General features: G+C 42.8%; 4 protein-coding genes across 6 annotated transcripts; 2 read left to right on the plus strand and 2 right to left on the minus strand.

Annotated features, from left to right (window-relative positions):
* Positions 1–3,157: 3,157 nt before the first annotated feature.
* On the minus strand, positions 3,158–17,188 carry zc3h4 (zinc finger CCCH-type containing 4). 3 transcript variants are annotated; one of them, XM_061072939.1, is made up of 14 exons: positions 16,905–17,188; positions 12,402–12,717; positions 12,168–12,275; positions 11,639–11,840; positions 10,937–11,109; positions 10,375–10,471; positions 10,119–10,246; positions 9,914–10,027; positions 9,473–9,584; positions 9,138–9,247; positions 8,300–8,754; positions 7,757–8,079; positions 7,382–7,630; positions 3,158–7,099 (listed from the first exon to the last, which is right to left on the minus strand). In XM_061072939.1, exons 1-14 carry the CDS (start codon positions 16,982–16,984, stop codon positions 5,409–5,411), a joined length of 4,158 nt encoding a protein of 1,385 aa, XP_060928922.1. In that variant the 5' UTR covers positions 16,985–17,188; the 3' UTR covers positions 3,158–5,408. The 3 variants fall into 3 exon arrangements, with proteins under 3 accessions (XP_060928922.1, XP_060928921.1, XP_060928923.1); XM_061072938.1 differs by having other exon boundaries at positions 10,363–10,471; XM_061072940.1 differs by lacking the exons at positions 11,639–11,840; positions 12,168–12,275; positions 12,402–12,717; positions 16,905–17,188 and having other exon boundaries at positions 10,363–10,507; positions 10,937–11,014.
* A 1,460-nt stretch (positions 17,189–18,648) lies between these two features.
* On the plus strand, positions 18,649–31,956 carry sae1 (SUMO1 activating enzyme subunit 1). Its single transcript, XM_061072941.1, has 9 exons — positions 18,649–18,834; positions 19,513–19,624; positions 20,167–20,340; positions 23,731–23,876; positions 24,044–24,143; positions 24,273–24,378; positions 28,692–28,836; positions 29,296–29,365; positions 31,651–31,956. The coding sequence occupies exons 1-9, from the start codon at positions 18,734–18,736 to the stop codon at positions 31,741–31,743; spliced, it is 1,047 nt and encodes a 348-aa protein (XP_060928924.1). The 5' UTR covers positions 18,649–18,733; the 3' UTR covers positions 31,744–31,956.
* A 4,019-nt stretch (positions 31,957–35,975) lies between these two features.
* LOC133003309 (uncharacterized) lies at positions 35,976–46,029 on the minus strand. The gene is made up of 4 exons (XM_061072998.1): positions 45,733–46,029; positions 44,141–44,516; positions 40,492–40,697; positions 35,976–38,216 (listed from the first exon to the last, which is right to left on the minus strand). Exons 2-4 carry the CDS (start codon positions 44,502–44,504, stop codon positions 38,121–38,123), a joined length of 666 nt encoding a protein of 221 aa, XP_060928981.1. The 5' UTR covers positions 44,505–44,516; positions 45,733–46,029; the 3' UTR covers positions 35,976–38,120.
* Positions 46,030–55,639: 9,610 nt separating this feature from the next.
* ccdc9 (coiled-coil domain containing 9) lies at positions 55,640–70,573 on the plus strand. The gene is made up of 16 exons (XM_061072999.1): positions 55,640–55,694; positions 56,593–56,645; positions 56,772–56,876; positions 57,053–57,205; positions 57,428–57,728; positions 57,834–57,910; positions 58,116–58,199; positions 58,583–58,747; positions 58,884–59,068; positions 59,804–59,865; positions 62,689–62,809; positions 63,126–63,327; positions 63,517–64,030; positions 64,650–64,844; positions 65,215–65,379; positions 69,022–70,573. The coding sequence occupies exons 2-16, from the start codon at positions 56,643–56,645 to the stop codon at positions 69,024–69,026; spliced, it is 2,337 nt and encodes a 778-aa protein (XP_060928982.1). The 5' UTR covers positions 55,640–55,694; positions 56,593–56,642; the 3' UTR covers positions 69,027–70,573.
* The last annotated feature ends 406 nt before the right edge of the window (positions 70,574–70,979 follow it).

A 70,979-nucleotide genomic window follows, 5' to 3' on the forward strand; every position in this document is an offset into this window, starting at 1 on the left:
CACTTCAGGGTTCTGACCATAACCAGTCAGATCACAGTTCCACAAACAAATATCAGCGTGAGTTCTGTTTATTCTTTATTAACTGACCCAAGTTAAGAAGAGCGTTGCAAAATCTATTGTAGGAATGACACTCATATCATTAGATAAGTTAAAGGTTTGATTTGGAAAATGAAGATAAAAAAAAGATTCCATTTAGTTTAAATAATTGTAGAGTTTGGGTTATACAAGAAAGCATTTTGTGTAACTGGATTAATCCCGACAGAATCAATGATGTGCCTTTTTTTGGTTGTGTATGTTTGTTTGTACAGCTTACTATGTTTTTGTATGTTTGTTTTCATCAGCTCAGTCCAACTGACATAGAAATGTCAGAAATATCTAAGGATTAATTTCCTCCACCAAGGGGGGGGGGGCGCGGGGGGGCGGGGGTTGTGTTTTCAGCTCTGTCTGTTTGTTGGTTTGTTAGTTTTAAGCAGGATTATGCAAAAAAAACCTCCTGTTTAGATAAACATGAGACATTGGTTGAGGGACAGGGAAGAACCCGTTTAGTTTTGGGGCAAATAAAAGTGTGTATCTAGTGAATTGGAATGTGGTCTCATATGATGACTGTTGGGCCTTGGTAGAGGTAAATCAGTCAGAAACGCCTTTAGTTCAGATTGGATATATGTAGTGACAATCCTAACTAATCTGGCTATTTGATTCAGAAGTGGACATTTGAGGTCACCCCCCCCCAGTGACATGAACAAACGTCCTCCTGATAAAACAACAAGTCATAACACGGTGATGTACGTGAAGTTTTATCTGTTAAAATGTCAGCTCCAGGACATTCAGTTCCTCCTCGTGTCCTTAAAAGGAAGATACAACGGATTAAAGAGCTGAGACAGGCAGAATTCTGTGATATTGTGAAGCACATACGCAACATCAGGTGTATTTTTGACCTACGAGTGGATTTTAGCGCAGTTGCCATTCCAGGTTTGGCTAAGCAGTTGTATTGAGGTGAAATCTGAGCTTTAATGCTTGACTTCCTCCCAACATAATAAGACAATAAGGGAATCAGAGGAAGGACTTTAGCAGACACTGTTATCTGGAGATGTGAGAACAAGCAACACTCAGACAAACACACTGAAGGGTGTGGGCTTTGAAAACTATCACAGGAAAAGAATGTGTGCTTCACTTTTTTGATGCCACTGACAAACTGAGCTGTTCAATGCCATTTCATTTGTTTTAGAGTAAAGAAGGTATCAAATAAGTGGAATAAATGCACATTCATTATTTAACCCCGGTATCCTCCGCTCTGTTTAGTGCAGCATCTGGGCCTATATGAGTATTATCACATTTATAAAGCAGAGATTCCCTGGACTCAAACAAGCAGATAAACAAAACACATCGTTTGAATGGAGACTGAGGTTCAGTCCAGTCATCAACACTGGCATTCACATACACAGCGTCCCCACAAGTGCAAGAGCAGTACTGCAGCCAACATGCCGTCAATCTCCAAATCCCATCCAAAACCTTCCCTTAAGAGGATCAGATCTTCTATATATACACTTACCACAGGGAGCTTCCTGAACAGGCAGCTAAGCAGATTACTGATAAAAGATACGGTGAACACACAACTTGTTTGTGTTTCAGGGAACTCCCGGAAAAAAACAGAGTAAGAGTTCTAAACCACTGCACCACATCATCATGTGTATATTATGTGCGTTTATAGATATATCCGTGTTTTTCATTATTTCAATATGACTTTTATTTATGACATTTGTTTGGGCAAAAAGACTCATACATTATGTAGAAAAATCTGTTCAAAGTTACAATAAAAACAAATTCAACATCACGTATGTATATTATGATTTGGCGCTATACAAATACAATTTTATTTTTAACAGTTTAATGTGTTACACTTGTTTAATTTGCTTATGTACAGAATCCTGCATGTCTGGCTCTTTTGTTTGGCAATCACAGTGAAACTGTCACTCATGTGACACACATGGTTGCACGGTTCAGGAATCCACCTGGCTCCGAGACGTCTGTGAGACAGAAAATGATTCATACAAAGACCCAGCCTGCTGATCAGCTCACCTCAGGTTGTGTCACTCTCCAGGTCGCCTGACAAATCACACATTGGAGTCTCTACACTAAATGTATATGCATGAGCAGCCTCAAACAGATCTACCTTCAACAGGTTTTACTGTGAACATCAGTTCAATTGTATATGAGCATAGGTTGTAACTTTGAGATAATGTCCGGAGCATCGCAGTTATGACTGCTGTCTTTATCTGTTGATTACCTTAATTCAGCTGCTCTGAAGGCCAAAAGAGGGACAACATGCAGCAAGATAAGTGTACCCAACAAACTGGCAGCTCAGTATGTGTGTGTGTGTGTTTGTGTGTTTGTGTGATTGTGAGTGCGTGCGTGCGTGCGAGAGAGAGATAGGAAACCTTTGAGGTACTGGGTGAACGATGTGTTTTCCTGGAGCCAGTGTTGCAGGATGGGAGGGGAACAGGAAGTGACTCACTGCAGGATCGAAGTGAACAAGGAAACAGGCTGTGTGCTGCTGGGGTGCTGATCCAAATCCTCCGAGGCCGAGCCAAGAGCCAGGCAGCTTCAATCACTGCAGTCCTAAAGATAGACAGGAACAATGACAGAAAGGGTGACTCGCCTTCGTGTGAGAAATTAATTTTGGATTTTAGGATTCTGGGTCAAAGGGCGTTTTTAAATAATTATTCATTTAACAGGGAAGCAGACAGACTGGGCAAAAGAACAAAGAATAGTCACAGGCAACAGAGGTCATTTCAGTGACCACAGCCTGAAGCTTCCTGATTTACGAAACCCCACCCGTCTGGTTCTCTAAGTAGCTGAAATTCATAGCTTAAAATAAGCATTTGAGGATTTTTATTTTAACCGTTAAGATGACATGTATTTCATCATTAACGGGTCCTAAAAGAAAAACATAAAATGAACATGATTCATAGCCATACTAGCATCAACCAGAGACTGTAAATAAAGATGGATGATATGACGGCTCCAAAAGTGAAACCACAGAGTCTCAATAGCTCCAGGTCATAAACCAAGTTCATTAAAGGTTTATCAATCTTTCAAATCATGTCAGAAATAAACTGATCAAATGAAACTGAGGCAAAGAAAATAGCTGAACGCATAATTATAACTGGTTGATCATATATCAACTTTATTTAAATACTTTGACATCCTCACCTACAGTGTACAGTTAGAAAACTCCACTCCTCCAAAGACAGGATACTGGTCAAATTTACATTGCAAGAAAAAAGGAACATGAAATTTACAAAAACAACAAAGCAATAAAAGATCAAATCAACGATAACTTTCACACTTGTTATAGCTGACACTGATGAGCCGGGAGGAAAGAGCCAATAGTGAATATTTTGTTAGTTTGAGTCAAAACCAAATAACAAAAAAATTCTCCTCTCTTCCCACTGTTGCAGGTTGCCTGCATCCCACTGAGGTGAGTGGTACTTTCATAATCCTGATATATAAAACGGTTCAGTTCAAAAACGATAAGTGAGGAAGTATAGTTACCAGAGTATAAAAAAATAAATTAAAATGATCAACATTTTTACACAAGACAGTCGACGACGATCCTGACAGCTGCTGCACAATCCTTTCCTTCAAGAAGTCAAAATCTTCTTGCTGCTCCGCTATAGTGACTTGATTTGCAGACAAGCCCGACAATGAAATCTGTGGCTCATCAGGCAAAAAATGGAACTTAACCTCACCCTGATTCAGATGCTGCACTCTCGTCTGACTTAAACAGTTTATGGTATAAGGCAGAAACTAGTCAGGGAAGTTCAGGAGTTAGGATTAAATCACTCATCCTAACTTTGAACATTTCCACCATGAAGCGTGCACTTCTACTGTAAGTCTGAGAGAAAACATGTCGAGTTGTGTTAACTGTTCAGACTGACAGAAGAGGGAGCACCTGCAGATGAATGCAAGATTCATGCATTCATTGGATTTTAGTTCCAAGACTAGTTTGTGATTGTCACATTGTCACTAACCACTGGAGCCAAAGCTTGTAAATCGAAGCTGAAACACTTGTTTTTCTCCAACCTTTCAGAAATGTGCAGCACGCCCTGTGGGATTTCTTTCCATTATAACAACGAAAAGTTAAAACTAATTGATTTTAGAATTAGCGAATCAAAGTGTCCTATTCTGACCAAGATGAAAACACATGAAGGCTCTGTTATTACAGGTGGAGCCTTTGGGCGCCATTATCTTTTCAGCAAAGAGCAAAAATAAAACCGAAAATTGTTTAATGTTCCTACGACATCACTGAAGACTTGGCTGAGCGTCAGCCAGCAGAGATGGGGAGGTACATGCTGATGTGTACGTCTGAAGTCTGAGAAGCAACATTTTATATCCATGTCCGCTACCTTAAAGCCACAGAAGCTTATATTTATGAACTATATACTCTTCGATTTCACCGATTAAATACGAAAAGTAACTGAAGGTGGAGGGAACAGACAACAGTGGTGTAGTGGGGTGGAGAGGCAGTGCTGAAAGGTCACAGGTTCACTTCCTTTAAACACCAAAGTTTCTTGTTTTGGGGCAAGAGCTAAATAACTGATATGAAACCGTGATGAACAGCTGGAGGAGATACAGACATTAAAAATATTAATACAACCCTCAGAGGACATAAACCGACAGTGCAAAGTAGAAAAATAAATACTAAAAAAAATCAAGCAGAATATAGATTTAAGTACTTAGTAGCGAGTGTTTCTGCAGAAAATGTGACATGGTGAATCAAACTGACAAAATATAAGCTTCTGTTTGACAAGTTTCTAAAAGGAATAAAGAGGACAGTAAATGCAAAGGCAGTGATGTAGCGAACAATATGTTTCAGCAACAGGACTTGAGGAGTTGACTCAGTGCTGTTGTTAATAACAACAAAACTAAATCTGAGAAGAACACTGCCAGGAGCACGGCCAACTTCAACTGCCCAATATACAGACACGTATATCAAACAGTTCATAGATTAGAAGATTTGCAAAAAATGAAGCTGAACAACTGAAATGGAAAGGGAATAATGAGATGAGATATAAATGTGTATTTGCTACTGTCTGAATAACTATTTTCATTAAGCATTGAGATGAATACATTTATTTATACATCAATAACTTTGTTTAAAATAGAGATTTAGAGATTCACTTGTAAACCCCTCCCAAGAGTCTTTTATAGAATCTGAATCCGCGCTTCGATAAAGCATTTCTGTGTTTACACGATGAACAACATCAGCTTGTTCAACATTTGTCTCAACCAGTCTTACAGGCAGATGCCTCAGTGCGCTTTTCTCTTCTTTTCACTAATTTACTCAGTGTCCAAAATGTTAAAAGAGGCCAACCACGTGATGCTTTCATGGTTTTAGGGTCAAAAGGTCACTGGCAGAACGGTGAGGCTGTGGGGTCAAAGCCTTTGAAAACGTCTTTCAGTGAGGCGTTTTCCTGGTCTATGGCCGCCTGGTCGGGCTGCGCCGGGCTGTTACCTCCGAAAGGGCTACCAGTCCCACCACCAGGCTTGGTTGCCTGTTTCAATCCACTATAGAGAGAGGACACTGGTAGGTTGTGGACGCCTGCAGGCCCCTGGTCTGCACCAGCTCCAGGAGCACCCTGACCTCCGGTTGCAGCAGCACCGGCTGCAGCGGCTGCTCCCTGGGACGTGGAGTTAGGCGAGGGTGCAGGCTTTGGCCGGGGCCTGTTATAACTATTGTATCTATCTGTCCCTTGTTCTCCACTTTTCTCTGGCTCTGGTTGGTCCAACGCAGACTTCCGAACAAAAAGGGGCTCCTTGGACTTGGGTTTAGCCGTTGTGGTGTCACTGGGTTTGGAATCTGTGTTGGCTGAGTTGGGAGAGTTGTTAGAGCCACTGCTAGTACCAGGGCTGCCTGGTTTGTTAGTCCTTGGGTCATACAGACTGATGTTGCTCAGCACATTGGCTCCCCCTGCTGCCCCAGCCCCCACACCGCGCCCTGCCCCACCTGCAGAAAGCACCCTTGGATCATAGGGGGCAGTGGTAGGTGGAGGTGAGCTAGAAGTTGTTGCTGGAGTCGTAGATGAGACAGGAGCTGGTGTGGGTTCTGGCGGCTGCTTCAGTGCTGACTTCTGGGGCTGGAGGCGAGGGTCTGACAGGACCTTACGAGCCACACGGGGGTCCGCAGGCTTCTCTGGAGGCGCAAGAGGCATGGTGGGAGCTGGACTCAGCAGTGACATCGGGGTAGAAGAGGTGGGTAAGAGAGGAGGGGAGTTCTGCGATGGGCTGGAGTTGACCGTTTTCAAGATGCGAGACAGGAGCTCAAAGTCTGGGATGGAGGAGGTGGAGGAGGAAGCAGGTGGGTCCGAGGAGGGAGGGGACTGTACAGGAGGAGGCTGTGAGTGAGGAAGTGATGTGTGGAGCTGCTGCTGAGCACGGGACACACGGGGGTCCAGAGAGGACACAGGGGGGATGCCTGGTGGGAGAGGCAGGAGGTCCTGCTTGGGGATAGGGATTGGAAGGAGATCTTCAGGTGACCAAGTGATGGTTTTAGAAAAAGCTGGCATGTGGAGAACAATATCCTTCTTGATGTGGCTGAACTGCTGTAGTTGAGAGCGTGGATCCCTTAGAGCCATACCCATGAGTGGGTCCAGAGGAATGGGTACCGGCTTGTCCCGTAGAACCCGCTCCGTCTCCTCCTCTTCCACTGCTGGGGTCGTAAGTGGGGGGGGCTTGTAGACCAGAGGAGGCTCTGGTTTAGTGGTTGGTAGTGGGTGGGATGTGGATCCAGTTGAGGCAGCAGCAGATAGTCGAGCCAACCTGGGGTCTGCAGGTGGTCCGGCGGCAGATGGAGTTGGCACGGAGTGGGAGGAGTCAGAGGAAGACTCTGCATTACGCGCCAGGCGTGGGTCCCGGAACAAGCGGGGGTCTGCTGGGCGAGCCGGAGGGTGGGCAGGGGAGGTCTTCTGCAGGCGGGGGTCACTCGGGGGGCCTTCAGCTTTTTGAGGAGCCTGGGTCTGCTGACGGAGTGTCTTCAAGATTGAGGTCACACTACTACCGCCATCCTCATCCTCACTGGAGTACCAGTTCCCTGAATCACCTAGAAAGGGATAACAGACGTGTTGGTGTTAACTGTGAGAGTCTGAAACAAAATAACAATTTACAGCAGACAATACTGATTAACATTGAACAAAATCTTTAAAGGCATTATACATCGTACAACTTCCCTGAAGACTAATACAGGGTCTTACCCATGAAAGACAGATTTTTATTATGATAACGTAAAATCTTAAGAGAAATCACAAAAGCATTAAGGGAAAAGATGAAAATGCAGATAACATATATATTTTACACAGAGGTGGAGCAGATGATTCTCCTCTACCTTCAGCGTCTCTACTCTTCTCGGCTCCTCCCTCTGCCATTCTGCGGGCTCGTTCCTCTTCTTCCTGCTGCTTCTGTTGGATCCTCATAAACAGGACACGTTGTGCTGGAGGCAGGAAGTCAGGAACAGACATCCCTCCCTGATTGGCTGACGTTCCATTAGCGGAGCCATCTTGACCACCTGACTGGTTACCAAATGTCCCTCCTCCTCCTCTCTCGTCCATGCCGGAGAAACCCTGAAAGTTGTCACCTGAGAAGGAACAGAGATTGTATGAAATAGTAGAACATTTTTATCATTTGCTGCCATCACCTGAAAAATATTCAATAACATTCAAAATAATTACTCTAAAGTAATTAATAACTATGAATTACACACCTTCTTGGATCACTCCCTCCATTGGCATACCCTCCTGCTGATTGAGGAAGTTATGGTAGTAGTTTCCTCCACCCTGAGGCGGACCTGGAGGCATAGGACCGCCGAATGGAGGACCGTCACCAGATGGAAATCCTCCCATCATGGGCGGTCCACCGGGGCCCATGTTGGGGGGCCCTTGGTTCATCCCGAGGTTGGGGCCCATGTTCTGCATGTCAGGGGACATCATGCCTTGAGGGGCAGGAAAGCAGATTGGGCTGGTACCAGGTGCCCCTTGAGGTCCAGGTGCTGTGGTCTGACCCTGGCTGCCACTGGGAGTCTGGCTCCTGATAAAAGAGGGAGAACCAGGAATCAGGAATAATTACATTTGTTTAATTCCACAGCTGAATGAACAGTTACTGGGTCTGAGAGGGTTGTAGTCTCTGCAGATATTGTATGTGGGTCCGTGTCCTGTCTGTCTAGACAGGGTCTATAATTACAAACAGTACCCTTGAATAAAGGTCGGTACTACAACAGTTTCTAAATGTTTAGTTTTTGATCTCTTACCTGACAGCCAGTTTGTGAGCCAGCTGTGCCGTCGGCTGAACTTTAAGATCGAACAATGAGGGGATTTTCTTCCCTCCACCACCTCCAGAACAGGGGGGTGGGGGGCCCATGTGGGGCGGAGGGATGTTAGGATTCATGGGCATGCCTTGGAAAGGATTTCCATCAGGGCAAAGGACAGGGGGACCAGCACAGGGATTGGGCATAGGGATAGGCCCTTGTCCCGGTAGTGGTCCTGGGGGTCCTTGGTTAGGTCCAGGAGGACACCCAAAGTCTCCGGGTGGTGGCCCAGAAAAATCCCCAGGCCCTGTGTTTGAGTCTAGGGGAACAGGCCGAGGAGGTGTGGGGAGGAGGCCCACTCCAGGAGGGGGTTTGGGGAGAGGATTGATTCCTTGCTTCTTGAGTTCCTCTACCTCCTTCTCATCCTCAGCTCCTGCCTCGGCATCCTCTGCCAGCATCTGAAAAAGAAGGTGACAAAGAATCCACTGATAAATGTTTCTGAATTGTATTTAAGAAAAAGTATTAATTAAAACACACAAGGTTTCTGCTCAATAAATAACTTTTTAAATTGTATAAACACAAAGGCTGTTTTCATTGTACTTTAAACACTGAATAACTTGAACAAATAAACTTTATAAACTAAATTTTAAATAGTACAGAAAATGGTGAAACAAATAACCTGCAGGGTTAGAGGGTCCTATGTTTTCTGGGTTTAATTAAAATATCTTTTGTATTTTCTAATTTGTTTGCCAGGTGACGGTCTAGATAAAGACAAGAAACCAAGACATGTTATATGACGTGTTTTGTGAATGCAACTTAACGATAAGGCCCTAGATCTTACCTTATTAAGCAGCTCCTGAGTGTCGTCACTGAGGGCATCATGTGAAAACATACACTCGTCGCCATTGACACAGTTACCTGTGGTGTGGAACAACTTGCAGGGGAATTCACGTAGGATGGGAGTCAAGGAGAAATACTTGCACAAATATTCTGCAAAACCTTTCATGCTTTCAATTAAGTAAAATCTGAATAATGTAACTTCAGTCTGATAAAAATTTAGCCAGCTTGGCTGTTTAATCACCTCTATTCAGAGACAATTTCCCTTTGACCGAACTCACAAGCACTCAACAATGTACCAAGATTTCCTTGTGCTAGTAGTCTCTCTGTGAAGGATATCATGCATGTAAGGGCAGTGGTCAGCTCGAGCACAGAATCCAGTAATGTAGAACTTGCACAGCTCCTTCTTCTTCGGCAGTTCTATGTCATGGCTGAAGTTGCAGTGGTCCCCCTGAGGGTTAAAAAAAAGGACATGATTAAAAGGACACACCTAGAGACCAGAAGGTTCAAATAAACAAACAATATTTCAGATATTTTGCGCATTATTAAATATATTATGGTGTTATGGTGTTCCAAGTGCTACTGATGGTAACAACATCATCAATATAGTTTATCAGCATTGCACAGCCCGAGGATTTGAGGTATCAGGTATGAAAATAAAACAAATGTAGTAAGAATATGATAAATATTATAAGTTGCCACCGAACTAAAATCACAAGATATGATTCTGTCAACGTACAACTTTCTGAGTCGAAATAGCAAACATGAATGTGATCTTACCCAGGTGCATCTCCCCTCAATGTAGTACTTGCAGATGGCCTTTCCTTTCTTATCCTGGTGTTTGTCATTCAGATTCCTCCTTCCTAATCCAGGACCATCACCTCCAAATCCATCCTGAAAATATACAAACCAAAAATTACATGCCATCTGTTTCTGATTCAATATCCAGTCAATTTGGGCTGAATAACAACTATAGAAACCTTACCCCATTGTCCATGTCATTGTCTTCATCATTCCCCATGTCACCTCTCCCTCTCCCTCTGTTTCGACCTTTTCCTCCTCTGATCATTCCCCGTCCTCCTTTACCTCTGCCTCGCCCACGGCCTAGTTTACCTGGTGCAGGAAGTAGAGAGTAGAAATTTAACACTGTCAGACACAGGTTTGAAAGACACCCTGTGGATCATTATTACAGCTGGAGAAGACAGATGAAAAACCACACACACAAATACCTGGAAACCCACCTCTGCCTCTGTCTTTGGACTTCTTGTACGGATTGAATTCTTTTGAGTAGTCATCATAGTCTTCCTCCCCCGTGTTGTCATAATCATCTTCTCCGTACTGTGAGGACAGTTGAAAGGTGCCACTGCTTTGATTCTTGATAAAAAGCAATTTATTTTGTAAATTCCAAATATCATTCAAGCAAGAATTAAGGTTCTGTGAAACTACGGTAGCCGGTATAAAACTGTTTAGATCGATCCTTTGCCTAAAGTAAAAAATTATACTCTTGGTTTGGTTTGTTTTGGGAAACTAGAACACAGAAATAGTACAAAGAGACACCCAAACTATTTGACCTATGAATCGATTAATAGGATTTTTACTTTTCTTATAATGACCAACAGCAGGATTTTTGTGTCTGTGCTAAACAGTGAGTGCTGGTATTTGTTTATCTCTGATAACATGTGAAATGTATTTTAACAACTGTGTAAATAAATATAATACAGCAAACAAAACAAAGGAACAAATTGTTCCCAGGATTGTGACCAAAGTAAATAAACTTGAGTCAGTCTGAGTTCAAAACCTCACCTCCATCTCTTCTCCATAGCCATCTCCTTCATCATTGTCTCCTCCCATCTTTACACCTCGTCCTCCTCCTCCTCTTCCTCTGCTGCCGCCTCCTCCTCCTCCTCCTCCTCTACCCCTCCTTCCTCCCCTCATTCCTCCACGGCCTCTCAGGCCTCTCATACGACCTCTGCCCCCTGCAGAGACACGCAGACAAAGAGAGAAATTAAACAAGAGTGAGTTACAGAGTCAAGAGACTGTCAGTAATGTATCTATTGAATTTGGATTGAAATTTAAACAAATAAGCTCCTTGTCTAACAACAGATCAGAATTAAAGATAAGCAAGCACGTGGTAATGACTACATTGCTACGCTTTTGTCACATAGTGGCACAAACCTTGTTTACTTTTCCTGAAGGTCAATGAAACCTAGTAACCTTTTCTTAAACATATTAAATACTTCCAAAGTATAAGGTGACACAAAAATAAAAGGTCAGATTTATATAAATCTAGACTACAAAAACAAAGTGGACATCACCCCATCTGGTCTATGATGTGGTCTAAGGTCTGAAGTATTCTACTTTTATCAGTTGTATTCAGTGTCAATGAGTAATGAATCGAATCTCATTTGAGCAAATCAGCAAAAATATTTAGCATTGGGCTTAATCTGTGGCACAACAGGTCTAATATTAAATTCCAAAGGTTTAACCAGACAATCATGGACCCACCTCGTCCGCGACCACCTCCTCCTTCCTTAGCCTTGCGGTACTGGTTGAGTTCCTTCGTGAAGTCGTCATAGCCTTCTTCCCCTATTTCCTCTTCTTCCTCTCCCTCATAGTTCTCTTCTTCATATTCCTCGTAGCCGCCGTAGGTCGGCTTTTCCATCTTCATGTAGCTGCCCTTCTTTGGGCCACTGTATCCTCCATGAGTCTTGAGAAAGTTACACATATTAGGTGATCATTTAAATGGCACTTACTTATAGCACATCGTAGTTTTGATTTATTTTTGAAGAAATTGTACTGTCTTGATTCTTGTTGTTCTGGGTTTGTACCCTCTGGGTTGAATTCACTTATTGTAAGTTGCTTTGGATAAAAGCGTCAGCTAAATTAAATGTAATGTGATTTCACTTTCACAAATCAAGAATGTTTAAATACTTTTCGGTCTGATGTAGACCTTTGGAATACTCCATTATTGGATGTAGATAAAATTGGCAGGATTTTAATGTTAGTATGGACAATGTTTGCTCATTTGACTTACAGGTGGGGGGTACTGGGGACTGTACTCTCTGTACTTCCTCTTCTCACTGGGACTGTAGTCTGAGTCCTCACTGAAGTCTGAGTGGTCATCATCAGAGGATGCATGACGCTGAAAGACAGAGAGCAACCGCAGAGAAATTGAGAGAATGTAAGCGACATATAATTCTTAGATAAAACAAGTACATGCGGAAAACTGGATTGGAATTATTTTTTGTTCAGTGGTTTGAGTTCTCACTTTGTGTTTGGATTTGCGCTTCTTCTTAGCCCTCCTCTTCTCCCTTTCTCGCTCCCTCTCTTTCTTCCTCTTCCTCTTGCGACGGTGCGATCGCTCTTCGTCAGATTCGCTACTGGCGTGGCGCTCCTTACTTTGCCGAGGCTTCTCCACAGCCCCTTCCCCTCCTGCCTCACCTCCTCCACCTGCTTCATCACCCCCATCTCCGACGCCTCCTCCTGCTGCTGCTGCTGCTGATGCACCTCCACCTACATCCTCTACCTCAACTTCTCCCCCATCATCTTCCAGCTCACCTTCCTCCAGTTCTCCATCCTCTGGCCTGCATATGAAAAGAACATGGAGACTTGTTATACATCTCTTCTTCTCGGTGTGGCCGACTCTAGTTTTAGGACATTTTGTATAATATGTAAAACATGAAAGAAACCAGGATGAAATCAAATCAACATTTTGTGATTTGTTTTCAGAGGTCGTGGATAAAAAGGTAGGAAAACGAGCACAGAGGGTCGGTAGAGATCGCAAAAAAACATCATCAAGTCTACTGTCTTTTGCTGAATGATTTACCAGCCTTCAAACACAGGTTTTGTGAGTGAACCAAGAGTTTTTTAAAATATATATTATTATATTATGTAATAGTGAGGTGGTCTCCTGAGGTATAATACATATAATTCATCACATAGGTCGGAAATATAATAACAGCAAAACAAATAATGTGAAATAATAGCCGATAATGTTAATGGTTCAAAATTGGTTGAAGCCTGTGATAAATAAATTATTTCCTTGTGGTGCATTTAACTTTCTGTGGACGTTTCTGATTCTCAACCTCTCTATATATGTGTATTGAAGATTAACACTGTTGGCACAGTTGCTGAAGTCACAATAAAGTGCACATAACATAAAATTGTATATTTGTAAATGCAATTGATTCTGCCAGGTGTATTTACTGAATCCGTATTTGTCACAAATGTATTTATGATAAAACTTCGCAGATGTCCTTACTCTACATAGGCATCACTTCAAAAGGAGTACATAAAGAATGCCTACAGGGAGCCAAGGAATAACACTAAGTGCTCATCATGTATCTCAGGTGAATCCAGAACTTTCTGGATACGCCAAATGTATATGGTCCTGCAACAAAAAACACCTCCAGTCTAGAGATTCTTTCAACTTCAGACCAGCCTATCCACCTGAAAGTAAGCCAAACAAGCTGCAACACAATAAGTCAATACTTCCACTGGCCAGTCAAAATACACGTATGTGCACATGCCGCTGCCTCATGTTTGTTTAATGCAAACTAGAAAATGTAAGTTTGTATTTAACACACAACAAAATGGTGTGAATATATAACCCATCCAGTGTGAGGAACACACATCGAACACACAAAAGGTCAAACACCCAAAATGCCCATGGCTGATTGGATCACAATTCTATGACACTGCGTGAGGGATGGACAATCAACTACTGATGTCCTCAGACAGAGGTCAACTGATCTTCCCAAGCAGCAGTTTGACCAAACCATGAGATCCTGTTTGATTTGAATCACATGACAATGGCCTACTCCAGCAGCGAGTGGGGGCTACAGGAAGTCCTTGGTAGGGTTTGGGAAGAGGTTTTTAAAAGCTTCATGTGCCAAAAGTACAGAACTTTCAAGAATGAAAACTGTACGATTTATGGCACAAGCTAAAACAGGAGTTAACTTTTAGTAAAAATGAAGCCACAAAGTATTAATCACTCCGTATCAAGGGACACACCCAAAGCAGGCCCAAGGCTGAAGAGACTGCAGGAGCCCAGCAGAGAGGCCAGGGTCATGTGAACATGACAGGTGGTTGGTACAGTGAACTGGCTTTGACGCTCAACGTCAGCTGCACTGTATGTGTACACTGCACGACACCACATCCTCAGCATGCAAGCTTCCTCTGGGGAGAGCAAAGTAATCACCCGTAATAACCTGTGATCGTGTAAGATAGATTCAGTAAGAAGTAACCAGTGGATTTAGTCATCAGCTTATTTCATTACTGGAACACATCAATGAAAACTGATGCCAAGTACACAACTTCAAGAGTTCAAGTCAAATCATCATTAAAAGCTGTTAACTTAAAAATGTATTTGCCTTTATCTAGAAGTACAACACTATCAGGGACATGCTTCAAGAAGAAAGTTATCTGGAAATCTTTGCTGAGTAAAAGTCACTCAAGCTCAGAACCAAGAGCCAAGTTATACAGACATTCAGTTTTTGAGAAAAGGCTCATTATTGTTATTATAAAAACTTCAGTTGCTCCATGTATTAAAGTTTTATGCTGTTTGTTACAGGGCACATTCCAAACAACTAATCATATTTTGATCTCGAACAAAAGCCAAAAGTAGTTTCCCCATTATTTCAGCATTCTTTTTGTAAGTAGGTTCAAATATATACAGATTACACAGTGTTCAATACAACAATTTCTGTTAATACAGTGTTTTTCCTTAAAAATGATCAAACACGCTTAAACAAGTCTATCAACTTTGTACCTCCTCTAACAGGTTATTTATTCTGCACCAGCAGTCACCTTTAAATCCAAAGAACACAAACTCAGGTGAATCATCTCAACAGTCAATTCACTGCACGTGATACAAAGCCAGTTTCTCATCAGGACCTATGGGACACAAGGAACTCTGCTGACCCTGTGTATCTCATGCAAAGGGATTTGGTCATATTATGAAAGCTGGTTGTGGTGAATAGGGAGCAGCTTGAATTCACTATGGACAGAAGCTGATGGCCTCTGGCCCGTCGAGACACTAAATACACATCGGCTGCTGCCAACAATGTACCAGTTTAGGGAAAAGACCAAATGCACTCTAGCACCATCTAGAAATCAACATGTCACCTCAGTGTCAATGTGACAGTTCATAAAGTCCAAAGACATAAACCTTTGCTAAACAGACTTGCAGAGGGGAATCATTGTTACCACCTTCATGAGTTTCTGAATATTGATCACATTCAAGACAAGAACCAAAGAACTGCTAAAAACTAAGAGCAACACAGGTCTGTGCAGTATCTGCCATCCATGTACACTATGATAAACAAGTTTCAGTCCATTAACGCTTCTCAATACCATAACATCTCTGACCACACCATACTAACAGACAACTGGGAAGATCTGACAGTTCAACAGAGCACACGATCACTCGTCTTCTACAGATGACTCAATCAACTTTACCATGCATTATGGTACATTATTAACTTAGAGGAAGAATCCATAGCTTCGTCAATTCTGTTCGCAAAAGGGCCACGATTAAAATGGGGAATACTTACTGTGACAGGTTTTCTCCACACTCAAACAGTTTTTATCCCTAGCCTTTAAGGGAAACTAGTGGGGTCTGTGGGGCGTGGGGGTCAACTGGTTAACACACTGAAAGTTTGCCAACTGGGACACTGTGGAAAAGGGAACTTTGTGTGTAACTTGTTACACACTTCTGGGATGCTTTGCAGACGTTTTGCACTTTTTGGGGACTTTTGTGGATGTTTGGGACGAGTCAGTGAGGGCACGACTAGAAAAAAGGGGATATATTAGACAAATGAGCAACATACAACACAAACGCGTCCAGAAGATTATCAAACGAGACTCGCTGGACAATAACACTGGTTAATCGGCATCTCTAGAAAGTCAAATATTATTAAATTAGAGAAACATTTAAGAGTTTAGGGGAAGAAACTCCATCAATGTAAAAACATTCGGGAGCTAAATAAGTTTCAATACGAGTATTATTAAGGTAAAAAGATGGCGAGTACACATTTTAAATAGGTGGACGCCATTGAGCCAAGTTATTTCGTAATAGCGTCACCACCGAATTACCGAATGGGTTCTAACGTACCAGCTAGTTCCCATTACCCGTACTGGTCTGATGCCGTTATAAACGCTATATTACTGGGATGATGCATTGAGTGGGAACGCGGTTAATTACCCGATTACCATTCACACGAACCATTAGCCATTAGCTTAGCCACCCTCACTCTCGAACTAGCTTAAGAGCTAATGTAGCTAGGTTAGCCGAGGAGTAGGCCCGCGTTAGCAATAAAAACAACCGCTTGTCCTGCGTGGGACCTGCGGGACGTGCGTTCCCGTCCCCGCACAAACAGCCCGGGTGGACCCGCGCTCAGTGAGTCGATGGGTCTTTTTTAAATGTGGGCTCGTTTTCAACCGAAGCTTTTTCTAATCGTGGAGGTGAAGAATGGCGGCGGAGCGCTCGGCGGGTTCTTGTCTTTCTGTCTCTGGTCACGTTGTCTCGCTTGACCGAGGCTTGTGGACAGTAATAAGAAGCCGGGGGACAACGTGTCCCCGGTGCTATGTGGCCTCCCAGCTGGCCTGGTCGTGTCAACATGGCGTTCTTTACCTCTGCACTCGTTTTCCAAGAAAAGGTGGATTTAATCCCTCTGACAGAAAAAAAGGAAAAAGAAACTCCGGGCTTTTTGTGTAAAAGCACAGGACAAATAAATAATTTCATTTCAATATGATTGTAGAATTACTCGACCTTTCGTCAGTCAGGAGACTGTTGTGTTCGTGGTTGGTAGTTGGGGAGTTTGGATGCACAGTCATGCTTTCCACAGCCATTTCCTCTAGCTACATTGAGGTGCAAAAAATTACAACTCGACACTTGAAATCACTGGCTTATGCGTCACTTCACTAGGATTCTACTGGAGTTTGATTTCAGGAAGAGTTTCAGTTCATTGTAGGCAAATTCTCTCCACTACAGTTGTCATAGAAATATGATGAAAGTGAGTCCTGACGCTCTCCGTCCTACTGTAGCGAGGTGAAATGACGACTGGTGAACGTAAAATGGCGGCTAGTCTTCTCCAAGGAGAAAGGGGGCGTTTTCCTCCGAGGGTGACATCAGACGGGTAACGTGTGTGTGCGCGGCTCACGGAAACAGCCGAATGAGAAAGTCACTTGGTGTAAACAAGCCCCCGAGTTTGACTCGCAGCAGCCTAACGGACCTTTTCAATAATTACAGTTTAATAAGTTAGACGCTCGACACAATACACTGATCTAACAGAGGCTCGGATTCCATTTGATGTCAAATCATGTGCATGTGATCTGTTCTACTCTAAAAGGTGAACTGAGCAAATTCAACAGAGTTTACGTTGAGGCATAAATTCCATGTGAAATCATAGTGTAAAGTGCACATGCTTACCATATTGTTTAATAATAAAGTAAATTCACATCGAGCATAAACTCTTATAGATAGATAAAGTAGGTGTATTGAATAATATCCAACATGTAAAGTATTTGTCACGCAAAGCATTTTGATAGGAATAACCTATTGGGGGGGGGGGGGGTATTCTGAAATGCATCATGCACAGGCTCTCTGTGAGTAGATTCCCTAAAGCTCGACAAAAAGCTAATTCCAAACAGTTACACAACTAGTGCTACAAATAAAAAAAAGTAATTCTAAATATCTTACACAGTCCCAACTAAAACAAAAATCTGGCTATTATACCACTTTGTATAACACATTGTAGTCTAAATGTGCATTATTTAATTTCAGCCATCATTATTTCTGTGTGCTCAGATGGCCACAGACCAACTGTTTTAACAAAGAGTCTGTCTGTCGTCCTCAATCTCCATAACACGTTGGGACAAACATACACAATAAATAGTTGGATTAATTAAATAAACATACATTTTGAGACTTAAAGGTTCAGTGTGTAAGATTTAGGTGATAGGGATCAATTAGCAGAAATTGAATATAAAATAATCCTAGTGATGCTTTCACTAGTGTGTTTCATCTAAATTGTTCAAACAGTTGTTGTCTTTACCCTAGAATGATAACTTTACTACTTTATATTTACATCGGGAGCGGGTCCTCTCTACAGAGGCAGCTATGTATTTTACAGTAGACCAAACTGAACAAACTAAACTAGTGAGTTTTAATAGAGACTGAAGCTACCACAGGTTCTCCTTCATGTGTGGAAGGATGGGTGAGGTCAGAGGGGTTCAGCTGCAACATGCACATTTACCACTAGATTCTACACCCTGAACCTTTAAGTAAATAGATGCATTTATTACAATATGCTGTAGTAATAAAGTAATCGTATGTCTGTAGAACACCAACATGAGAGAACTTAGACATTGAATGACGCCGGATTCGTGTGTCTGAAGGTTGCACCGATGGGCTTAATGGCGATTATTCTTAAAGATATGTAAAAACAATTTAAAGTTGTAGCACCACTTCTTTTGTTTCGTTTGTTGACGTCATCACCAAGCGCCCAGGGACCGTCGCTCCATTTGAAACAACGACCACAGCGCCGGAACAATTCGATCGATATTTCAAGGATATTATCGCGATTAGAGTGAATCGAGATGATCGATACGATCGAGAAGGAGGACCCGGTCATCAGCGAGGAGGAGGCGGCCCAGTACGACCGTCAGATCCGTCTGTGGGGCCTGGATGCTCAGAAGAGGTCGGTTAGCTCACTTAGCCTCGAAGCTAACAGGGCAGCGGAGGCTGGTCGCGGCTGCACCGGTTCTCAGTGTCTCACTGACCGGGTTTGAATCTACCGGGAGTTGTTATTTACATGATTATTGGATCCTTCGGTTTGTGGAGTAACTGTTGAGATGATGTCCAGTTTGTTGGTGGTCTTTTCTTTGTCAACACTGGTGTCTGCTACACAACAGTCCGGGGACCCTGTTCTCATACGAGACTCTATTAAATGTCCCGTTAAACCACATTCACACCTGCATTTAACCATTCCGCCATACCACTGGTTTTATTCTACTTTCAACTATGTCAATTGTTTAGTATTATTTTACTACTTCCACTCATTTCAATTTATTTTATTTTTGTTGTAAAGCTCAGAACTACTCTTTTTAATTTCTTTTTAGTTGCATGACAATTGTTTTAAACTGTATTTCTCATTTCTGAGCATCATGTATATACCTTTGTGTATGAAATCGCTTTATAAACAGAACTTCCTTGCCCAGTATATAGGCCGAAGTCCTTCATGTTCATACAAGCAGCAGTTTGATTTACCTGTGTGTTGCTGAACTTGTTTCTCAGGGAGAGAGAGAAATGCAGTTTAAATAAAGAGGAGTGAAGTAAATAGTTAGTGAACATGAACATGTGTTTGTTGTGGTTGCAGGTTGCGAGGCTCTCGTGTGCTCCTGGCAGGTTTAGGTGGTCTCGGGGCTGAAGTGGCCAAAAACCTCATCCTTGCTGGAGTTAAGGGTCTCACCCTGCTGGATCATGAAAAGGTTCGTACCCCTTTTGTTGTCGTTTTTTTCTGCTATCCACTAAACATCTGATTTATTTATTGCCAATGAGTAGAGTGCATTATGTGGCAGATGCAAACTGCAGTGTTACAGATGCCCAGGAGAGGGAGCATGTGGCAAAGAATCCAGTTAAATTTACTCTGTTAATTGTAAAAACGGCTTAATTCTGTTTTTATATAGTTTTGAAGATGCCTTTTAATCCAAATCATGCATGTCTTTGCCCTAACTGGTATTGTTTAGCTGAAAAGTATATTGATAATTATTTGGAAAGTATTTTAACTCTCAAACATTTATGATATTGAGTGTTTTATTGTCTTTTTTATTTTATTTTAATTCAGTTTTGTAATATATAATTTGTATGTTCTTTTCTTTTCATATTTCAAACCTTTTCAGCAATTGTCAACTGTGATTGGTTTTGAATTGTGCTATATGAATAAACTTTGGCTCGACCAATGGCTAAGTGAGGGTCTCGGAGGAACTCAAACGACGCCATTCCATATATTCTCTATTTGTGTGTTAATCAGGTGTCAGAGGAGACATGTCGAGCTCAGTTTCTGGTCCCGGTGACGGCTCAGGGTAAGAATCGGGCCCAGGCCTCTCTTGAACGAGCACAGAACCTCAACCCAATGGTGGAAGTCCACGCTGACCCAGGCAGAGTGGAAGACAAACCAGATGACTTCTTTCTGCAATTTGATACAGTGAGTAAATATAAACACACAGTCAAACACACTGTATAACTGAAGGACAGCACTCAAATATCAAGAAATATAAGTTCAAATGGGATAATGTAGAACACATTTGAATGATTTGAGTAGTAAAGTAGTCCAAATGTGTATTTTTTGGAAATCAGATCTCGAAATATGTGAAAGTAAAAATGCATTTTAACACCAAATGTTTGTTTAACTCTTAGAGGTCCTGTCTGAAATTAGTTTAGTGTTTATATGGTTTTCTGGTATTGTTTGTACAGTAGTATATGTGACCACCCAGCCATGCAGCACTCAAAGTGGCCGCTAGATGTCGCCTGTTGCCCATATCATCCATGTTTTGAGAAAAACACCAGACTGATTTCTATCAAGTAGGCTTGTAGCAGTGGAATGGATACAACTGTATTTTTCCATCACTGGAAAAAGCAAAGATATTTATATATTAAATAGTATTAAATACACAATGAGTATAGTTGCTGGCAGGTCGCAGGAATGGCTTCATGACAACTGTATGAATGTCTGTGAGTGGACCATCCAAAGCCTTGAACCCAATCAAAGTTCTCAGAGACCTGAATGTTCACCAACAATCCCTGTCCCAGCTGACACAGCTTCACAGGATCTGCGGAGAAGCAGGGCAGAAAATCTTAAAATCCCTGGTATACCCGTGTCTGTGTTTTTCTCTTGTGAATAATTACAAATTAAATCAGAACAAATTATATTTTCACTCTATCTTTATGTGCTATTGAGTGTAGCAGGATAAGCAGCATGTATGATGTGTGAGTGGGTAATGTTTTTTTCCAGGTAAAAAGTTACTTCAGCATTAATTAACATTCATTTCCACAGGCAGTTATATGGCCACACATACAACTGCTGAAGGGAAGAATGTGTTTAAACATCATCAGAAGAATTTTTTGTATGATTTTTCTCCCTCCTGTTGTGTCTGAATTGTTGGCAGCCTTCGTCCCCCTGGGGGGTGCTAAGAGAGGGTCAGCAAGAGGGAGGGGGGGGAGAGTGGGAAGGGAAGAAGACGAAGAAGAAGATATCAGTATAATAAAGTGAAGTGAGGACAGGATGAGTTTGAGGACAAAGCGAGGGAGGAAGAGATGGTCATAGAAGAGAAAGTGGGATAATTGAAAAGGGGAGAGAGAGAGAGAGAGAGAGAGAGAGAGAGAGAGAGAGAGAGAGAGAGAGAGAGAGAGAGAGAGAGAGAGAGAGAGAGAGAGAGAGAGAGAGAGAGAGAGAGAGAGAGAGAGAGAGAGAGAGAGAGAGAGAGAGAGAGAGAGAGAGAGAGAGAGAGAGAGAGAGAGAGAGAGAGAGAGAGAGAGAGAGAGAGAGAGACATCACTTTCATGTGCTTCCATGGATGTGTCTGTGTCTCAGCGGGAAGATGGAGGGTGATTAAAGGAGAGCGTTTGGAGTGTGGTCACAGATTTCATACAAGTGGCCTAATTACTGAAGAAGGAATACAATAGAGAAGCACACTGTCCATCTGGTATAGAATACAGCTGACTGGCTGCTTATTACACTGTCGTTCACCCTCTTTGTCTATTAACAGTACAGTTAAAAGATGTATATATTTATATTCTGCAGTTATTTCTTTTTTCTTTATGTCTAAACGACCCAAAACGTTTTTTATAATTTTTTTTTATTTCCACTCACCTGGTGAGATTAGCAAAAACAAAAAACACTTAACTTCCCAACTTAATTCCATGAAATGTTGTGTAGGGGCCGGACCCAAGGACGAACCTGTTAAATGTTTGTGTGTATCCAGATTTTGTCACTTTCTTTAATTGACATTTTCTGTGATTTCCCAGAGAAAAACCTCAGAGAATGTCTGTGTATGCACTCTGGTTCAGATCCAAATAAGAACCTGGATCTAGTGAATTCATATGTGGTTTCATTAGGGGTGCTGGCTCTTGGTAAAGTCCTGGTTACTTATCATAAGAAGGAAATAAGTGGTGATCGTGCATATCCACAAGGTTGATCCTTCCTGCCTAGTCCTTCGTGTCAAAATGAAGCTGTGATTGAATTGGTTTAAGACTTAAATGCATCAGATGGTGAAAAGCAAATTATGATTTTCTGTTTTCTCAAGGCTGTGAAAAGCGTTCTACGTGTTTTGCCTCGCTGGTCCGTGACTCTGGGCTCTGCTGCTGTGCTCTGAACAGCCAGAGATGCCAAAGATGCAGCATCAGTCTTATCTGTGAGCTGAGGCTGTTTTTGGGTGGGTTGGACTGGGTCGGCCGGATAAGATGGACCCAGCCCCCTGGTCAGTTGTTTACAGACATACAGTTCTCCGATCCACCCAGATTTGTCCAGGGTACACGGTGTCCCTGTGTGGTCTCCAGCCTTTTTGGGTTGTTCAGCCGCGGCGGTAGGCGAGTCTCCGTTTTTCAGCCAACCAGCCACTGTTCAGTTGTGTTGTTGTTCTTGAGAGAGGCTGAAAGATGTAGATTAATATGTTTTTTTGTGTGTTTTTTTTAAAGGGTTTCAGCTAATTTTCAGCAGGAATATCTGTCTGTCTTTCTCTTGGGGAAAAGGCAGGAGATGGACAATTTAATTTGATGTTTCTGTTATTGAAAACAGTTTTAATGTTATGTTAATAAGAATGGAAATGAGTGAGGAACAGCAGAAAAACAAAACGGCAGGGAGGTGGAGGTGCAGAAGGTGCCCAGCAGAGCCGCTCAGTGGGAGTTCAGTTTCACACATTTTCATTTTTAGAGATTGAAGTTTCAGAAGGGTAAAGAAAGTACAAACCTTATCTTACTGACAGCGAGAGGTCAACAAACATCCATCTCTGCACATATGGTGAAGGATTCAATTATTTAATGAAACACAAAAGAATCTTCTTCTTCTTGTTTAACAAATGTATCTCAAATTATTTGGCACATTTGAAAGTGTTTAGGTGTCTGATCGTCCCTTTTAACTTGAACGTATAGCTCATACCTCTGCCCAGGCCCAGCAGGCCCTTTACATTCCATCAGGCTGACCCACAATGTTAAAGAAAGTGGTAAAGAAATCCTAGATATTCACCCTTTGTGTGAATCTGGTTCTTTCTTGGCCAAGTTCCATCCTTCCACCAAGTTTTTACAGAAGTCTTTACAGAAGTTTTTTGTATTTCTACTGACAAACAAGCAGTCAGCGGGAAAAACACAACGTCCTTGGTGAAGGTAGCAATAAATCTTGGTATTAGAAAATACAAGATTTACACGCAACTCTGGATCACAGCTATGTTTTGTTAGGCCTTGGTTTACTGTGTCTCGTAACCTCCAGGTTTGAATTCTCTGATGAAGCCACTGAAGAAGTGCAGCACAAACACTCAAACTCTGTGTTCCACTTATTTCTACAGAAGAAAGTCCACTAACCTTCAACTCTTTGCTTCCCTCAGGTGTGTCTGACAGGCTGCTCCAGGGACCTGATGGTGCGGGTCGACCAGCTCTGTTCTCAGCGCAAAATCAAGGTCTTCTGTGGTGACGTCTACGGTTACTACGGTTACATGTTCTGCAACCTTGGAAAGGAGCACAACTACGTCGAGTAAGTTTCAGCAGCAATCCAAACTGTGGATTTAACACATTAACCCATGTGACAGTTCCAGTTCTCTACAGAACGTGAACACGCTCTATTATACAAAATGTGCTCGGTTTTCTCAACAAACTTTTATTTGCTGTAAAACATCTCTGTTCTTCACTGTCTCTCTTTAGGGAGAAACCTAAGATAGTGAAACCCACCAAAGACTCCAACGATGGCCCCGAGGCAAAGAAAAGCAAAGTCGACCCCAACGAGACCACCCTGGTGAAGAAGGTATGAAAACCACCTCTCTGTCTCAGCTCTTTTTATCTACTAACCAAAGAAATGTCGTCTACAAAGATTGCTTCATGTTTGTCCTAAAAACGTCTTTATTTATTTTGATTTGAATATCCAACCAATCAGACGTCCAGCTTCTGCACGCTGAAGGAGGCTCTGGAGGTTGATTGGACGAGTGAGAAGGCTAAAGCCGGTTTGAAGCGAACACCAGTGGACTACTTCCTTCTTCATGGTAATTAGAATCTTTAGTTTATAAAACCTGTAGAAATACAAATGGTTTAGTGACTGTACGCTCGAAATGTCATTTTAAATTCAAAACCTTGTATTTTTAAATATTTGATAGACCTTTAAGACTATGTAAACTAGTAAATGCTGGTGATAATTGTTTTATTATTTACATTTAAACAATTAATATGTTTATTGAAAAATAGTCAGTACAGTTTAATAAATAAAATATAATCAAGCGACTCCAGAAGTTGAAGGCTGATAATAGTTTAGTTCTTGACTAATTTGATGCTTTGAATTGACGAAGCATGACAATGGCAATAATCTTCAGTTGATGTTTTTCATATAAGTATATACGTCTTCTGACTCTATGTGTGGGAGGCAGGAGACAAATATAATTTCCATAAAGAAGAGGGCTGATCAGATTTCAGAAATAATCCCGAAAGGTCTAATAAAAAACGTGTAGAAATTTGAAACTGAAAATGTGTGGGAACCCGACACTGAAACTGAAACATACACACAATGAACATGCAAAATGACCGGCTCCAGTTGAGCTGATGAGTTGTCACGGGACGTGCGTTGGCAGTTATTAGTTGAACGTCAATCTCCGTCTAGACAATAAGCAAATTTGTATTTAAAATTTGCCAAATTTAATCAGCAATTTGATGAAAAACAAACATTGTTTACAGGTTAAGGAACCATTACCCCTTTAAATGAATCGAAATGGAAACTTCCTGTTTTTATTCACAGCGTCTGTGACCTTCTCCTAAGAGTTGTTATTCTCCTGCATGTAGTTTCCATCGCAGGCCGTCCATGGCCAGTCATGTGCACAGGGCGTAGAACAGAGAACAGGCAGACACCTCCACCTACACACCACCATGACAACAGGAAATGGTTTCAGTAAATTCTGAAAAGTTTTCCATCTTTAAAAGCAGTAAATAATGAAAATGAAATTCAGCTTTGACAATATACATAAGTCGCACATCAGTTTTCTTTCTGCACGTTAATAAGATATTTGAACATAATATATAAAATTAGTAACATTCTGAATTAATCATTCAGTATTTAAAGGTTAAAACATTGTTACATGAAATAGATATTTTATACAATGACCCTGCAGCCAGGCAACATAAACTAAAGACACAAAGTGTGAGAAGGAACTTTAAGAATGTCATGATGTAAGAGCTTTGGACAGCGGAGTATAATATGAACACAGAGGAAATAAGATGTGATGATGAATTTTCGTGATGACACTTCAACAATTCTGAGTCATTTCAGTCTCGTCATGAGGATGATTCATTAGAATCCTTAGGAGTTGCTTCACATAAAAGCTTAAAGCACAATTATAAGACTCACTGGTGCATATCAACATCAACAGGTGTGGTTCTCAGCTTGAGATCTTTTGAGCATGTCCTGTTATTCTCACCATCTGAATGATGGCGTTATTTAAGCTGTGCACACTTGTACTGAGACTGAGGATTTTTTTAACTAGCGTTTCGTAATAGCTCATATTTTAAAACATTGTATATCTTCCCCCCTTTCCACTGGTTGTTTTGGTTTGTCAGCAGGATTTCCTCAAAACTCTGTGGAAGGATGGGACTTGAGCCAAGAAAGAACTCATTAGATTATCGGGCTTATCCAGGAATATTGTTTCTAACTTTCTTTAACATTACAAGATACAGTAGGTGTTTATTGTTTTTTTAAACATTCCCCAGAGAATAATTCATGCATCTTAATGGAAACAACAACATCTATGAGTGTGTGGTATTATGTATTTGAACCAGTCTAGTATTAGACTGCTGCAGTCGTGTGGCAGTGTCTGTCTGGTTCATTTGTTTTCTGAACAGACAGTTTCTCAGTCACTCATCATTTGCAGTCACACTTCTGTTCTGAACATCTTGGCAGGTTTGTTCCAGATGTTGCGCTTCAGTCAAATGAGTCCTCTCTCTGAAACCCACGCGTTGCAGCTTTCAGCCTCTTGCTTTTCGGGCTCATCGTGGAAACATTGTCTAGTTCTTCTTTTTCATTTGGTGAAGATGAGAAATTTGACAGTGTTGTTGTTCTTTCACTGTTTCTATATTTGGAGCTACCAGTTGTTGTTTTGGGCAACCGATGAGGAAGTGGCTCATCCTCTGTTACAACTGCTTCCTGTCTCACGAGGAACAGTCGAGTGATTTGAACTAGTGGTGCGAGAGTGTATGTGTTTCTTTATATCATATTTACAATTTGACCAGAGACGGTGACCAATGGAAGGAAGGAGCTCTTGTGTATAAATATTACGTAGGGGGGGAAAAATCGATTCAGTTACAAATCGCGCTTCTTGTGAATGACGATTTTTAAATCGCCATGCTGCCTCCCAAATCGATTTTTTTTTTTTTTTTTTTTTTTAAAACATATTAATTGGTTTATACTGGGGGGGGTATATTGGGGGAGCAACATCACCCCAGAGCATATTGACCAGCTCTTGTTTTTGCACAAGAATCTAAACATACCCAAGCACTAGCTTTGCAAGGCCCACATGCAAACAACAATAGCCTACTTTTTGTTAATTTCAAAGTTTATATTTTAAGTAAACTTTTATTCATTCTATTTAATTTACCTTTTATTTATTGTTTAAAAGTAGCCTAAGTGGCATACATTTCTCAATCTGTCAGTTTGTGTGCAGTTTACAGGGGCTATACAATAATAGCGCACATTTTTATTTATTTTCTCTATTGGCTGCCCGGCAGTCATTAAGTTAATGTTAATATTTGAAATAAAACTGGTAAAGCTCTAAGTGAATTTGACTGTGTTGTATTTGAAGGTATGATTCAACATTTTTCCATGGTCCAGTATTTAAAAAAAAAAATAACCAAAAGAAATCCCAGGAAATCGTAATATCGAATCGCAATACTTACAGAATCGCAATACATATCGTATCGCCACCTAAGTATCGTGATAGTATCGTATCGGGAGGTCCCTGCCGATTCCCGACCCTAATAAATATATGGATCAAATCCTAGTAATCTAAGTAATCCTGTTTAATACAGTATATAAAAACTAAAATGACATTTATAAAGTACAAACCTCTGCCAAGGCCCAACAGTCTCCTTATGTAACCACATGTAGATTCACTAGATCTGGATTTTATTGGACGTATTGTGCACCAATTATTTAATTATTCTCCTGGAAATCCACAAAAATGTTGCAAACAATCGCACAATGATTAAGAATTTGGATTTGCACAAATATGGAACGGGTTCTTTCCTGACACATTCACATCCAGGGTGATATGTTCAGTAGTTATTGCATAATCCTCTTTTGGGTGGGTTGCACTGGAGCTAGCCCCCTGGTCAGTGGACATACAGTACTCCGATCCACCCTGATTTGACCAGGGGACAAGGTGTCCCTGAGTTGTCTCCAGGCGTTTCTCACTTTGTAATCCTCCTTGGCAGAGGTAATAACGTTTATTATTAATCCCACTGATAAACAGGTCTCACTTTAAGAAACCCACATTCTACTAGTTTCAACAAACAGTTGCTTTCACTCTCTGCTCAGACATTGTTTTGAAATATAGAACAAAAATCTTTGTGGTATTTGACCCTCATGAGGTTCAGGGAAACCATTGCTGCTCCGTCCTTGTGCACATATTCCATTCTGTAATGAAATTCAGTTTGATTTCCTGCCTGGTGCAGACCTGAGCACGACGCCACTTGTGCCCTCAACTTCCTACCAGCCAAGTTTCTCAAATAAAGGGCAGAACTCAGGTCTGAAAATGATTCATCGCCACTATGTGTGTGTGTGTGTGTGTGTGCATGCGTGCGTGTGGGTGGTGGAAATGGCCGTGGGAGGATTTGACTTCCTCATGTGGTTTAAGTTAATGGACGAACAGGAAATACGGGGGCGACGTGTTGATGTGTGAGATCTGGGTGATACAGTTGGAGACGTTTGCTCATCACCAAAGAAAGTTTTGATTTTTAATTTCTGTTTTGTGTCTCTCACTGAACGTGTGCAGGTGCATCACTGCTTCCTTCCTTCTGTGCACGCTCTTATTTGATGTGGCAAAACGGGTCTAATCGGATGAAATGGTTGATGGTGCAACCACACTCGGATCTTATCTTGTGTTAAAGTGAGCAGAAGTGGAGACGAGCTGGCGTCTTTCCATAAGATGATAATCAGCGTGATGAAATATAAATGACAATAGTGCAATACATTATATGGAAAATATTGCTTTAGAAAAATAGTTTCCAGCCTCTCAACTGTAATTTATTTCCTTCTGTTTGTTTCTCGTGTTTCCTCCTCTCCTCCTCCTTCCTCTCTGCCCTTCCTCCATCTCCACAGTTCTGTTGAAGTTTCGCACAGACAAAGGTCGTGACCCCGACCCTCAGTCCTTTGCAGCGGACAGTCAGCTCCTGAGACAGATCCGTGATGATGTCCTGGAGACCTTGGCCGTCAGCAGTGACCTCCTGAACGATGACTTCATCAGGTACACAGCGGCTTTAATTGTCCCGTGTTGTTAATTTCACACAGGAAGTTTAGTCTCATGTGGAATCGCCTAAATCACTGTTAAAAACACATCTCTTCTCTGTGACCTTTCAGAGTTGAGAACGCTTTTATCCCAGCATTATTTTATTTTATATTATTTTTAACAAGGTGTTGCTGTATTCTTGTTGAATCTTTTACTTTGTGAAGCACTTTGGTCAAACAAGGTGTTTTAAATGTGCTATTTAAATCAAATTGACATTGACAAGAATGAATTGCAGAACCAAAGAATAATTCTGGAGTTTCCAATTTACAGAGAAACTCCAGAGAAAGTCTGGAGGCTGTCACTGAGACATTCAAATGCTCCATGGAATTTCTGTAAAGGATCCATGATAGAGTAACTTTCTGAACTTCTCACTTCAGTAACATCAGTTCTCTGCTTCCTTGTCCTGTTTGTCCTCAGCTACTGCTTCTCTGAGATGTCTCCAGTGTGCGCTGTGATGGGAGGGGTCCTGGGACAGGAAGTTGTCAAGGTAAACACGTGGAAGCTTCTTGTGTGTCTTTGACACGTCATGATTTTCACTGGGCTGTAGTAAATGATGGAGAAAACCAGTCTATTGTGTGAGTCAGTCAGCTGACAGGTGGCCGCTCAGCTGGTTCTGGGTCAGATCCAGAAAACGGCAGCGTCTCAGCTCTGTGTAGAACGGATTTGAACTGTGACCACAGTGAAACGCAGTGTGACGCTCTGGCAGCAGCCGCTCAATAGGAGAAATGGTTTATAGTGTCCTCGAGCTGAACAGCATAATACAGCCATTGATACTGTAACAGTAAAGATCGTTAAAGGAAATCCATTGGAAGCATACGTCTGAACAGTCACACTGTACAGTCTCTGATTTCATTTAGAGTCTGACCCATTAACTAAGAGTTGGAAATGATATATATATACATTTATATATGTATGTTTGTGGTAAAGAACCCAACAATGACAATGAGTTTTGGACCATGATTTACATTTAATCAATTAACATTAGTTTCAATTTACAACATTAAGGTAAAAACAGTCAAATTGAAAAGTGAAATCCACTGAAAGTAACAATGATTAGAAACAGTAACAGTATTAATAAAGCTCCATTTATAAATATTTGAGCACAAAGACCACTAATAATATTATGCATGCGTCCTGTTTGCCTTATGCACAGTGGTGTGTTAACCCCCTCAGGCTGTTAAGTGAAGTCTTTTTAGAAATATCCAAACTGAGCAATAACATGTATCATTCCTTTTTAAGTTGAGTGAGAACTCAGTCACTGATGACTCGTTAGTCGTCCGCTGCTTTGGTTCATCGTGGTAACGCCATGAATTCTTGAATTGACAAGATCTTGAGGAATGCAAGAAGCTTATTTTTCATCCAGTTTAAAATGAGTTTCAACAAAAATAAGTTATTAGATTATTGGAAAGTTCTGTGTGTAAGTTCATTACTTTGCTCTGATGGGACTAAGTATATGAGCTAAGCTTGTTAGAATCATTAGGATTCATCTCACAGATAAAAACATCATCATTATTTAATGCGCAAAGTCTTAACACACAAATGTGGAGAAATGAGCTACTCCCTCTCTCCTTCTCTCCTTTTCTCTCTCGCTCTGTCTTTATCTCTCTCTCTCTCCCCTTCTCTCTCTCTCTCCTTCTCTCCTTCTCTCTGTAAGTCTCTCCTTCTCTCTCTCTCTATCTTTCTTTCTCTCTCCTTCTCACCTTCTCTCTCTCTCTCTCTCTCTCTCCTTCTCTCTCTCTCTCCTTCTCTCTCTCTCTCTCTCAGTCTCTCTCGCTCTCGCACTCTCTCTCTCTCTCTATCTCTATCTCTCTCTCAGTGCATGACCTGAATAAGATTTCACCTAAATCATAGCGGGGATTAGAAACCATATTTCTGTGTGTGTGGTGTCCTCAGACTGAGGTAAACAGAGGAGGGAGGGTAAGTGTGTAGAGAGGAAGGAGGGGGGGGGGGGGGAGACTGAAGGCCCCGAGTCAGTCTGCATTATATTGGCACAAGGCCGATTTTTACATCATGATGAAACCCTCTGCAACTGGCCGGCTGGAGTCTCACCAGGTGAATCCGTCTGATTTCACTTCCTCACAAAACTCTTCAGAGCTGTGATAGTGAGGGACAGGCGCTGCGTGGATCTGCCGGCCGTGATCTAATGAAAACGTGTTTATTAAACGGTTCTCTCTGAATTCGCCCTTTGGGCGGCATGGTGGTGCAGTGGTGAGCGCCGTCGCCTCACAGCAGGAAGGTGTTTGCCGACCATCGTCTTTGTGTTTACATATTCTCCCCGATTTTCACAGATGAATTAAACAATTTGCTCCCGAAGAGATGAAAAACAGCTTCTCTCTTCAGCCTCTTTTTGAAACACTTGGTTTTTAGCTCCTGTCTCTTCAAGACCCCCCCCCCCCCCCTCCTGACTAAGCCCTGTCTGCTCTGATTGGCCAGACCACTCTGTTGGAATTTGTCTTCCAGCACGTGTAGGAAATGTGCACCTCTGCTCTCACTTCACCTGACCTAGTGAAGACTGGCTGCTGGGCTGCATTATGCAGATGTGGGAGTGTGGTCCAGACTTCTGACGAGGCGTCTCGGGCTTTTTAACTTTGCAGAAGTTTTACACACACAAGAGAACCCTACACGCCACACTAGAGGTGAACTCGTCATGTCTCCTTTAATCACACAGACTGTGACTTCTTCATGGGAAATCGTCACAATACGACTTTAATGGTTCCTTAAAAATGAGCTTTGTAAAGTGTTGTTTATCTTTTCTCTTGTGTTTCTCCTCAGGCTCTCTCCCAAAGAGACGCACCTCACCGCAACTTCTTCTTCTTCGATGGTCGTAAAGGCAACGGCATGGTGGACTACTTCGGACCAAACTAGGCACCAGTCAAACCAGTGCACAGGACGCTTTTACAACCAGCAAATTTCTCTTTTCCTCAGTGTGTTCGCTCAGATTATTTATATCAGTACTTGCTCCACATGTCATAAAATTCAACCTGTTGCTTCATCTTTATTTTGTCATTTGATCTATTCTCTTGAGCAAAACTGATATTTTTTTTACATTTACTAATAAAACACAGATTTGTAAAATTATTCTGTCTCAGGTTTCTAACGTTTGTGAAAACTAACTGCACTGAATTGTGACGGTGATCGAGGTCATTTGTAGTTCGCTCTAAACTGTGCCACTAATTATTCTGCTGCAGTCATGTGTTACTGGTGGAATCTAGGACTCTTGCATCAGTATAATATTTTCAGAAAATTAAACCTTGGAGACAAATATATCATGAAAAGATAAAGTTTCTTATCAAGTTAGAAATAATTAACTCACAAACTCAAGTAGTTAAGATAAGCAACGTCATCTCTTATTCCAGTAAGGGTTGGAAAGAAATCCATTAACGAACTTAGAGATCACAGAGTGGAGCTGCGGTATCAAGGTCCTGCTGATACACTCCACTCTGCACAGGGAGTTCTTTCATTTAAATATTTACAGGACATAAATCATGCATTGTAAAAAGGTTAAATCCTCAAGGAGAAATTTAAGGTTGAATTGATTCAATCAAACTTGTGCTGCTGAGAATGAGCAATAAAACCGATCAGTGTGTTGGATCTAACGGGGACAGGTGGTGTCATTGGTTTGTGTGACTGTATTTGGTAAGAACCTCACACTGTGACATATGACTCATCAAACCAAACAAGGCTGTATGCAGCAGAGTTACAGGAAAGAGTGGGGGCGGGCATTCAAATAAACATGAAGAAAAAGCATTTATTGTATCCCATTCTCGCATCAACAGAGCATTATGGGTCGGATGTGGCGCTGGTGGTGGAACCTGTCAAACCTGAACTGCAGAGCTGTGTCTAAGATGGAAAGAAAATAGCATTTTGTTTTGATGCGGTTTGATGTCACTCACCTGTCAGTGGTGTCTGTGGCAGCGGCTGCTGATTCACTCTGATGTTTACCAAAACAATTTTAATCTAACATAGTTCATTTTTTGCATCGATTATATCTCCAGAACTGACCTAAAACCAGTGATACACAACAAGTCGCCAGCTGTGAATGTCCTCAGCTCCATAGTCAGACTGATGTGACGTTAACAGCTTTTTTAAATGAAGAACAAATGTTTTTCTGTTATTTAACATAAAAGTCAAACATATAATGAAAAAATGTCTGTTTGTTTGTTTGTTGATGGTTTGTTTGTTTGTTTGTTTTCAAGCAAGATAATGAAAAACTCGCAGGATGATCCCAGATGTGTTAGTCTGGTGCCAAGAAAGAAACTATTACATTGTCTGTGTTTTTTTTACATTTCCACTGATTTCCCCCGAAAATAATTTCTCAGTCTAAATAAATGTATGGAACTTTGGAGGAGGAGGCCACTTCACGCCATTAAGGCTCTGCGATGGTTTTGGCTGCTGCTGCAGAGTTACACAATGAAGGTGGGATTGGCTCCATTGTCAGATGAACACAGAGAATAAGAGGAGGTTGATACATATAATATATTCACCAGTAACACAAGTGTGTGTTCCTGGTGTTGTGGTGTTTGCTGCTGACTGAGGACTTCAGCTGCAGAGCATCCAAACGCACTGAGCTCTGAATGAAAGCAGACGAGCACCGAGAGACACTGCTCTTTTCCTAGGATTTTGGAAAAAGAAGATTAATTATGGAACGTCCCTTTAAGCTCATTCTGCCCCTTTAATTAAACCTAAACTCTTATCTGCCAACACACACATTCATTACACTGTTAGTGCAACTCAGGACTGCTGCTGACTCCACTTCATCTCTTTCTCTGCAGCCCTCGCTCCTCTTTCTTCTCATCCTCCTCTTTCCTTCACGTCTTCTCTCTCGTCCTCAAACTCACACACACACACACAGACACACACTTGCTTGGTTAAATCCGAGCCTAGTGCCCCTGCTGTGTTGTCACTATCTCTCTTTCGGCTGCAACTTGCTCCACCAATACCAAGTGTCTGTTGTTGCAGCAAATCAGGTCCCAGAGTTTGCTCTCAGGGCTGCGTGATTGGTTCATTCTGCAGAGGAGTTTAAGTGAGGATATCTACTCCCAATGCTGTCTGCTGTAAGAGGTGTGTGTGTGTGTGTGTGTGTGTGTGTGTGTGTGTGTGTGTGTGTGTGTGTGTGTGTGTGTGTGTGTGTGTGTGTGTGTGTGTGTGTGTGTGTGTGTGTGTGTGTGTGTGCGTGTGCGTGTGTCGGCTCACCATGTTCCTTCAGGATTTTTGTTCCCCTGTGTATCATGTAAAGTTCATTAGGGATGGGACTAACAACTATTTTTCAATGTTTATGAATTTTCTTATTACTGTATTGATTAATAAACTATTGAAAATGCCCATTATAATATTTTAAAGCACTGTTGCTTTCTTCAATAGTTTGTTTTATTTAAGGAAAAGTGTAAAAGCTGGAGACAGTCTATTGTGACAGAAGATGTTCATGACCAAACAGAGTTGCCATGACACTAGTGACACAAAATATTTATATATGAATAAATATATATGATTTATTAGCTTGCAAACTCTTTTCCTTAGAAATGTAGGATTTCAGGGGATATTTCTCTGTTTTTTCAGCATCAGCAGCAGAAAGCTTGATGCACTTTGTTCTTAAACTCATGATTATTTTACTCCACTATGATTATTTGAAAACTTTTTAATCACGAGTTCCTTTGCAGATTCTATTTTTACAGAGAACACATGAGATAATCTGATAAAGTGTGATGCATTGATACTGATTGAACAACGTTAACTTCAACCACGACGAGCTGCAGCAGGGAAATCTGACTCAGACATCAGAAATAATCCCTTAAAATATGATAGTTAAATAAATCCACTATGGTACACTCAGGGCTATGTTTTGCATTATGAGAACAATACTTTTCGATTATAATATTCACGTATTTACCGTTTACTTAAGTAATATTTTCAATCAAGAAATGTAAATCGAAAATGATATCATCCCATAGTGATGTAAATGGTAAATGGTTTTGTATTTATAAAGCGCTTTTCTAGACTTGTTGACCACTCAAAGCTCTTTACAGTACAGTTTCACATTCACCCATTCACACACACATTCATACAGTGCATCTATTCGCAGCACTTTGTTATTCTATGGGGGGGCCATTCAGGGTTCAGCATCTTGCCCAAGGACACTTCGGCATGCAGGTGGTTCAGACTGGGGATCGAACTGCCGACCTTCAGGTTGGAGCACGACCACTCTACCCCTCAGCCACAGCCGCCCATGATGTGAACACTTATATTACTTTTATAGGTCAGATATTTTGACCTATAAAATCTGCTTCTAACAGCTGAAGCATGGTTGTTTTTTTGCAGACGGTTGCTGACCAGACTTTTCAAATATGATTAGAAGTAATTATTAAGGTTTCAGGGAGATGTTGTAGTAAGTTTATAAGTTTTTTAACTGGGATGTCAATAATCAGTCTGATAATCTGATTATAATCAGACTCATAGAAATATGGCTGACATTGGGCGAGAGGGGGGGGGTTCCCTCAGGACAGGTCAGCAGCACAGTGCAGGGCCTTGAGATGAACAAGTGGAAATGAGGTAGGAATCTCCTTGTCTACTGTTTCCTGTATTAAGGTCATGGTAACGACAGGATGTGTACGAAAATGTTTTGTGTTGTTAACGTGTTTTGTGTTTTCAACGACCCTGAATGAATGAAGCACTAACACGGTATCCACTGGTGTTTAACAGCATCACAACATGTCCTGCACCAGACGGTCATGTTGACCATCACTGTAAACAGCTGCTGTGCATGTGAGTGTGTGAGCAGCCGGGGTCCCGACCCTCTGTTAATCCCTGGTGCTCTCCAGATGTGATGGAGACCACAGCTGGATCCGTCCCTCCACTGACGAGCATGGCCAGGGGGCTGTTGCTCCGCCCCCACAGCCACCAACATCTGTAAACATCTGCTCCAACCACATTTCATTTAAGTGTTGCTGTTCTGGTGTGTCCCGTCTGAACTGCGTCTCAAGAAGAGATCACTGGTGTAAACTGAGTTAACAGGCTGAACACTGGGTCAACACGAAAGATAAAATATTACAACTTTAATAATAAACACATAGTGATGATAATAATGACACAAAACAGGTGAATATATTTCTCCTTAACTTTATTGCATAAAAAAGAAAAAGGTACAAAAATTCATGTAGAAATTTTACAATAGAAAACAGTTGAAAATCAGCAAAACACAAACTGCATGTGACTGACAATGAGCGCCGTGGGGGGGCAGGAGAAGAGCAACTGCAAAGTGCTGCAGGTTGAAGTCAATCCTTTACTTACAGGTGGACTTATGGAAAATCGAATGAGTTATTAAATTAAACATATCGAATGTGGTAAAATAAAATGCTGACGAAACTCCTTTCGCCAAAACCTCCAGTCGACTCCCTGTTGAGTTTGAGGCATTTTAAGTTTAACAGGTCAAATACTCTGTTAAGTGGGCACTTTTTAGATTAAGCTATGTTACAGTGCATTATTATTAGTAGTGGTATTTGTGGCATGTGGAGCCCCAGTTATACTGCTGCTGTTTGAAATCACACAGACCTATTGAATTTTCCAGGTGAAGCTGTTTAACAGTCTTAGGCCTAATTTCCTCTTTGTGCTTTAAAGGGAGAAAGTTTGTATTTGTACAACACGTCACTTGCAGTTCTGCCTCCTTCTGTCTGATGATAGTACCATTTGAAATCACAATTCCTTAAGCTGATAACATTTGAAATGAAAGTGATATATTGTCTTTCGCTGAGTTCACTGACACCTTTAACTCCCAGCTCTGTCGACACAACGCAAGTACAGCTTAATCCATAGTTTTGATCAGCAATGTAAGAAAAAATAAATAATGTAAAAGATAAAAAAATGAAAAACCAAGGAACCAAAACAAGAATCAAGCTACAGAAAGGCTACTTTGCAAAATAAATTACGCTCTTAATACGAGCAATTTACATTTCCTCCCAACGACAAGGAAAATAATCACATAACTGAAAGGGGTCATTTTTATAAACATCAAATACTTTTAACAATCAAAAGATCCAAATTGTATAATTTGTTTTAACTCTTGGAAAACAATCTCAAATCCACTGGATTTAAATTCAGACTCGCTCGACTGTTGCCAACGACCGCTCAGAGAAACAAAGAGATGTCCAACAAACACAGTGAACTCTCACTTAGATAAGTACTTTTTTTTTTAAAGTCCGCCCAAAATGTTCAGATTACTCAGATTCATCGTCCCAAAAAATGAATATTTACATACGATCGAGTAACTATAAACACTGTGGACACAGGCGAGTGAAACCCTGCCCACTCCCAACACTGGCAGAATGATTGGTGTGGAGAAATAACAGTGGCAGTTCCCAGTGTGTGTCTGTGTGTGTCTGTGTGTCTGTGTGTGTCTGTGTGTGTGTGTGTGTGCAGAGGGATTAAGCCTTTCTGTCCTGAAATGACCTTACACCATGCAGAGGCTGGATCATTTGAATGTAATGCAAATGACACTCGAGTTAAGTGACTGAAACACGCTGATTGTCCTGGTGGTGGACACGAGGCCTCAGTGGAGCTCGGAGCATGAAGGCACTTCGTATGATGAACTGAAGACTTTCAGATTGGGAGAGAGATTCACTCTGTGCTTGGCTCCACAGTCAAATAACACCCGACGTTTCCCTGCGATGGAACTACACATTCCAGTTTCACAGTTTGTAAGAATGGGGCCAGAATAAAGACACAACAGTAACATGCACACACGAGATGAGAGTCAAATCATGTCTGTGATGATTCTCTGAATTAGTTTTAACTAAATCAAACAAAAGCTTATGAGATCATCAGACTCTATCCAAGTGTTTGACCCAGGTCTGTCATGTGCGCACACACAAACACACACTGACTCACACACACACTTGAGTCTCGCCTGCTACATAAACATCGGACCCCCAAACACAGTGAAAACAAATTGATTTTACAAAATATACACATAGAAAAGTGAGCGTCGGCCCATCAGCTGCAGTCCGAACCAGCAGACTGACTGACGGGCCGGGTCCAGATTCCACAGGCGGAGAAAACTCCTCCAGCTCATTCTCACAAAGTCTTTGTTCAAGAACATGTTTGATTTCATTCTGCGTTTGTCCTCCAGGTTCAAATGAACATCAGTGCAGCAAACAGAACAGATGTTTCTCCTCACCAGCGACGGGCCAGTGTTCGAGTCCTGAATGTAAAGAGGTCCCCTTGAGAACCGGTGGTTGCAGGGGACACGTTACCTACGTGAGCCTGTAGAGGGCGCTCAGCGACTGGGTGATGAAGTTGAAGAGTCCTCTGCACGCGTCTCTCCAGTCCTGCCAGTGGGGGGCAGCGTGCTGTGAGAGAGAAAAAGAAAAGTGGTGTTTAATGACCGAGAAACAGTTCAGACAAAATAACAGAATAAATCACATGACTGCGACCTTATGAAAATCAGTGCTGCCCCCTGTTGTTCCTGTTGAGATCATAGACTGTGCATAAAGATGGAAGACATAACAGTTCCCAAAAGTGAAGCCGAAGCATCTCGATCGCCCCCTGGTGGCTGGATGCAGAGTAGGTCATGTTAGCAGATGGGACATGGACCAGTACATGTTTGTGATTTCTGATGTATGTTCAAGTTTGACAGATTGACAGCTGAGACTATATCACGATTGGTCGACCACGTGTATAGGCGGGACCTTGATTCCATGGCTCCACCCCCTAATCGCAACTGTACAAACTCTGGCTCCAAATGACGTCATCGGAGAAGTGATATTTTGGCTTCATTTCTGGATAGTGGGAGGATGTGGAGACGTGTCGTCCATCTTTATTTACCGTCTATGGTTGAGACGTGTGGCTGCAGCTGAGAAAGACTCAATAACTCAGTATTTCTAAAGTCTCAACTATAAGCATCTGGGTGGAAAGAGAAATACTCCTGAGGCTGATTATTCAAGGTCTCATAAAGACGGAGAAGTAAACGTTCAAAATAACATGATGTCATGGGGGGGGGGGTGTTACATGGTGGAGAGAAAGAGAGACAGCATGTCGATCCCTCAGCACAGCTCGAACAAGAGGAGAAACAAGTGTGTGTCTGTGTTGGGGATGCTACTCTGAACCTCACGCGCCTGTGGTTAACCCTCCCTCCCTCCCTCCCTCCCTCCCTCCCTCCCTCCCTCCCTCCTTCCCTATTGAAACTACAGTTGAAACTTCATCTCTCCATCTCTGTTTTTCACTTGTTCCTTCTCTCGTTCCTTTTGTTTCAAACTGCTTGTTTGGAAAAAGTGTCCAATTGTGCTTTTTGGCTTGAATCGGTTGTAAACAACACACGCACACACACGATATCCCCAGAAAAAACATTCTGTCCGTCTTTCTCGTGTACACACACCACAAACATGCACACGCACACACAGACACACACAGACAGACAAACAAACAAACAGACAGGACAGAAGACAGTTCAGTGAAGGCTGCAATCCTAAAAAACCTGCTACACTTGTCTGCAAAGGGACTGCTACACCCTCATGAAGTGTGTGTGTGTGCGTGTGCGTGTGCGTGTGCGTGTGTGTGTGTGTGTGTGTGTGTGTGTGTGTGTGTGTGTGTGCGTGTGTGAGTGGAGTCCATGTCAGAGTGAGAGCCATGGTAGGTGACGTCATCTTTGTTTATGTGCATAAGGCGGGATGGCGAGGGAGAGAGAGTCGTGGGGTGGAGTGTGTGTGTCTGTGTGGGGGGTGGGGTGGGGTGTGGGAGGGAGGGGGGTTGCTGCCAACTCCTCACGCGATCTTGAGCGTAGAGGAAGGGAAGGAGGGAGGGAAAGAGAGAAGGAGGGAAGGAGGGAAGGAGGGGAAAGATAAAGAAATGACAACTAATAGAAAATAGACCTCTGCAGAGAAGAAAGCCCGTCATGCGTTTCTTTAAACTCTGGCACAGTTATTGATTCTGATGATAACGGTAAAGAAAAGGCAGAAAGAGCGATGGAGAGATGTAAAGGAATAAAGAGGGAAGGAAGAAAGGATAAAGAATTATGTGCATTCTGCCATTTATGTGGAGATACAAGGAGATTGAAATTATTTAGTATGAATAAAACAAACAAACAAAACAAACAAAGAAGTGAATGAAGGAAGAGAATGAATGACGAACAGATGACATGGATTCACTCTCTCACACATTCAAATATTGATCTGTCTTCAAGTCTGTTACACACACACACACTCCTACACACACACCTCACGTGTCGGTCCATGTGAGAACACACTGGTCAAACAAGATGATAAGAGTCTGTGTGTGTGTGTATGTGTTTGTGTGTGTGGGGGGGGTGACAATCCATGTGACTGTGCCGTGTTCAAGGACACAGTAAACATTGTACACACACATCCACAGTTCAGTCTGGGTGAAGGGACAACACTAAAACTGACCACCACTGCACTTCTGTCCTCTGGTCATAATCAGCAGCTCAATGTTTATAATCCACATTTGCACATTTGGTTGTCGTTGCACTTCTGTCTTGTGCAGTTTCTCTCTATTGAACATAATGCAACGTTTATTTTGCTACTTTCTGGACGTCGGTAGTTAATTGTCTATTTGTGTAACTTGCAAGTCTTCATATTAATTTCTCTACAATAATGATTTGTGGCTTACCGCTCTGCGGAGGACGGTGGCGTTGTATTGATCCCCGGTGGCTCTCAGCTGATTGGCCACTCTCCTGACCTCCAGCTCTGGCTCCGCCTCTCTCCTGGGATCTCTGTGGTACGATGCAGACCAGGATGGGAGCTCGTTCCTGGGCAGCAGGTCAGGCAGAGGCCCCTGCTGGCTGGAAGCCTCCCGCTGTTCCACTATGTCAGCGTCTGCAGGAAGACAAATAATAATTTCTATTATAGAAAATACAAAGCATATGCATTTCTTCCTCTCCTCATATTCTTTTCTACCATCGTTCTTCCTCATGCTCTCTTTTGTGTCTCTCTTGAGCAGAAATGTTCATGTATGAAGAGACCGAGGCGCTGCATCGGTTACACAGAGCCTCCGGTTCTGCTTAATGGATTCTCAACAAGCAGCGTACAATAATTGCCTCCTTACACAATGTAGACATTTCAAGTGAGGGTGTGTGTGGTGGTGGTGGTGGGGGGGGGGGGGGGGGGTCCCTGTGCACACATAGTAACACAGGGCAAACTACACAGACCAGGCTGCCAAGCAACAGAGACACAGTTAATGAGCAAACACCAGACACACTCGTCCCAGACGTCCTCAGTCTCACCAGCTTGTGATAAACAGGCAGATAACATGAGCTCAAGTCTTCTGTAGTTTGTTCACTTCAAACAGGAAGTGACTTTTAACTCTGATGCAGAGAAAAACAAAACTAAAGTGAATATGGCTGATATCTTATTTTAAATTCCTACAATTAAACTTGACTTTTGACCTTAAAAACATAACAAAGTAGTGGTTCCCAGTGGGGTTGTTTATTCCTCTGGCCTAATTCACACGCACATGCACACATACTCACACACACACACACACGTAATCACACATTCCTTAAGGAGTCTGAAGGTTTGACGGTGATTTATTTTCCTCTTCATGGAACTTGGGAGAGTAATCTTTTAATCTGCTTAATAAGTCTGGTATTGAGAGGTACTGAATGTTTCTGTGTTTAAGTTTGTTGTGTGTTTGTGTTGTTGTTTACAGACAGATACTAGAATTTTTTTATATCATTACTATGATAGAATTAAGGATTATTTTATTTTTGTTAATTTAAATTTTGGTTATTTTTTTTTCAACTACTTGAGTGTAAACACTGATGTCATAATAAACACTGATTATCCTTTTGAGCCCACTTCTCATTTAGATGAGTAGACCCAGTTCCATGATACACCTTTGGGCCCCAGTTTGCTTTTCTCTCGACCACTGGCACAGAGACCATCACCTACGGCAACCACAACCCTAGTTGCCACAGAAACTGGCACCCCTGGCAACGACAGCCCTTTGCTAGGAGGATTACAACTGATCCTTTAAAGATGCAGGTGACTAGACAGAGCGAGAGAGACGGAAAAGAGAGAGCGCTAGGAGAAAAATAACAAACGGGAAAACCCTGGCCTGTTGCCAAGGTAACTGTAAGGCAGCACTCCTGGAGACGTCTCAATGCGATTGGCCGACAGACCGGGGGGTCGTGCTGTGATAGGACGGAATGAAGGAAACAGGGCGGGGCAGGGGATGAACCTGAGGCTGACGAGAGAGAGAGAGAGAGAGAGAGAGAGAGAGAGAGAGAGAGAGAGAGAGAGAGAGAGAGAGAGAGAGAGAGAGAGGCTGGTTTGGTTGTCGGGTAAATCAGATTAACTATCAAGTTTGTTTTTATTATTTTAAATTATCCTTTATATTATTTACACTGACTTATTCTGTGAAACTATTCATTATTACAGTCCAACTGATTTATCTGTTGGCCAATAAGATTTACAAATATCACAGACGTATCAGTATCTGCGTTTATATTTGCTGATACACAATAAACAATGCAGTAAAGAGTTATTCATAATAAAGTTGATGGTTACATTTCAACCTTCACTTCCTTTCCTTTGTCATAATAACATTCATGCATCATGCAATATGTCTGTATGAGAACATTTTGACCACTTAATCCTCAATAATCTCTAGATTTATTGCTGAACTGAATGATTTAACAGGATTAAGAGCATAATTAACTTCCTGACTCCCTCAGTAACGAACTGTTTGACTGGGTGACGAGCACAGTGACTGATTAACTCCATTAACGAGCTTAAAGTCTGACTAACGGACTTTTCACTTCACAAACTTAACTACCTCACAGAATGAGCTCCCTGAGAATCTGTGTCCTGACTCCATGACCTGATTTACTGTTTTACTGGTGACAAACTGATTATAAGCGACTGACTTGTTGGCAACACCTGCAAGTTACTCATCATCCTCCCAGATCATTCTGACAGGGATCCCTCCATCGGCTCTCTGAGTTTTTATACTCACTATACAGATACAATCTTATTAATTGATTCATCTTCAGTAGTTACAGTGTCATGCTGACTATCCACACTATAATCCTATCGTGTTGTGTTTATTCTGTAAACACAATATCTACTGTGCGTCCCGCCCTCGTGGCAGAGGGACGCCTCCTCGGCTCCTCCTCCTTTGCTTTGATCTCGATGACAGATGACTAAAACCCTCCAAGCAGATTTATAATATTCAGCTTTATTAATATAAATGTGTCTTGACGTGACTTTGTTGCTGCCGGGCTGAGGCGCTCAGAGCAGGAGGAAGTGTTGCTCAGTGAATCTTTACTGCAGCCAGACTACAGAGGACAAGTCTGAACATGTCTGACGCTCAGCTGACCTGCAGCTGAGAGGAGGAGGAAGAGGGGGAGGAGGAGGAGGAGGAGGAGGAGGGGGAGGAGGAGGAGGGAAATGGTCTGTTTACATTACAGCAAATCTGTCACTTGACTGAGACTCACTGTCAAATGTAAACCGGCCTTTCTTGTAACTGCTGCCACTTGAATTTCCCTTTCTTCCGTTTCCAGAGGAAATGCTTTAACTGACTGGATCCATCACATGGGATTAAAGGTTCCTCCCTCTTCACTGACTGAATAAACACCACAACTCAAATAATTCACAGCAGAAACTCCCACTGACTGTGACTACATCGGAACACAACTGTGTCAAGTCATAAATCAACAACTCACACACATTTCGACACAGGATTAAATCAAACAATAGCAGAGACTATTAAATACGTTTCCCTTTCAGTGAATCTCTCATGTGAGCCGACTGAGTTCTGTGAAGCTTCATGACGCACACGCCTGCTACAACAGAAGAGTCATCTGAGTGACACCTCCACCTCCACCTGGCCTCCATCAGCTCCGCCCAAACCGCCGGGCGTCATGGAAACACAGCCCCGGACGCAGCTTACACACACACAGACACACACACAGACACACACACACACACACAGACACACACACAGACACACACACAGACCGATACTCTCCTCTTAACTTCAATGTTTACTAAAGGGTGCTGGTCTCTACGGCTCAGTCGCATCTGACCTTTTATTCATTCACATCCGAACCTGCATCCACTGCTGCTGTGATCCAGTGAAGGTGCAGCTGCAGCACTGGACTAGGCAGTACTGACCATACATCCATACATCCATACATCCAGGTTAAACGCTTATTAATGTGCTCTGATACAGATCTCCCTTCCCTGTAGGTGTGAGCAATGGGAGGACCAACCAACATGAATGCAACACCTAACACCTAAGTGAACAGATATCTTACCGGACTCCTCTCCTGACAAGGCCCAGGGTTTCCCAGCTCCTCCATCCCTCTCCTCCCTCCGGCTGCAGAGCTGCAAAGGAGGAGGTGCTGATGATGGCGACGACGCAGGAAGTTGCTGGTGCATCTGGTGCTGATCAGGAACTGGGTACGGCAGATGGAGAGGCTGCAGAGGATGCAGATGGTGGTGGTGGATGAGTATAGCACCGGTGCCAGAGCCAGTGGTGATGGTGCTGGTGGTGAGCAGGCCGGGCCAGGTGTGGAGGGCGCGAGGCAGCTCCATGCGGCAGATGTTGTGATGTGGAAGAGAGTTGTTTCCTCCTGCTCCGGTTTCCCCAACGCTCTCAATGGTCTCTGCTCGGGCCATTGCACTGTTTGCCTGAATCACACATGGGAAACATCCAAGAAACATGAGTAAATATATTGTTACAAGTGTCTAATAGATGGAGAATACGGCTGCATCAGATAAGTATCCGACACACCTGTTGTGTATGGAGGTGATATGACTATTGATTAGGTAGAAGTAGAAAATATATTTGAATAGCTTCAGACGTTTTCAAGATGAATTTATCTCAGGTTGTAACCTGCAGCTCAGCAAAATTTTCACCAAACTAATTATTACAAAAACAATCAGCAGATCAATTGATAAATAAAATAAGTGTAAACATCTCTTTATTAATATACATGAAACTGAATTTATATCACAAATAAAAAAACCAAAAGTTAATAATATAAAATAATAGCTGAATTACACTAAAACAAATGTGTAAACAACTATAGACAGATAGTTACTACGTGAATAAAATGGCCCCTGAAACTCTGCAGTCTAATTTTAGCCTTATTCTTTTTACTCCCGTTCAGTTTGACCGAGCGACCTACACCCCCCACCCCCCCCCACCCCCCTCGGCCGCTGGGGGCAGCAGCGAGGCCGCTTCAGGACCACGAGACTCGTGTTTGTAAACAGCACGAGCATGCGCGCGCACGCACACGTAAATAAGCGCGTGCGTGGCGGAGAGTCACGAGAGCTCACGGAGGAAATTTACCGTCAAGTAGAAAAAATGAGTTTCACGTAGAGAAGAAAACGAGTCAGAAGTGAATCAGTAATAATGTGATTTTCACCACAAACACAGGTTCTCACATTTTAACAGAACATTAGAAAACTAACAAGAATAAATAAATACAATGAACACGACACCTTTGATTTTAACTAAAACAGTTGGTCTCTTTGCAGCAGAAGGTTTCAGATTGAAAGTGAGAAGTGATTTATCTCCGATCGGTTTCTCAGATGATTTATTAATTGTGAGTTTTATTGATCGACGTGTGTTTGTGTCCCTTCTGCATCCCGTTGTGTGTTTCTGAATGAGACATGTCGGGACCTGTCACACTGAGAAATAAAACACACAACCAGGTCCAGCTCACAGGGATTCGATCCAACCTGGGACTGGACCTGTGATAAAGCTCCAGGACCGTTTCTAATCTGTGTGAACCAGGAGACGTGGACCTGAGGTCTCACGCTGCTCCGGACACCTGGGACCCCCGAGCGGGCTGAGACCCCCGGGTTCTGGTTCTGTCAGAGTAATAAGAAGCTTCCTCACTGGCTGGGTGTGATGCTCCGTGGCTGCAGGTCCGGTTCCAGGTCCGGTTCCAGGTCCGGTTCCGAGGGTTCGACAGGTGACAGGTGGACGATCACAACATGGTACAGTCCGCTCGGGCGTTTGGAGGGAAAAAATCTGTCAGTCCATATCAGGCCCTTCCGGTTCGGATGGTCTCGGTGCAGGTTCTGAATCAGATCGAGCCCATCAGAGGAGGAAGGTGGAGCAGCTGTAGGAGCAGTGAGGAGCAGCTGGAGGAGCAGTGAGGAGCAGTGAGGAGCAGCAGGAGCTTCTGGGTTCCTGTCCTGGTTCCTGTCTGAGCTCCGGCTGCCTGCTCGTCTTATTTATGGTCTCTGACAGCGGAACTGCACCTGACATCCGCTGAGGATTTCCACAATAAAAAAAAAAAACAGATCCACCCAGAGATTGAACCACAATGGAAATGTTTCACCTCTTGCCTTGGTCTTAACAGGACGTTTACATTTTACGGATGAAGTCAAGTTTTCAATATATTTTAATACAATTTTACATTGTTATGGTTAATTAACACTGTGAGAAAGGCACACAATGGTTTTAACTGAAGACAGGACAGACATAATGTATTCATTTATTAACACAGATAATAACAAGTGATTAGAAATATGTACAAGTAAGAGAGAATATATAGAAGTAATAATATGTGTCATTACAGAACAGACTGGCTGAACACACCCTATCTTTATTTTAAACTCACTCACTCTTTCATTTGGCTGTGTGTCATCAATGCCACAGATGAGTCAATGTGCATATATTTGCTCAGATTATTATTATCTGAATAAGATCATATGTACAAGAATGTGTTTTAATGTGTGGAAATGTGAAAACAAAAATATGAAACTTGTGATTTATTCACAGCCCAAATAACAATATGCTAACAAGAGGCATATTTAGTCCACTATCCTCTCAACAGATACTTCTTTATGGTTTGTTTCCCATGCACCAGTGCACAGTGAGTTTTATCAACTTCTTTCTTTACTCCCTGGTGACGTCAATCTGTTCCACGCCACTACCTAAATGCTTTTATTTTGAAGCCGGGATCCCCTTGTTGGCTGGTTAGCTTGACTTCTTTAACCAAACTCCTGCAACAACAAGTGCTGACATGCTCCCTGACAGGATGCTGTGTCTGTGTCCCTCTCTCCACCTTCCTGTCTCTTACTCTTTCTGTCTCTTGTGTTGTTTTATTTTGTTAAAGATGCAACACTATGAATTACAATTAATGCATTTCCTTCTCCCCGTGTTGATGTCCATCTGCATGACTGCCTCTGCAACCTTTAGTTTAAAGTTTACAGTTAATGTGACTCAGCACCCCCCCCCCCTCTATCTATTTATCTTGACACACACTTCCTCACCATCTCACACAGGAACTCCCCCCCCTCCCCTACAGAGAGAGGAAAGGAGACTTTTTACCGGATCACTTACATGGAATTTTAAACAGGAGGCGACTTTTTACCATCCAGTTAATCGAGCACGAGGTGAAATGACGTTGGAATGTGACAACAAGACACACCTGACGTTCGATGCCACCTGTGATGAAATCACCTGTCAACTTGTTTTTTGATACCACATGCACTACAATGAGGACACACAATGTGTGTGTGTGTGTGTGAGTGAGTCAGCTCTCAGTGTCACTGTTTATAACACTTTCATTGAGACAGTGTCAAATCCATTAGTTGCTGTAATCACTGCTGACAGTTGTCATTTAAATTTGCTCTGATTCATGTTAAGATGAAAGAATCTCTCTTCCTTTAGTTACAGGGATCAATTCATTCTGCCTTTATTTTTGTATTACTATTGTATACCATTATTAATTCAGCTCATTAATCCAGTAACACCAAAATAAATAATGGACTGAAACTGTAGCTCTGGATCCATGTGAGTGACCCTCATGTTCCACCAGAGTGTCAACAACACGTTGAGGATTAAAATGCGTTGAGGATTCCCCTCGTCACTCAGCTGTCCAAGCTTTCAATGCAAAGAAAAATGTCTTCACGGTGTAAAGTGTGAGTCCGGTGGATTATTTATTTTGTCTGGAGGGTTGGTCGATGCGTTAAGATTTTATCAGACGACTGAATAAAGAGGAATAAAAGAAACAAACAGAAATAATACGTCAGCTGTTGAAACTAACAAGAGTGACATGTAACTACATGTGTTGCTTTGTGCAAAAAGCAACCAAGTATTCATACTACAAACTGTGATCTTAGCATCGACTACAACTATGTCTTGTGCACTTTGACTGTACAAATATGATCAAATTATGATATAAGCATCATTTGAACATTGACCACTTGAACATAAGTAACATGAAGATTATGAATTTTAAGAAAAGAACAGAAAAACATAGAATTTGAAAAGAATTCAGTCCAGTGAATATATTTACTGTAGCTGCACATGTTCAGGTGAAATGTGTTTTATATTCGGCAGATTGTCTTGCATTATTTATGAGAAGAAAAAAAATGTTTTTAATGAGAAGACTGCTGTTATGTCTTTTGGGGCGGGGGGGGGGGGCGACATGGTGCCAAGACGTCATGAAGGTGAACTCAGATGTATCGCTCTACCTATCATTTATTATAAAACGCATTTTTCAACTTGTCATTGATAGCATGTGTGATTTTATTCCTGTGTTGTTTGTCATCAGGTCGAACATCACATTGATTTTAGATGGTTGGCAATGCAGATCCTCTCCAGCCCTCAGGACATGTGTGTGTTTTCGTTTCCCAATACGCAGCCAGTGTTTTGATGCATTGAAGCTGCAGTGGAAATCATTTTCATGGCGTTCGGGATAGATTTCCAAAACTCAAACGTGGTAAATTATAATCCTGGATTAGTGAATGTTTTGTCAACACTGGAATCCGTTCATGACAAATCGTTTAAACCCAATACGCAGTCAGTCATTAAACACATTTGAAGTGTTACTGACATATGGTTAGTTGGACACTTAATGAATCATTTACAGATGCATTTCTTAAAGGAAAATTTTACTTTTTAACACAAAACATTTCTTGTACTCCAGCACCTTTCTTTGTTTACTCATGCTTTTTAATTCTACGATCTAACTTTGACAGCTCTCGGCCTCGTGTCCCAGGAACCACAACACCTTCCTCATGAGAGAAACGTCACAACAGCAGTGTGATTGTTCACGGCTTTTACAGCCTGTAGTCTGAAAACCCTGCATAACATTAGCATCCCCAATGACTTCAGACAACCCCCCCCCGCCTCGACCCCTGACCCTCAGATCATTGTCTCCTGGGCACACCCTCTAGCTCCAGGGCCTGAGACAGGGGCGGCACAGCTGAGCTGAGGGTCGGAGGCTGTTTAATCGGCTGGAAATGGCAGCTTGTCTCGAGGCCCCCCCCCCCATACACACACAGCAGCAGATTTGTATACACACCCCCTTGTGTGGGCAGGAGGAGGGAGTGGGGGGGGGGGGCGGGTCTCTCCCTGGTACATGCCCAGGCGAACATCCTCAGACGGACAAATAGACTTTGGCTGACGTGTGGTCGATAGTGAGATGTCGAGATAAGAGTCAAGACTGTAAAAACCTTTCATGTTTATTATGAATACTGTGAATTACTTGGATAAATAATATGATGGTAAGTGTTCCGTCTACAATCCATACATTTAATTTGGTAAATTTTGTTTCTTATTATATTATTATTGTTATATTAATTAATTATTGACTTTTCTTTTCATCATCTCCATCTTTCTTTTTCTCTATATAATAAAACCATTTCGGGAAACAGAGTTTCAAAGCACAATTTTCATCCTTTTCAAAATCAACACTTACGATGACGACGACCAGTTTAACATTGTTTTATTTGACAGTAGATTCAGTGCAGGATGGATGTGATGTCTAACGTCTGGACTGTGAGTCTTATTAATGTGGATCACGCTTCTCCATCTGTACAGGAGTGAACATACATGTGTTCACTCAGCAGCTTCCCCTCTCCAGTGTTTTGGGTTTTTACACTGAAACCTTCTGTCTCCTGGTTCACATTGTTTTGAAGCTTAGGGGCTCGTGTGATTTCTCTGATCGTTCCAACTGCTCTTTACATTAAGAGATTCCTTCATATCATACTTTTTTATGTATATGATCAGGGAAAAAGTCACCAGTCTGCACAGAGAAGAAGCTTCAAGAATCTTAATGAAATCTAGAAGCTTCCAAGATTTGGATTTGTTTTGTACAGAGAGAGAAAAGGAGACTTTTTACCCGATCGCTTCCATGGAATCTTAACCAGGAAGTGACTTTTTACCATCCAGTTCCTGAGCAGGACCGACCTGTCTGTGGACATGACGGTGGAATGTGGCAATTATCTCAAGACACAAATGATAAAAACACGTCCTTATGTCAACAGATGGGTCGATGCCACCTGTGATGAAGTCACCTGCCAACTTGGTTTTTGATACTACAGCATCACCGACATTGTTTTCTGGCCTGCAATGAGGACAGACAATGTGTGTGTGTGTGTGTTTGTGTGTGTGTGTGTGTGTGTGTGTGTGTGTGTGTGTGTGTGTGTGTTGGGGGGGGTTGTTGCTCACTGTAACCTGAGTGCAGCCATGCAATAGAGAGAAGGCATGACGCCACCAGATAAGGTGTACACAGAGCTCTGAGACTATCCCTCTCTCTCTCTCTCTGTACCCCCCCCCCTTCCCTTCCTCACACACACTCACACACACACTCACACACTGACACACTCACACCCACACACACACAGTCTGAAAGGTAATCTCTACCTGTGCAGTTGTGATAAGGATGTAAATGAGATGTCTCACTCCTGCAGTAGAACCAGGTCGCTCCTCTCTCCCTCTTCAATAACCTGAAAACAACCTCACAACCTCCACATCCAGCCCACTGCACAACTGAACAACCTCAGTCATTGTGTTAATGTGTGTGTGTGCATGCTATGATAATCATTAATCATAACTTTGTAGTTGAACTAACGAGGTGTATGTGGTGAATGTGCACATTGTTTAGGTGAAGTATGATTATCTGTGATTCTTTCCAGGGAGGAAATCTAATTGCAAAAAGGTTAAAAAAGATCTAAAACTAGGTCAGAGTTGTTATAGCACAGGTATAACAACAGCTCTGAGTTTCATCCACTGCTGGTGACTCATTATCACTGCGTCATAATGAGAATGAAGTGAATAAACTGGGGATACTGGTTTTCCACTTGTTGTTCAGTGCAGAATAAAGACACTTCTTCTACAGGTCGATGATATGACCATGAAAGGCACATTCATTTAAAACATATCTACCGGATATGTCCACAATGCAAATGACAGTGACTGTGAATAAACTAGATCGTTTCTTGCTAGATTTTCATAAACTTCCATCATGAGGATTAAACTACAGGTCAGATAAAAAGGTTGTTTTTATCAGAGAAATGTTAACTGTAGAACATGAGCATCTCTATCATCCAATCACTATCATCCAATCACCCCCCGAGCCAGCATCACACCATCAATCTGATAAGTTTGATGGTGTGAGCAACAGGTGAGCTTTTCTCTCACCTGTCCTGCCGTCAGGTGAGAGAAAAGCCGTCGGCAGGTATGGCTTCCAGCCGACCTCCGGATCAAGTGTTTTCTGACATCACCGGATGAGGTGAGAGCTCGGCCCTCCAATGGCTCTCCCAGCTCCTCTGGTGACTCTTTAGCAGTTAATTATCTCAGCAGCAGTGGGAGCTCAGCTGTTGGATGCAGAGGGAGGAGGGCTGATGATAAATAAATGAAGAAATTGAATCTTGAATCTGCAGCTTCGCTCAGCTTCACACATTTTCATGATGAGCCGCTCAGACGCCGGCTCAGCTTTCACTTGGGGACGGGACAGACGTCTGCTTCGGTTACAGATGAACATCACAGAAACTCACTGTGTTCAGAGGGAAAATCTGATAAACAGGTTTATTATGAAGAGGTCACACCAATGTCACAGCATTACCTCATCCTGGTACCTCCAACTGAGCTGAACAGATGGAGCTAGTGAGTGTGTGTGTGTTGTGTGTGTTCGTGTGTGTGTGTGTGTGTGTGTGTGTGTGTGTTCGTGTGTGTGCTTACCGCTCAGTCTTATTCACCAAATCCCTGTTATGATAAGTGAATGTCAACAGTGTGGAGGAATGTGCTTCTCCAGCAGATCAGGTCTCTTCTCACTTCTCACACAGGAGCATGGGAACATGTCGATCATTTGAATAAACTTTGCATTCACAAATATATCTCATGATTTACTGCTGTGTTTAACGACTGGAGGTTCATGAAATTAAAGTCTGACGCAATAATCAAAATTTTGGAGGCTGTGGGATATTTTAAAAACCATCAGGAGTTGTGAGACTAATGCAATACTGGCAGATGGTTGTGGAAACATGCAACAACTTGAAATGATTCACAAACAAAAGTTTAGATATTTAAGAGCACGGTTCAAAAGTAAAGGCCACAAAGACATGAACACAAGGGCCTGTATTTATTCAGCCTTTACAAAAGCGTATAGGTATAAGTCTGGCCTTTTTATAGATAGACGAGATATAGACTAACTCTCTAACAGTTGGAAAAATCTCAAATGAAAACAGGAATTTAACCAAGAACTAAACATTATGAGGGTTGAATGGTTGAAGTCTAAGTTCAAATAAAGCGACTGAAAAAAGGTAGAAGACAAATTGTCATAACACAAACGAACAGGGATCATCATCATAAGCTTTTTCTGTCTGGCACTTTAAGAAAACTCTAACGCTGGGAGTTCTGCTTAAGTTAACTTCAGGGATTTACCTGAATTTCTTAGAGGAAAGTTTGTCACGTTAGTGGATAACTCTATAGACTCTATAAACTCTATAGATTCTATAAACTCTATAAACTCTATAGACTCTATAAACTGCTCGGAGACACCTCGTCATCACACTGCTGCATAACAGAGCTGCTTGTTTATATCAACACGAGCAGCCAGCGTCACTTTCCTCTCTCCGTGATCAGAGCCTCCAGGGCTCTCATGTCATCCCCGGGGATGCAGTTATTTGGCTTTCACAACAATGAGCTCATCGCAGAGTCCCTCCCCCCCCCCCCCACTGAAAGAGGATCCATAACTCTGCTGTCATCTCAGACCAGCGTGTGCAGCTCCAGGATAATTAAACTCTGGTTAATGCAGCGGACGAGCTGCTGCTGACCTGTATCACAGTCAGTCGAGCTGCATCATAATTAATAAATCAGGAGACGTGTGTATTTATATAGTTCATGAAGTAAGTGTTGATGTATGTACTAAATGATAAAATATACAGAAAGTGTTTTATATTAGAGTAATATTATATAAATAGATAATAAATTCAATGCATGTGCTGCTCATGTGAAGTATCTGTTCTATATCATCTAAAAACAGTCATGTCCAGTTACAACACAACTTATTATTATGTAACATCATTACATCATTGTAAATTGTATCACAACTCTCTCCACATGTCTCCACTTCTGTCTCCACCTGCCTCCACCTCTGTCTCCACTTCTGTCTCCACCTGCCTCCACCTCTGTCTCCACTTCTGTCTCCACCTGTCTCCACTTCTGTCTCCACTTCTGTCTCCACCTGCCTCCACCTCTGTCTCCACTTCTGTCTCCACCTGTCTCCACTTCTGTCTCCACCTGCCTCCACCTCTGTCTCCACCTGCCTCCACCTCTTTCTCCACCTCTTTCTCCACCTCTGTCTCCACTTATCTCCACCTCTGTCTCAACCTGTCTCCACCTGCCTCCACCTCTGTCTCCACCTGCCTCCACCTCTTTCTCCCCTGTCTCCACTTCTGTCTCCACCTGTCTCCACCTCTGTCTCCACCTCTGTCTCCACCTGTCTCCACCTGCCTCCACCTCTTTCTCCCCTGTCTCCACCTGTCTCCACCTCTGTCTCCACCTCTGTCTCCACCTCTGTCTCCACCTGTCTCCACCTGCCTCCACCTCTTTCTCCCCTGTCTCCACTTCTGTCTCCACCTGTCTCCACCTCTGTCTCCACCTCTGTCTCCACCTGTCTCCACCTGCCTCCACCTCTTTCTCCCCTGTCTCCACTTCTGTCTCCACCTGTCTCCACCTCTGTCTCCACCTCTGTCTCCACCTCTGTCTCCACCTGTCTCCACCTGCCTCCACCTCTTTCTCCCCTGTCTCCACTTCTGTCTCCACCTGTCTCCACCTCTGTCTCCACCTCTGTCTCCACCTGTCTCCACCTCTGTCTCCACCTCTGTCTCCACCTGTCTCCACCTCTACGTTGGCAGCAGGTCCCTTCTGTGTGTCCTTAGGTGATGCGACAGGTAAACTTCTCCAGTTGCACGATACAACACGTGATTAACAAATCCTGTGTGGTCATTACTCAGCGTTCTGCCTAACAACAGAGTAACTGCTTGTTTTGACTGCGTCCACTGAAACTGGGTCACAGGACGGTTGGTTATCTGGGTGTGTGTGTGTGTGTGTGTGTGTGTGTGTGTGTGTGTGTGTGTGTGTGTGTGTGTGTGTGTGTGTGTGTGTGTGTGTGTGTGTGTGTGTGTGTGTGTGTGTGTGTGTGTGTTAAAGCGAGAGAGAAGGAGACAGAGTGAGAGCATGCTGCACTGTGTGTGTCTGTGAAAGTGATATGTTTAAGCCGTATAAGCAGAAATATTGTATAGTAGTAGGTATAATAGTTTTTATTCTGCTAACTTCAGTTATAATCCATATTTAAAATCACACATTTAATTCTCTTCCCTCCCCATCTTGTAAAAACCCTGTGAACATCCCACTGTCGCCTGTAGACACATTAAAAGAAGACATGCTAATCATAACTACGTGTGTCTCACTACTGAAAAGGACAATGAGCGTCTTCTCACCTGTGTTATTCTGTCCACACAAGTTCAAATCACCTCATGCGAGACATTGTGACCAACACTTTAGTAAGATAAGATGAGATAAGATTAAACAAGATTTTATTAATCCAAATTAAATCAAAATTCAACCATCAATATTGAGATACTATCCCTTAATACGCTATACTTATATCTCTATCTTTGAACAGACCTAACTTTGTCAGTACAACTGCTAATATGTCAATGTGGAAGTTAAAGTGAGTAAAGTAAGGTTTGAAGAATAATAGAAACTACAGAGGGATGGTATGACACTAACTGTAAGATGAAAGACTACACAGTGATAAAAGGAATAATATGGACTTTGATGCAATGTACTAAACATGGAATAATAATCGGCTAAATAAAGAAGGCCCACCAATAGCTGCAGGTCTTGAGGAGGAACTGACCTGGGTTCCACAGACCTCACATCTGTTCACAGGTGTGAGTGGTACACATGTGTCCCTGTGTGGTGGACACTAACCTCACACACTGTGTTGTGGACACTAACCTCACACACTGTGTCCCTGTGGAGCTGAATAGATTCTCAGGTTCCAGTTTTCTATTTCTTTGCAGCTTCTCAGGACCTCCACACTAAGTTTCATTCCCTCTCATAAACTTCATGATCTTAAATGAGAAGAGATCTTCTTGAATCTTGACTAATAATAATAACACACCATAACACACCACAAGATAAGATAACACAACACAACACAAGATAACACAACATGTGGAGCGTCACTGGCCTCTTTAGCACGAGGTCAGGTTCGTTAGCTGACTGCTCTCGCCATCTAGTGGACAACATACGAACTACATTTCCCGTAAAACCAGGTTAAATCACCAGGTGTTTTTCGTGGTCGTTGTTCAACATGTGTGTGAAGCGTTAATTAAAACGTGTGTCTGTCTGTTCCAGTGAATTAACAGAGACACAAACTGACCGAGTCGCTGAGGGACGACGCTGCCTCTTTAAACCCGCCGGGCTCTTTATTTGGCAGGAAGTTAGCCGCGGCTAACAGGAAGCGGGAGAGTGAGGACACTCTGAGGCGCAGGGATTGGCAGAGCGACGTGAGACATTACTGTTGTTCCAGCTCCTCCTGAGAAAAGGTAACAGGACACAGACACCAGCTTAACCCGGGTTACAGTGTTAACCCGGGTTACACGTGTTAACCCCGGTGTGCATGTGGTGGTGGTCCGGGTTCCCCCGGGAGGGAGCGGGGGGGGGGTCCGCAGAGCAGCTCGGTGCTAACACGAGTCCACAGCTCCGAGGATCAGAGCTGATCACTCCTCGTGTTGTTGTGTGTTGTTGTGTGTTTTATCAGCTGATGTGGCTCCGGTGACTTGTTTGTGTGTCTGTTACACGCACTCAAGCCACACACACACACACACACACACACCTGAGACCTGGGGTCTGGTGAGAGTGAAGAGGAATGAGTCAGGACCCCTGAAGAAAGTGGGACAGCTGATAATTGTTTAATACGATTAAGAGTTTGAGGATCATGATGTTTTATTGATGGCTTGAAAATAGCTTTCGATCTTATCAGAGGAAAATGTGACGTGTTAGCAAGTTAGACCAGTAACCAATCAAATCCACCTATTGTGACCCCACAACTGAGTGATGTCCAGTTGTGTGTTTTCTTTTAAATGACAACAATAATAATAGAATTAAAAATAATTGCCTGTCAATTAACTTATTATTTCAGTTCTGCTTGTTTCAATCTAATATGTGTACTTCGTTCTTAACCGGAATGTGGTTTACGTTTCTTGTTTCTTAAACTGAATGTTTCTTTATTTTTTAGTTTCTTTACACTCTTTACATTTGCAGTCAAAACTTTTCATTATTTTCTGGCATTTTATAGAAGTTCAATGGATGAAATAAGCAAATTAATCCATATTGCAGATCACTGTTAGTTTTAGCTTTATATTTGATTGTGTTAAAGCAAGTAATAGATTAATATTTGACTGGTTTGCAGTATCACCATATTCTTCTTCTTCTTCATTACAGGAGGAACACAAAGTCAGCCACCTCTGTATGAAGACAAGTCCGAGGCAACTATGGTAAGAGAGGAAAACATAGAAGATGAGACTTTACTCTTTGGTAAAGTTGATGTAAACACAAAGCTTTACCAAGTCTCAGCATGTTAAAATGCAATGCTCTCCTCCTCTTCCTCCTTTCTCTGCCAGTCTTCAGCAGTGGATCTCAAGACGAAGGAGGAGAAGGATGCAGAGTTGGACCGACGAATCGAGGCCTTGAGGAAGAAGAATGAAGCTCTGGTTAAGAGGTACCAGGTACGGAGGTCTTAGATTTGATTCACAAAATATATCTTAGTTTCCTCCCATCCACCATTCAGTGTCTTTTCAGCAACACTCAACAGTCTGAAAACCTGCTTAGAATTCATGTGGAGTTTGGATTTGAGAAACCTCTGAAGTTTCATCTCGCTCATTCTCTCACTCGATCTCAAAAGGAAATCGAGGAGGACAAGATGAAAGCAGAGCAGGAGGGCATCGCCATCACAACCCCCCGGAAACCCCGCCCCCACGAGCCGGAGACGGACAGGAAGAAGACCCCGGATAAGGAAAACTTCACAGTCATAGTCGACCTTTCCACGTCAACAGGGGTAAGATATGATGAACATTATTTAAATTGTTATATTTTGAGTGTTAGTGGATTGAAAGAATTGACAAGAAAAACCGAAATTAGAGATAAATGATATTGAATTTCTTCTTTTTTATTATTTTGAGATTAGATTGTCATGTTCAGACCCCCGGGTCCACAGTCTATCAGTTCTATGTCTGTCAAGGTTTTGTACAAACTCTAATTACTGTGTTGTCTCCTGCAGGAGAAGAGAGTTGTGAACGATTGGAAACCTGGAACCCCTCGTGGCCGGAAGACGTCAGAGGAAAGCGACGGGCCAAGAGGGCAAAATGACAGCACCAGCCCCCCCAGGAGGATGGGCTCAGGACGAGTAGGCCGGGGAGGACAGAGAGGAGGAGGAGGGGGAGGAGGAGGAGGAGGAGGCCGTCCAGAGAGGAGAGAATGGGAACCAAGAACACCCAGAGGTGGAGAACCTGGAGAGATGGGTGGACAGGGACGCAGAGGAGGAGGAGGAAGGAGAGAAAGAGGAGGAGGAGGAGAAGGCGGCAGAGGAGGAGAAGGGAGAGGAAGAGAATTCAGAGAAGGTAGAGGAGGAGGAGGCGGTAGAGGAGGAGAAGGCAGAGGAGGAGAAGGCAGAGGAGGAGGAGAAGGAGGAGGAGGAGGCGGAGGAGGAGAAGGCGGAGAAGGAGAAGGCGGGACACCAGGTGGCGTGGACAGGAAATCCAAGGTACTGATGTGTAGACGAACCACTACACAAACCTACTGTGCTTTACTGAAACTGCATTTGAGGAGCAGGATCACTTGCTTTTTTTGAAGAGTAAAGTTTTAAATATATTAAACATATTTTCTTCCTGAGTTGTTGAATCCTGTTTGCCTGGGACTGTTCAGGCTCAACACCAGTGTTCACGGCCTGTGTTTGTTTTCTCTGACAGGAGTGGGAGGAGAAGAGACGACAGAACATTGAGCTGATGAATGAGGAAATGGAGAAAATAGCCGAGTATGAGAGAGGACAGCGGGTATGAGAGTCACTGTTTTCCAAAGATAATGTCACGTTTTAATTTATTAGATGACTTGTAAAATTGTGTTGCTTTTAAATTTCTCTTTAGATCATGCAAACCCATCGACACTTCAAATATTCCTCCCCTTCGTTGCTTTTCTTAGAATCTGACTTTGTTGATTATTAATCACATATTTGGCTTTATTAACTAACTTCAAGCAGCACCAGTCATATTTCCCTTTTTCTATTGTCCATACAAGTAAAGCATTGGGAATTGTGTTCTATATAAAAACTACTTAGGCTTCACGTAGGCTTTAACTATTTAATCAAAACAAGCTGTTTTCATAAACATTGAGCAAACTAATCAAATGGGACAGTAACATTTAGACTTTCTCCTCTCAGATCGAGGGTGACAAGCCGATCCGTAACTTCCTGGATGACCCGAGGCGTTCAGGTCCGGTGCCTGACACAGACCGCAAGGAGGGCAGCAGGAGACATGTCCGAAACTGGGGAGGACTCGACTTCGACAACGTAAAGACGGGAAATGAACTGGAGAAGGAGTGGACTGTGAGTCATGTCAATCTTTAAAAACAGGTTCTAAGAACTTAGTTCATGGGCTTCATACTTATGCCAGCAGGATTGTTAACTTGTTAGTGTAACATTATTAATTTGTCTCACTCTGTGAACCCACCTGTGTTCACAGAGTCGAAGGCCTGGTGGTCCCAAGGGCTCCCAGGACATGACTATGTCCATGACCGGCCGGGAGAGAGCGGAGTACCTGCGCTGGAAGAAAGAGCGTGAGCAGATCGATGAGGAGAGACTAGCACGCCATCGTAATGCCACCGGCCAGTGGAGACGAGAGTGGGATGCCCAGAAGACTGATAGCATGTGAGGAAGCGGAGGTTTGAGAAGTGTTGTGTCAAGTGCTGATCCTCAGACTAGTGAGTGAGTGTATTTGTGCACCTCGTCCACCCTCCACTAGGTGGGGCTGCAGCCCTGGTAAACAGCAGCCTCCTCTTTTCCCCATTCTAATGCCTGGATGAAAGCAGTGGTGTAAAGTAGGACAGATGAGATTTCATGGACGGGCACAGTTTGGCAGCATTCTGGGAATGAAAATAACATCATGTGTAGGCTTTGTCAGGATAAACTGGGACTTCACCTTCTGACTGGAACTACATGTTCCCTTATTCAGCTCATTGCTGTGCGTTAACCTGGGAGTCAGAAAGGCTGCTGGAGCAAGCAATACTGATGTTAGCCACTCCAAGCAAACTACTATGACATGTTTATCATAATGGTTCCCTGTGGCAGGGTTCCACAGTCTTAACTGTCCCATCACAGTTCCATAATAGAGTTCACATAGGGTGAGGGTATACTCCAGCCTATTCAAGAGGGCCAACTTATAAAGATGATTTAAAGTCTGCCATTAACTCAACTCCAGTCTGCATGTGTTTGGACTGTGGGAGGAAGCAGCCTGAGGACGAGAGAAGGTGTTTGGGTGTTTGTCAGTAAAGATTAAGGTGACGACAGTGGCGTGAGGAGAAGGACACACTGAGGTTGTGTGGTTGTGTGGTTGTGTGTGTGTGTGCTTATGTGCAGCGTCTAACCCAGCGGCTGTTTTCACAGGTTCAAAGAGGACCCATATGTGGCTGCAGAAGGGGTCACATCCGAGCAGGGTAGCAGGAGAGGCAAGTACAAACACACACACTCACACATACAACTATGTGCTGTTGCTTTGGTAACACCACACATGGCCCAACCAGGTCAGCAGCAGACCCTCGATCAACCTCCTCCCACCTTTCTGCTCGTCTGACACAAAGTCCCTCTGACACATCGTCACATAAACACATCACAGGGCACAACATCATCTTCTGCCTCCAGCTAATTAAGGCTGTTATGTAAATGGCAGTTGATTAAGCTTGTTATGTAAATAATTTTGGTATTTCCCTTGAGTCCATTTTAACTCCTTAAGCCGTAGTGGTGCTAATTCAGAGGAGCAGGTTTAGACGGACCCCAGTGTTCCTTCAGGGTGATGACATATTTCATAAAGATATTTAACAAATAATTACTAGTAGGTTTTTCAATTATCTAAAATGGCTGCTGTCATCACAAGAGCAAATCACATGTCTTTTAATATTCATAACCTAACCCAGGTAATGGTTGAAGTCACTGATTTGAGTTTGAGGCTGTAATGTCCCGATGAGCTACATGACACCAGGTTGCTTGTGCATGTTGGTAATTTCAGTCAGTCATCCGAATGATAGAATAATTTACTGTGGGACTGAGGTAATCCCAGGACACGCGTGTCTCAATATCAGCAGAACAAGCCGAACTTTGTTTGAGTGGCTTCGCAGGCGACTTTTAATCCTGCTCCTCTTTTCTACTGGTTGTTTCAGGCTGGAAATGTAGGAACTGGATGTTGTCATTAAACGCCACACGTCAGTTTGGAACAATATAACAAAGATTGTGTTGACAAGTGTTTTAAGTTTGGCTCAAGTGTTTAGAAGAGTTTTAGTGACCTTGACCTCATTTCAGTGTCTCGCATACATTCAAATCTTCAGATTTTTGCGTAGTGGCAAGAAGTTTACATGGTTTAAATGTCTTTGCTATATTTTGTTTGTCATGTATGTATGCGTTTGTCTGTGTGTGTGTGTCAGATACACTGACATTTGGACGTGTGTTTTCTCTGCAGCCCGGGGGCGTAAGTCTCGTGCAGAGCCCCGGGGCAGGGCCTCAGGTTAGACACAGCATGGGACTGAGTGTACATCGTGTGGTTTTGTTCCATGTGTGTGTGAAGCTCATCAGCTGCACCCAGAATCCCATCAAGCAATGATGTTGTTTGTGTGATGTTTGGTCTGAAGCACGAAACCAGAGTCACAAGTTTTACACCAAGCGTTCCAGCAGTAGTGTGGCAATTACAAATCAACATTGTGTTGCTTTGATTGACAATAATTTATGATCTGTTTTAACTTTTTCAGCCAGATATTATTACGAATATTATAGGGGTTTCTAATGAACCTGGCTAATATCCTGTAAAGCTCTAACAAAGTCTAAAAAGTAGCTTTCAGAAACCTGTACATCTCCTTTCTTGTAATTTGTTTGATTGAATCTATTAAACCAGTTTGCTCGTAACCCAGTTGAACAGAAATTCAAAGGAGGGTTCATACCGACACACTCCAGTCTCAGGGTTTTGTTTAGAAGTTGGCTCTATAGCTGTTTTGGATTTGGCCAGAACATCTATAAATATTGCTCATCCATCCTTGCGGCTGGAAACTCTTCAGAAGCGTCTGACTTCCCGCTAATGCTCATCTCAGGATGATGAACAGATTTTGTAAATACTTCTTAGTATTTCGTTTGTCTTCTCTGGAAACCTTGTAGGGGATGTTTGTAGGTTCTCTGACCACAGATCCACCAGGCTCGTCTGAACTGTGAGAAGGTTCAAAACAAAAGCTGAGAATGAATTCAAATGCAGTTCAGTCCTGGTTTGTTCCAGTTCTGTATCTTTAGAGCTGGAGTGTATATTACAGGTTATGACACATTACACCTGCCCCACATTAAAGCCTTCACTTGCTTTGGCTGCGTGTGTGTGTCTCTCCACATCATACGTGTGTGTTTCTGTTTATTTTGTTTCTTCACCATTTCTAATTTCTGGAATGACTCGAGTGTCCTCTTCAAAGCCCCGGGAGGCTCAGTTCAATCTGCTCATCTTCATCCTCTCAATTTTCTTCTCCTCACTGATCCCTTCATTTCTTTTGAGCTCATAGCTTTCTCTTCCTGACCTTTCTTTTTATATCACATCCTCCCCTCCTCTCTCTCTCCGTCGAGCTTTTATCCACCTCCCTCCCCACATCCTCTCCCCTGCTGAAGAACTCAGTCTCTGACCTTCTCCCTCTTCACTTCCTCCGTCTTTTGTTTCTCTTCTCTCTTTCCCCTCCACTTCTTTTTCATTCCTACACCTTTCCTTTGTTTCTCTTTTCTCTTTCTTTTAAAGCTTTTTATTTAAGCCACCTTCCATTCTCAATCATTTCTTTTTCTCTTGAATCCTTCACATATTAGCGTCATTTCTTTCAACATAAATTATGTAAAGAAAGAAGAGATATGAGTCATATGTCGTATTGTAACTCAGATTGTAACTGAAATAAAAATTCTAAATTACACCTTATAAGGGATTAAAGCGAGAGAGACTGAATCCGTGGAACAAACATTCACAATCTCCTGATTAAACAGCTGTTGAGATACCTCAACCTGCAGCCTGTTGAGCTCATTTACACCCAGTATCATGGAAGCCTGCATTTCTCTTCCAGTTTCCTTCCTTTCACATACAATGAAGAAATGAAAGTGGAGGAACCAGAATGAGGCGTCAGATCTTCTCTCTTAACCTCTGAACAAATATTTGATCTGTAAAACTGATAAAACCACTTCCAGCTCCTGTCTTCTCTTCTTTCTCTCTGCCTTCAGATCAATTATTACAAATAAACTTTACTCTTAACATTATTGTCCCTCCCCCCCAGATGACAGTAAGCGACCGCCCAAGGAGCCGACATTTGGAGACTTCCTGTCTCAGGGCCGGACCCCGGGGCCCCGAGGGGACCGTAGCAGAGGGAGGGGCCGAGAACAGAAACAGAGCTACAGGTAAATCTGACTTCGACCGAACGGCCTCAAAGTCTCTTCTCCACTCTGTGTCCAAACATTCAAACCATTTCAAACGGATTCAAACCATTAAGAAATGAAAGAGGTAATGAGGAAACACCAAATGCTGTTAAACAAAGAGACAAGATGATAATGGAAGAATATCTGAAAAGGATAAAGTTAAAAATGTATCTTCTTACCTCTAACTTTGTTACTCAGTAACCAGCATAACTTTGAGTTTTTGGGCTTTATTTTGTTTTTTTGTAAGTATGGTGTTGATGCACATCAATCCTCTGACATGTCTGGATGCTTCTTACAGCATGCATGACAACCGCTGGGAAGGAGAGAAAGAAGGAGAAGAGGAGAAGGAAAAGGAGGACAAGACGAAGAGAGAAGAGAGGCCGAAGAGAGAAGAGAGGCCGAAGAGAGAAGAGAGGCCGAAGAGAGAAGAGAGGCCGATGACAGAAGAGAGGACGAAAAAGAAGAAGGAAGAAAAACCCAAACCTTCCACTCCGCAGAAGGTAAAGAGCCTCTTCTGGATCAGTAATATAACAACAGCACCTCAGTGTTAATCAACCAACATTTCATAACAATAGCTCTAGATGAGGTGAATTAAAAATGTATTTTAAATCACTATTTTAGTCATGCAAGTGGACAAGTGATCAGTTACTGCAGGTGTAAGATTCATCCCCTCTGTCCATTGCTCTCAGGTGGAGCAGAATGATGGAGATGGAGACGAGGACGATGAAGAGTGGGAAGACGCCAGCGATGGAGAAGAGGAGGATGATGAAGGGAGCGACTCAGGACAAGACTCCAGGGGCAACGAGAAGAAAGATGCTGGGAAAGAACAACCCGCCAAGAGCAAAGAGAACTCCCCTTTGTCTCCCACGCCTCGTTCTCGAAAGACGTCAGCAGGAAGCCCCAAGGAGCAGCGAGCCCCCCGGCCCAAGGTGCACATCCCCCCCCCGACCGCAGAGTCATCAGAGGGGGGGAAACCCCTCAGCCCCTTCTGCCCGCTGGAGGGCCACCAGCCGGTGTCGGACTGGGGAGAGGAGATGGAGATGCAGTCACCTCGGAGCAGCATGGGAACAGAGAGTCCCTTGAAACCCCCCAGTGCTGAGTCCAGCCCCCCCCAGAAGAAGGCCCCGGAGCACGAGGAGGAGGCGGAGAGTCAGGACGTCGGCTCCAGTCAAGCTGCTGAGCCACGGAAAGAGGAGGAAACAGGTGAGATACTCTACACCTGAGCCCTTTATGTGAAGTGATTACACTTGTATTCTTCAGTATCTTTAAAGCTGTGAGTCACGGCTGTTGTGAATATTTATATTTATATACACACATCAGCTCTGTACCACGTTATTATATTTCACAGCATTATTTAGATTAAATATGATCAAAAAGGAACATTTGTCTGAAACTTTGGACATTGGACTTAACGAGCTGCTCAGGCTGCAATATTCAGCCACTCTTCTTTTTGTGTCTGACTCATCTTGTATTAGACAGGAAGGTGAGAAAATCTGAATCCTATAAATAATAAACTGTAGTTCTTTCAGTGGAGGGAAGTCCTGTCCCTCTCCTCCGTCTGTTGGACTTTCTCTCTGTTCACTGTCTCATGTCTCTCATGCATTTGCCTCAATAGAAAATTGATTTGAGACAGAAATGTCGTTCTCTTTTTTTCTGTCTATCTAATTTTCCGTCTCGTGTTTGCTCGACTCTGCTCGTGACTTATCATCTTTTTTCTTTTTCCTTCCTAACCCTCTCTCCTTTCCTACCTCCTTGTTGTCTTCTTTCCTCCCTCCTCTTCACGTCCTCTCCTTCCCCCTCTCCGTCTTCCCCCCGCTCATAGACGTCTCCTCTCCTCCAGAAGAGTTAGAGACCCGGCAGATTGTGATAGTGTCAGAACCAGAGTCCGTCCCCACCCACCCCCCCGCTGCTACACCACCTGACGCCCCCCCCTCTGATATCTCTGTCCCAGCCCACTCTGAAGCCAGTGAGGCTGCTGTGACAACGGACCAGGATGCACCTGCTGCTCCGTCACAAGGTAATACCCCCCCCCCCCCCCAAAAGATCAAAACAAAGCTGAGACCAAAGCTGGACTCAGCTACAGGGATTGATTCGGCCCCTGAAGATCAGAGGAGAGATCTGCTCTTGAACTTTGGTTGGTTCCAATGTTTGGCCCAGATCATCTGATAGTGTGAAAGGTTACAGAGTCATTCTTAAATCTCCTAAACTCGCTGCTGAACCATCAGGTAAGATTCTTCCTCTGAGGACCATGGATGAGTTCCCATCTCTAAAGCAAGGCCCTGCTTTAAAGACCCCAAATTACCTCTGAGAATTACAGAAGTGTTGATGGGTTGTTAAAAAATAGTGAAGAGATTAAAAGAGATCATTCTTCTTCTCTGACAAACCAGACTCCGCCCCCTCTCCTCCTTCCCTGGAGGCCAATGAGAGCTCTTCTGAACCAGCAGGAGGGAAAGAGGACGACTCGGCGCCGGCTGAGACCAGCGGCGCTCAGACAGAAGAAGAAGCGGTGGAGGAGTCTCCAGAGCAGGTGTCCTCAGAGCAGGTGTCCTCAGGTGCGGTCCTTATCAGTGACTTTGAGACTGCTCGTTTCTAATGTCCTTTCATGCTTCACTGTGGTTGTGAATGTGTTGGTTTGACACCTCACCTCTGTTTTCCTTGTCCTGGCTCATTCTCACTGCTGGTTCCTGCTTGGTGACATGTTGAACCCAGAGATTCACACTCATGAAAACACAGCATTTTGCCTGAACATTGGATCTGACACGAGTCTCCTCCAATCGTTCAGGATCCCTTCTTTTGTTTGAAATTCGTCCTGGCTGTCTCCCTCCTCCTCGTCCTCGTCCTCGTCCTCCTCCTCGTCCTCCTCCTCCTCCTCCTCCTCCTGTGATGCCCGTACTCCTCCTCTCCTGTTGTTAAACCTGTTTGTTCCCATAATTTATCGCTGTGATGACTATACCTCAGTGCTGCATGGAGTCCTGCCTGCATCACCAAACCCTGATGTACAACCTCTCCTTCCCTGTCCTCTGCTTTTTAAAATTGTCTGTCAGTTTGGACTAGAAAAACAGTTTCATATTTCATATATGAAATATGATGACATATACAGTACAAATGGACATTGGGTTGTGATGTGGCTGCTTTTTCTGCAACCTTCTGTTCTGTCTGCTTCCTGTTGAGCTTCTTGGGTGCTGGTTCTTACCCGTCCTCTCAGAACTGGTTTCTCTGCAGGACTTCACTGATCATGTTAATGTTTTAAAGCAGAAGTTCCCAAACTTCTCAGCCCCTTTTATATTATATCAGATTACTGGAAATCAACCTGCGACCCTCCTTCTGTGTCTCGTGACCCTCCAGGGGCTGCAGACCCATGGTTTGGGAACCACTGACTTTAAAGGGCGCCTTGTATGTTTGAACCTGAATGTATCTTATCTCCCCCATCGAAAAACTTCTTCTTCCTTAATTTTCAAACCATAAAAGTCCCTAAAATGACATCACATGAAATGAATACTAAGTGAGTACTTACAACCAAAGCACCTCATAGGACCGTGAATCATTAGTGCAACATAAGTGGGAATTGAATTCACCGCCCTGGTTAGAGTCGGCTAATTGAGACACATCACCACATCAGCTCTGTTTGTTCTGCTCACTGTGGTTGAGAGGAAGCTAAGTGGATGAACCACCGACTGGAGGAAGTCGTCTCATTATCGGCTCTTCTCACAACCACATTGTGAGAAGAGCACACGTTTTTTTTAAAAACAATGTTTTCGATACGGCTCGTCTTAGTGTGAGACAAAAAACAAAAGAAAACTGATTTAGTTTTAACCCCTAAACATAGAAATATGTTTAATGAGGCAGAGACCACTCCAGTAAAAGTTGTCATTTAAAGTGTCCATATTTTACTTTGAAGGTTTTCGTCTTTACCTAACTGTGTCATATAGTTTTGTGTAGGTCAAAGATCACACTTAAGGGAGTCATCATCTCCCACAGAGAACATGAATCTGTTTGTGGTTCTGTCTCTTCTCCCAGTCACATGTGCTGTGGTTCCCAGTGGCTTGTTCGGTGCAGGAGCTCTGGCGACGTTGTTGTGTTTACATCTGATCAGGAAGCCGCTGGCTCAGGGCTGTGGCTTTTCTGATGGGTTGGCCATTCACCTAATTTCACTCAGAATCAATGAAGTATATCTGATTCTGATCACTGAGTAGAGAACCAGCTGACCAATCAGAGTAAACTGAGCTTTTGCGGAGTCGGGCTAAAGGCCAGATCAAAGTGTTTTTAGACAAAGGGTGAAGTGAGGCGTTACAGAATGTGAATCTGTTCTAGTAGACTCCCAAAATGAAACAATCCATCTCTCGATACTTTAAAGGTCAAAAAGAGTTTTAAAAGGTTGTGACAACCACAACATAAGAACCTGAAACCTCAGTCCCAGTTAAAGTTTGTGGTTTGTTGTTCGGAGGAGCAGTTACAGCTGAAACAGGATAAACAATATAAAGTCATATGAAGATGATTTCTTTACAGTAATTCTCATTAGCTGCTGTCTCGTGGACTTGTCTAATCGAGTTGGATCCATCTGAGACTGATGGTTCATGTGTGTGTTGAAGGTTCATGTGTATGTGTTGAAGTTTCTTCATGTTTGCTCTAACGTGGAAAACCCAGATGAGGCCGACGTTCTAATTCTACAGAATCCTTTGGTGTAGAAAGCAACGCTGCTCATTTAGTCGTTTGACGTCTCCTTTGTGATAACCAGCAGAGGTCAGATGAGCTCATGCATGTTCCTGCACACACACACACACACACACACAGACACACACACACACACACACGTCTGCTGATGTAATTGTGACCGTGTTAGTGTGTGTTGGTGCCAGGGCGGGGATCAGGAAACCAGGGAAATTAGAGGCACAAATAGGTTTTTAAAAGGCTTTTCAGAGGAAATGAGCCGCCGCCTGTCGAACAGATGACGGAGCAGATAGAACAGATACCGTCTGAAGTCTGATTGAATTAAGTCACGTGATGTTTCTGAGGCTCCACAGCCGAGCGTCTGACTGGATGTGAGGAACGAGGTGACTCACTCGAGAATCAGCAAACGGCCCATAAACTCCAGGAAGATGCTCCAGTGGTCGTTAAGCCGGTGATGGCTCAGTGAGAGATGCAGCTATTAAACACATCTGATTGGATAACTCTATTTTCATGGTTATAGATCAGTAACACTTTAATATCTGAGGCAGATGAGATTCACAAATAAACTAGAATTAGAGGTGAATGAATATTAAATGGCCGTGATAAGGGATAACATCTAAAATGCTTGTATTTATTTTTAGAAGCCCCTCAGGGTTCACCACTATTGTATTTAAAATGTATAAAATATTATCCAAACTAAAAAGAGTTGAGCAGTTTACAGGTTCACTCTCCGTCTCTACTGACCATAAAACATCAAATCATTTTTTAAGTTTCAAATTTGGGGCGACAACACATTCTTATTCTTTATTGATCAGTGTGTGTGAAGATCACTGGAAGCTGATATTGATTAATCCTCGGCATTTTAGGAGATACACAAACGATAATATGGGGAGTTGGATGAAAGATCGATATGATGCGACGAGTCGTTGAGCTTTAGAGACGCTCAGGTGGACGTCACCTTCACACGGCGTCCGGCTCGCTGTTCAGTCCTCCGTCTGATCTGCTCGGCTAAAATATCTCACTCCCTTAAATGTCAAACTTTTCCTGCTCGACAGAAACTGCTTACCACAAGTTGTCAGATACCAGACTTCATCTTTTATCTAAATCATATATAACTGTTCAGATTGCAAATATTGATTGGGTCTTTTATTTAGTTGATTAGTTATTTAATCTCCTCTAAGACGTCTTTCAGGATGTAGAATCAAAGCGTTGATTTGTGACCTAAAGATCAGGATGTTTCAGTTATTATTATTATTATTATTCAGTATTGATGATCGGGCTCTTAAGGAGATTAACTTCTGCTCATTCAGCAGCAGAGTGACGACAGTAACGCTGGAGGAGAAACAGAAAAGATTCTCCCCCGGGGCTGTTCGCTCCAAACATGTTCACAGGTCCCGGTACCATGATGTGCTTTGGTTGAAGGGATTTGACACGATGACACAGAAACACATGTATGACCCTGCACCTCCTCCTCCTCCTCTTCCTCCTCCTCCTCCTCCTCCTCATCCCTGTGTTTGTACCAACAGGCTGAAGCTGCTGGGATCGAACACACTGACTTCTGAGGAGGAAGGAGAGTTGACAGGAAATGGAGACGGCTGAAGAGCATCGCACTTCTCATCACTGGAGCGACAGTCACACGTGTAAATCAAAATTCTTTTAATCACCAGTGTGAGTCAGCGACTGATCCGACTGTGGATCAGCGTCGTTCTGCAGGAAAATCGACCTTCACACATCAAAGAGTTGTAAAATTGTCTTTAATATTTTCTCAGTCAGTTTCTATGTTGAAATTATTTTTACACCGTCTTGTTTGAAGTCATGGGAGTGTTTGCTGTTGTCTTTCACGGTGAAAGCCTCTGACTCTCCTCCTCTGGCAGTGGTCTCCGCTCCATTAGCTCCTAAGTGTTTGTAATGTAGTGATCGGCCTCCAGCCGGATCGGCTCTTGGCTTTTTTATTTTGTGGCTTTTAATAATTTTGTTCGTGGAAATGCTCATTTTCCATTTCCGAGCCTCTGACACTTTTATTTTATATTTAATAATCTGAGAGATGTCTGTTTACATGAGCTTCACATCAGGTTGTTCATGATGCTTCAAGTGTCATTTATCATGTTAAACATCAAAGACAGATGTGTCCAAGGAAACACGTCAATAACTTACTTATGTTCTCATCTCAAAATATCAATTATGAACTCGGAGCTGATTTATATCATGTGATTGTCTCATTCTGAGGAAATGGTTTATATTCTGGGTCTCACGGTTGTGAATCATCGACTCCACAGAGAAATCTGTCATACCCCCCCCCCCCTTCAGTGGACACACTGCCTCTTCAATAATGAACAAAAAAAAGGGTTTTATCCAAAAAATAGTTTAATGATTAAGAAACAACAACCTACTTAGTGTTGATTTTATTTCAAACAGCTTAAGCTGCAGTTTATTTTTGTAAATGTCCTCGTACCTCAGCAGACAAAGGGCTTGAGTTAGTGTTTCAGTCTCTGCTTTGTTTTCTCTCTCTCTCTTTGAATCAGGTTCCTCAGCCGTTTGACTTCTGAGCTCACGGCGTTCAAACGGATGCTTTCATGTTTCTCTGTTCTGTATCGGCGGGAAAAAGACAAACGTTATTTGAAGTGAAAGGAAACTGCAATATGTACAGTTTTTAAATGGAAATGAACATTCCACACACCTGGGTGTTTGTGCAAAACGTAGCCTGGGAGCTATGAAAGAAATCTTGTTTTATGGTTTTTATTCTTGCATATGGATGTTTCTTTTCTGAGCTTCGATGACAGATTGTATTTTAACCAGTAGATATTTGGTTGAACGTGCGTTTGTACGTCTTCCTGCGTTCGATACGTGACATCGCTCTGAGGAGCTTTGCCTTTTGGATCCGGTGTGAAACTATCAGGTCGAGCATGAGTCTGAGTATGTTGCTTTCTATTGTCGTCTAAGCCACTGATGATGAAATCCTTCACCGTCACACGTCAGAGACGAAGAGCCCAGATGATGGAACAACTTTCTGAGCTGTATGAAATGTAAAGCATTGTTTTGTTTTTTCTTCTTTAGCCAATAAATGTTTTTCTCTTCTGATCTCACGTGTTTTGTTTCCATGATGGATAAGAATGTTCCTGATGCTCCTCACATCCCTGCTATGAGCTGTAACCTCTGTTCTCTTTTATTCACACACACACACACACACGCACACGCACGCACGAACGCACACACATGCACACACATGCATGTTCAGCTCTTGAGGCAGTGTTGCAGTGTGAGTGCTGTGCTGCTGTGTGTGTGCACCTTGTATATGTGCAGGATTGTGACCTTGGCTGCTGCAGGACAGGAAGGAGAATCCTCTCATCCCCCTGGTGCCTGCGCATAATAAGGGGTCGTGCACGTGTGTGTGCACAGGGGGGTCTGCAGCGGAGGGCTCCGGCCTCGGCTCTGGTACTGGTTCTGCAGCGGAGGGCTCCGGCCTCGGCTCTGGTTCTGGTTCTGC

This window comes from Limanda limanda, chromosome 6, assembly GCF_963576545.1.
Source record: "Limanda limanda chromosome 6, fLimLim1.1, whole genome shotgun sequence".
NCBI classification, from domain to species: Eukaryota; Metazoa; Chordata; class Actinopteri; order Pleuronectiformes; family Pleuronectidae; genus Limanda; species Limanda limanda.

Coding starts and splice junctions, on each gene's coding strand:
- zc3h4 (XM_061072938.1), bottom strand. CDS start 16,984: ATGGCTGTGGAAAGCATGACTGTGCATCCAAACTCCCCAACTACCAAC. Junction 11,110..11,638: donor AGGAGGTGGTCGCGGACGAG/GTGGGTCCATGA, acceptor GTGTCTCTGCAG/GGGGCAGAGGTCGTATGAGA. Junction 10,028..10,118: donor ACAATGACATGGACAATGGG/GTAAGGTTTCTA, acceptor GTATATTTTCAG/GATGGATTTGGAGGTGATGG.
- sae1 (XM_061072941.1), top strand. CDS start 18,734: ATGATCGATACGATCGAGAAGGAGGACCCGGTCATCAGCGAGGAGGAG. Junction 18,835..19,512: donor GGCCTGGATGCTCAGAAGAG/GTCGGTTAGCTC, acceptor TTGTGGTTGCAG/GTTGCGAGGCTCTCGTGTGC. Junction 19,625..20,166: donor CCCTGCTGGATCATGAAAAG/GTTCGTACCCCT, acceptor TGTGTTAATCAG/GTGTCAGAGGAGACATGTCG.
- LOC133003309 (XM_061072998.1), bottom strand. CDS start 44,504: ATGGCCCGAGCAGAGACCATTGAGAGCGTTGGGGAAACCGGAGCAGGA. Junction 40,698..44,140: donor CTTGTCAGGAGAGGAGTCCG/GTAAGATATCTG, acceptor GTCTTCCTGCAG/ACGCTGACATAGTGGAACAG. Junction 38,217..40,491: donor CCACCGTCCTCCGCAGAGCG/GTAAGCCACAAA, acceptor TCTCTCTCACAG/CACGCTGCCCCCCACTGGCA.
- ccdc9 (XM_061072999.1), top strand. Junction 57,911..58,115: donor GCGTGGACAGGAAATCCAAG/GTACTGATGTGT, acceptor TTTCTCTGACAG/GAGTGGGAGGAGAAGAGACG. Junction 62,810..63,125: donor GAACAGAAACAGAGCTACAG/GTAAATCTGACT, acceptor TGCTTCTTACAG/CATGCATGACAACCGCTGGG.